The sequence below is a fragment of the Scylla paramamosain genome, unplaced genomic scaffold (genome assembly GCF_035594125.1).
Source record: "Scylla paramamosain isolate STU-SP2022 unplaced genomic scaffold, ASM3559412v1 Contig24, whole genome shotgun sequence".
Taxonomy (NCBI): domain Eukaryota; kingdom Metazoa; phylum Arthropoda; class Malacostraca; order Decapoda; family Portunidae; genus Scylla; species Scylla paramamosain.
Genome location: NW_026973689.1, coordinates 583355 through 655443, shown reverse-complemented (window position 1 = coordinate 655443; position 72089 = coordinate 583355). Strand labels below are relative to the sequence as shown.

General features: G+C 40.2%; 1 protein-coding gene and 1 long non-coding RNA gene across 2 annotated transcripts; both read right to left on the bottom strand.

The window, feature by feature from the left end:
- Positions 1-14303: 14303 nt before the first annotated feature.
- LOC135097545 (uncharacterized) lies at positions 14304-31188 on the bottom strand. Its single transcript, XM_063999474.1, has 9 exons — positions 31029-31188; positions 30519-30776; positions 26314-26552; positions 25640-25769; positions 20146-20252; positions 17095-17228; positions 16702-16896; positions 16087-16196; positions 14304-15176 (listed from the first exon to the last, which is right to left on the bottom strand). Exons 1-9 carry the CDS (start codon positions 31053-31055, stop codon positions 15123-15125), a joined length of 1254 nt encoding a protein of 417 aa, XP_063855544.1. The 5' UTR covers positions 31056-31188; the 3' UTR covers positions 14304-15122.
- Positions 31189-44410: 13222 nt separating this feature from the next.
- LOC135097546 (uncharacterized) lies at positions 44411-56000 on the bottom strand. The gene is made up of 5 exons (XR_010265789.1): positions 55646-56000; positions 55316-55466; positions 54226-54389; positions 53744-53881; positions 44411-50701 (listed from the first exon to the last, which is right to left on the bottom strand). It is a non-coding gene; the product is annotated as an uncharacterized LOC135097546 (long non-coding RNA).
- Between the last annotated feature and the right edge of the window lie 16089 nt (positions 56001-72089).

The window sequence follows — 72089 nt, the reverse complement described above, 5'->3', positions numbered from 1 at the left end:
TTACAATATTGGTATTACCGGATTTGAAAAGAGGCATGATTACTGCATGCTTCCATTGTGTGGGGTATATGCCTGTTACAAGGGAGGTGTTAATGATGCACGTCAGGTAGGCGGCAATGACATAAAGAGCATCCTGCAGGAATCGCAGTGATATACCATCAGATCCAACAGATCGGGTTTTGTTGAGGTGTTTAATTGTCAAAATAACCGTGTTAATGCTCACAGGTTCTGGTCTAAAGTGAAGTGTAGGATTAGTATTAGAGTCATTAAGATTTATTGTTGAATTACTATTAGCTCCAAGTAATTCCTGTGAACGATTATAGGTCGTCTCACCAACACTGGAGAAGAAATTGTTGAATTCTTCTGCTTTTTCCTTTACATTATCAAAGTCATAAGTGTTAGACTCATTTTTTTGACAAGGAATAATTTCCTTAACAACTTGCCATATAGAAGAGGTTTTCCCTTTACAATCTATAATCTCTTTTTTATAGTAATTAGATTTAGTTTCACTAATCTTTGTCTTTACAAGATTCTTCTTTGTTTTATATACTTGTTGCAAGAAACTGTTCTGTCTGTCATCTTTGAGTCTAATTTGTGTTTCATCCCTGTCTTTGATTGCATTTCGTAACTCATCATTCATCCAGGGTGTTGGTGGTCTTTTCACAACTTTTGTCACCATCGGAGCGCACATATCCAGACAAAGGATAAAAACTTCGTTAAAAATAAAAACTTGCTTGTCAACGTCATCTGTTAAAAATATATCATTTAAACGATACACGTTATCAAGGAGGAGGGAGGAGAAGATGTCACTGGTGTAATAAGTCAGCTGTCTGAAGGTTTTGGTGACAGGGAGGCGCTTTGGTTTGCTGACTTTAACAGTAACAGAGATGAGGTCATGGTCTGCTATTACTTGGGGTACGACATTATTAGATGCAATACACTGAGGTGTGTTTGTAATGATAAGATCAAGGAGTGTAGAGGTCGAGGAAGTTATTCTTGTAGGTGTGTCTATAATTTGAGTTAGGCTGCTATTCTTAATAATCTTGCCAACTTTGTTTCCCTTCGAGAGCAGATCGTCATTAAAATCGCCTAAAATGAAAACCTTTTTGTTTTGCAGACACACCTGTTTGAAAACATCTTGAATGTATTCAAAAGACATAGCCAGCGCCTTAGGGTGACGGTACATACACCCAACTATAATTGAAGGAAATTTCTTACGTTGAATTTTAATCCAGACATCCTCCACTCCCTCCTGCTTTGGTACATCAGTATTAATTAAGATAGGGTTTAAAACACTTTTTGCATATATACATGTTCCTGCTCCTCTTCCATTGTCATTTCTAAAAACCTTATAGTTAGGAAAATTTATAAAAATATCTGGAGTATGAGACGTTAACCAAGATTCACTCACGCATAAAACATCAATATTTCTCTCAATGACTAGTAATTTTACTTCGTCCAGACTAGAAAGTAATGACTGAGCATTGATGTGCTCAATGGTCAACTCATCCTTTTTTGGGTAAACAATGTGAGTATAAGCGGCGTCCCTCACTTCATGTCTAGCGGCTGTACCTTCTTCGCCAGAGAGAGAGAGAGAGACGAAGGGGAGGGAAGGCCCACAGCCAAAACGTGTGAATGGATTTACTTGATCCCCTTCCTTTGAGTGAACTGCCGCCCTTCGTATGGAAACTTTTACTTGTTAAGTTAATCCACCAAAGATTAGAAGATGTGGAAGGTTGAGTGGAAAAAGACCTGCCCTGGGCCCATCATTTTTGTGAGTGACTTTTACCAGAGACGAGGGTGTGAAAAAATTAGTTATCCATCTTGTCCTACCTGGTGATGAACTCTTTTAACTACTAGTACTTATCACATCTTTCCTGACTCCCAGACCATCATGAAGCATTTCTTTTCTTTCACAGCCATGTCTATGCACTATACTGGCTAGAAATTGCACAATCTGCTTCTTTAGTTGTTTCCTTTCTTGAATGTGCATATAAATGTTTTCAGCTGTGCATTCCATGCTGTGTAATGTTGTAGTGAATGGTTAAATTCTAGACTAAGTTGTGAGTCAAACATGTATCAAGCAGCAGGAGTATTAATGTGTGCGTTTTCCCTGCAGGTGGTAACACGGAGAGCAAGTGGAAGAAACCTTGGGAGACTTCCATGACTCAGGAACAATCACACCTCACTGGGAGCCTTGTGACTGATAGGTGGTTCAGGTGAGTACTGTATTTTGTTGGCACAATTGAGAATTCTCTGCCCAAAATTCCAAAATCTGAAAGTTTTTAATTGTCATGTCATGTAACAGAGGGAAAATTCCACAAAGTGGTGGAAAAGTTTGCACTGCAAAAAAAAAAAAAAGAAAAAGAAAGAAAGAAATGATGAATTGTAAAGCCCACAGACCAAAGCTCTAATGCTTGACTTGCTGCAATGGGAGGCATCAAAAACTGGCAAGTTGTCATCACACACATGCTCTGAAGATGCGATGCTCAGTTTTTTAATCTGACTGTGTGCTGAGTGTATAACAGAGGTGATAGTGTCTGGCATGGAGGCATATATCTCTCACTTTTATTCTCGACCTAAACTTTCCAAACCTTGGTTCAACACGACCTGTTCTTGTGCTATACATGATAGAAAGGTGGCTTACACAAGGTATTTGAACCTTTCATCCCCAAAATCTCATATGCTTTATATTTCTTCCCGAAGTCATGCCACATCTGTTCTCCAGCTAGCCAAAAACTCCTTCATTAACAGAAAGTGTCAAAATCTTTCAAGATCTAACTACCCTCATGACTTCTGGCAACTAGCCAAAAAACATTTCCAATAACTTTGCTTCTTTTTTCTCTCCTTTATTTCAACCAGATGGCACCACTGCTATCACATCAGTCTGTAAAGCCGAACTCCTTGCTCAGACCTTTGCTAAAAAGTCTACCTTGGACGATTCAAGGCTTGTTCCTCTCTCTCCTCCACCCTCCTACTACTACTACTACTACTACTACTACTACCTATTAAAATTCTTCGCAATGATGTTAAACCCTCGGAAGGCTTATGGACCTGATTTGGTCCCTCCTATTGTTCTCAAAAACTGTGCCTCCGTGCTTGCACCTTGCCTAGTCAAACTCAACTCTGTCTGTTAACATCTACCTTTCCTTCTTGCTGGAAGTTTGCCTACATTCAGCCTGTTCCTAAAAAGTGTGACTGTTCTAATCCCTCAAACTATGTCTTGTTGATTTAATTTCCTGCCTATCTAAAGTTTTTGATTCTATCCTCAACAGAAAGATTCTTAAACATCTATCACTTTACAACCTTCTATCTGATCATTATGTATGGATTCTGTCAAGGCCACTCTACTGGTGATCTGGCTTTCCTTACTGAGTCTTGGTCATCCTCTTTTAGAGATTTTGGTGAAACTTTTGCTGTTGCCTTGGACATATCAAAAGCTTTTGATAGAGTCTGACACAAAGCTTTGATTTCCAAACTACCCTCCTATGGCTTCTATCCCTCTCTCTGTAACTTCATCTCAAGTTTCCTTTCTCACCGTTCTATTGCTGCTGTGGTAGACGGTCACTGTTCTTCTCCTAAATCTATTAACAGTGGTGTTCCTCAGGGTTCTGTCCTGTTACCCACTCTCTTATTATTCATTAATGACCTTCTAAACCAAACTTCTTGTCCTATCCACTCCTATGCTGATGATACCACCTTGCACTTTTGCACGTCTTTTCGTAGATGTCAAACCCTTCAGGAAGCAAACAGTTTATGCAGGGAAACCACAGAATGCCTGACTTCTGATCTTTCTAAAATTTCTGATTGGGGCAGAGCAAACTTGGTATTGTTCAATGCCTCAAAAACTCAATTCATTCATTTATCAACTCAACACAACCTTCCAGACAACTATCCCCTCTTCTTCAATGACTCAGCTGTCCCCCACTTCTACATTGAACACCCTTGGTCTCTCTTTTTCTTATTAATCTAAACTAGAAACTTCACATCTCATCTCTAGCTAAAATAGCTTCTATGAAGTTAGGTATTCTGAGATGTCTCCTCCAGTTTTTCTCACCCCCTCCCAGCTGCTAAATCTGTACAAGGGCCTTATCTGTCCATATATGGAGTATGCTTCACATGTCTTGGTGGCTTCCATTCATACTGCTCTTTTAGACATGGTGGAATCAGAAGCTTTTTGTCGTCAGCTCTCCTCTAACTGACTGTCTTCAGCCTCTCTCTCATCGCCACAATGTTGCATCTCTAGCTGTCTTCTACCGCTATTTTCATGCTAACTGCTCTTCTGATCCTGTTAACTGCATGCCTCCCCTCCTCCTGCGGCCTTGCTGCACAAGACTTTCTTCTTTCTCTCACCCCATATTCTGTCCACCTCTCTAATGCAAGAGTTAACCAGCATTCTCAATCATTCATTCCTTTGGTAAACTCTGGAATTCCCTGCCTGCTTCTGTATTTCCACCTTCCTATGACTTGAATTCCTTCAAGAGGGAGGTTTCAAAATGCTTATCTTTCAATTTTTGACTACTGCTTTGGACCCTTTTATGGGACGGGCATCTCAGTGGGCATTTTTTTTATTGGATTTTTTTTGTTGCCCTTGGCCAGTGTCCCTCCTACATAAAAATAAAAAAAATAAAAAAAACTTTTGGGGAACATTGCCAAAAACTTTTTCAGATGTAAATACACACAGTTTGCCCATCCATCCCTCTCCTGTGTTATGTCAGTCACTCTTGAATAGAAGTTCATCAGGTTGGTTACATATGATTGCTTTTTGTTTAAAGCTGTACTGTTTTTCTGTTATATATATTGTGTCTTTCTACAACTTCTGTCCAGTGCTTCTCTCAGTTTTTCACAGACCTTCCATACTGTGCTGGTAAGTGATACTGGTCTACAGTCTAGTGGCTCTTCTTTCTTTCCACTTTTATAAACTGGCACAATGCACATTTTCTTGCATTCCTCGGGCACTCTTCCCGTTGATGGTGAGCACTTCATTATGTCATGTGCTGGTTCACTCCATCTGGTCCTGTTGCTTTTCTCTTTTCCAGTTCCTCCATCATTCTATAAACTACTTCTTTCATTGCTGTAGTTTCCCACATTTGCTTTTCTGTCTTCTTGTCTTGTGGTTCTTTAAATTCTGATTCTTCTGTCAAAACTTGCTTGTGCTTTTTGTTTAGCAATTCAGTTAGCAATTCAATCAGTCGTGTCTTTTGGTTCTTCATATGTTTCATGTCCATCCTTCAACCTTTCTATTTTTTTCTTTTAGTTTATTTTTTTTCTATTTATGAATCTGTAGAACAGTTTTGGTTCTTCCTTGCACTTCACAATTAAATCCTTTTCTTATCCTTTCTCTTCCTCTCGCCTTATTTTCACATATTTATTTCTTGCTATCTTAAAGTCCTCTTTATTTGTTTGATTTCCATTTCTTTTCATTGTTATACATGCTTGGCCTCTTGTTTTCTTTGCTGTTCCACTTCTTGCATTGAACCACGCTTGTCTTCCTCTTTCTTTAGGTTTGTACACTGGGACACATGTATTCACTGCTGCCTCATCTAGTTCCATAAAAATGCCATGCTCATCTTGCACCTCATTTACTCTCTTCAGCTTTCTCCAGTCCATTGGCTCAAACAGTCTCTTAAGATGCTCTGTATTCACTGTGCCATATTTTCTCCTGTTTTCTTTGTGTGCTTCATCCTCTTCGCTGACGTCACCGTTGGCCTCTCTTTCCATTGGTGCATGGTCACTTTTTTCCGAGGGACACGCATGTCTTGATTCTTTAGTTGGGTGGATTCCTTTCATTAATGTTTGGCCAAGTCTTGTTGGTTTGTCGTCTCCCCTCTATCTTGTATTTTCAGTCACCCATTGCATCACTGTGTTTTCCATAGTCACCTTCAGAAGTTTTTCTCCACGTGCAGTCTCGTTTCCTCCTGCTTCGAACGTTTCCTGGTTCATTTCTTAGCAGTTGAAGTCACCAACCAATAATTCTCATTTACTGTTTTTGATTAATTTACTTAAGTACTGAATGGTATCTTCTGTTACTTTCTCACAGTCTTCCTTGCTCCAAGAGTTTGTTTTGGGTTGTATATGGGTTTTTTTTTTTTTTTTTTTACGTAGGAAGGACACTGGCCAAGGGCAACAGAAATCTAGTAAAAAAAAATGCCCACTGAAATGCCAGTCCCATAAAACAGTCAAAGCAGTGGTCAAAAATTGATCAATAAGTGTCTTGAAACCTCCCTCTTGAAGGAATTCAAGTCATAGGAAGGTGGAAATACAGAAGCAGGCAAGGAGTTCCAGAGTTTACCAGAGAAAGGGAAGAATGATTGAGAATACTGGTTAACTCTTGCGTTAGAGAGGTGGGACTCTTGCGTTAGAGAGGTGGACAGAACAGGGGTGAGAGAAAGAAGAAAGTCTTGTGCAGCGAGGCTGCAGAAGGAGGGGAGGCATGCAGTTAGCAAGATCAGAAGATCAATTAGCATGAAAATAGCGGTAGAAGGCAGCTAGATATGCAATATTGCAGCGGTGAGAGAGAGGCTGAAGACAGTCAGTTAGAGGAGAGGAGTTGATGAGATGAAAAGCTTTTGATTCCACCCTGTCTAGAAGAGCAGTATGAGTGGAACTCCCCCAGACATGTGAAGCATACTCCATACATGGACGGATAAGACCCTTGTACAGAGTTAGCAGCTGGGTGGGTGAGAAAAACTGGTGGAGACGTCTCAGAACACCTAACTTCATAGAAGCTGTTTTAGGTAGAGATGAGATGTGAAGTTTCCAATTCAGATTATAAGTAAAGGACAGACCGAGGATGTTCAATGTAGAAGAGGGGGACAGTTGAGTGTCATTGAAGAAGAGGGGATAGTTGTCTGGAAGGTTGTGTTGAGTTGATAGATGGAGGAATTGAGTTTTTGAGGCATTGAACAATACCAAGTTTGCTCTGCCCCAATCAGAAATTTTAGAAAGATCAGAAGTCAGAAGTGTTATTACCATCAAGTTAACACTTACCATTTCTGCTTTTCCTTCCCCATATTTCATTATTTTTGTCTTCATCTCATTTCTTGTCATTATCATTACACCTCCTTCTCCTTTGGCAGTCCTGTCTCTTCCCCTAATATTGCAGTTATTGTTAGTCTGGTTTTCTTCTTTTAGCTCTGTTGCTGCTAAACATGCTGCCTTTGGGTTTGTCTCTTTTAAATAGTTTTGATGTTCAGTTTTCTGTGTATCTACGTTGGCACGCGTCACAGTTTGTTATTCGTTTGTGCTGTTTTTCTCTACTTTATTTTCATTCATTTTACTTTAGGTACCATTTCTTCACTCTGTCTCCCAAAAGTGTCAAGAAAAATGTAGTTTATTCTTCTGTTGTTGATTCATTTTTCTCTTTTGTTTTTCAATTTTTTTTCCATTCTTCATTTGTGTTGTTGTTAGTGCATATATCCTTGCAATGTTCTTATCTTAGTTTGGATGTTCTTTGTAGTACTTGTTGTGTTTCCTAATTTTATAATATTCCTCTTTGTATGAGGAGACCACACCACTGCCTCATATTCCAGCCTTGGTCTTATCTTGGAAATCAACACCTTTTTTATCATTCCTTCATCCAAATATGAGAATGCCATTCTTACTCTTTTTAACAAATTCATCATCTCTCCAGTAATTTTATTAGTGTGTCTGTCCGAAGTCAAATTTTCAGTGACTGTTACTCCTAAATCCACTTCCTCTTTTGATTTTTTTTAACCATACCATCCATATCATAATAATATTGTATATTGTATTGTCTTACCAAACTCTATTACTTTACATTTACTTAAATGGAATTCCATTTGCCAATATTTACTCCATCTTATTTGAATCTTCTTGCAGTACCATACAGTCATTTACATTTTCTACCCTTCTCATCAGCTTAGCATCATCTGCAAATAAGTTCATATAACTATTTCTTTGTTTGTTATTTACATGTATTACAAACATTATTGGTCCCAACACTGACCCCTATGGGACACCACTAGTTCCTTTCAGCCAAGATGAATTTGTGTGTGTGTGTGTGTGTGTGTGTGTGTGTGTGTGTGTGTGTGTGTGCACACCTTGTCTGGGCTGCCCCATGTGGGATTGGGGGAGTCAGGGACTGCTGTGTACCAGAGACAAGGGTGTGAGGAGACCAGCTATCCATCTTGTGCTGCTTTTTGTTCATCCTCATTGCTATTTCCCAAACCATTCTGAAGCATGTGTATTCTTCCACAGGCATCCCCACACACTATACTGGCTGGGAGTTGCACAGTCTGCTTTTAATCCTTTTCTTTTCATGGATGTGCACGTAAATGATTTGTGCTGTGCCTTCTGTGCTGTGAAGTGCTGTGTTTATCTCTGAACTGAGAAGCATACTCATTCATACTTATGTGCTGCATCTCTGCTGCATTTCAGAGGCTCTAGTTGAAGTTGTAAGAGTTTCTAAGTGACAGATTAACAATGTTTCCACCTTACTAACAGGAGAAGCAGCCTTAGGGACATGGCTGATCATGTGTGTGGCTTTGGAAAATATTCATGGTAGGAAGGAAGAGTATTTCTGAATGTGGGCCCTTTTTGATAAGTTACACAGGTATCTAGAGGTGTGCTTATGGTTCAAGTGAGAGATTAACAATATTTCTAACTCATTAACAGGAGAAACAGTCTTGGGAACCCATCAGATTGTCTCTGTGGCCTTGGAAGATAGTCTTAGTAAGAAAGCTGAGGGTTTGTGAATGTGGACCTGACTTGTGAGTTGAGTGTGATGCCCATAATGTGACAGGAACACTGATGTGTGTGTCCCCCTGCAGGTGATGTCACAGAGAGCAAGTAGAAGAAAACCTGGGAGACTTGCTTAACTCAAGAGCAAGAGCCGCACCTCACCGGGGCTCTGCAATGTGTGGCAGCGACTGCAGGAATCAACACTTCGGTTTGTCAGCACACAGTTTCAGCAACCTTGTTCATCAGACTGTTGGTGAAAGGTGATCACTATGAAAGAGGTCAAGGTGTGTGTGTGTGTGTGTGTGTGTGTGTGTGTGTGTGTGTGTGTGTTTACCTAGTTGTCATATACAGGAGGGGGGGGCTATGGTGGTGGTGTCCCATCTCTGTGTCTGGTGGTGTCTGACTCAGCCATAAATTCCTGCATCACTTCTGCACACACACACACACACACACACACACACACACACACACACACACACCTTTCTCATCAGTCCATCCATGCAGCTACTGGTGTGTGGGGAAAGGTGGCATGTGTGTCTTGTGATGAAGTTGAATAATATATTTTGTTGTCTTGAAAGATTTCATTCAGTTTAAAATTCCCCTGTTGCAACAATTGCTGTACCTACTTTCCAACAGTTTCATGAGTGTATATGTACATCACATCAGCAATGAAGCATCAAGCTTTTAGATTTTGTTTGCAATAGTCATGTATGAATTGTCCTGATGAAATAGCTGTACAACACTCTGGTGGCAGGTGATTGTGAGTAGTGCCATCCAGCCACCACCTGGGCTGTGTCTCTGCCTGTCACGCCTGCACCATGAAGGAGCGCATGGAGGTGCTCTGGGGAGCCACAGTAGTACTTGTGACGTTTGGCCTTCTCAGGTTTTAGTGTGCCATTGTCTCGGCTTGCTTTAGCAGCCTGGAGTGGAGATTGATAGGATTTTCAAGAGTGTTTTCGTGATTCTAGTGATTGTTGTAATGTTGTTAACCCCTTGTTTGTGCAAGGCCTCATTTGTGAGTGTTTCATTCTTGGTGGTTACTTTTAGCAAGCTGTAGTGGAGGTCAGTGGGAGTTTGAAGTGTTGTCATGATTCAAGAGGTAGTTTGTTGAGGCTGCTACACCATCAGTGAGACAAGCACCCTTCAGAACCTTGCTGATTGTCTCTCTGACCTCTGAAGGTACCTCTGATGAGAGGACAAAGCACTTAAGAATGCGAACCTCGGCCCCAACATGTCTCCCTCGTGTGTGTATGTAAAAGAGGAGACCTGCACCACCTTGATGTGTGTCCTGTAGTGCAGTGAAGTATGGAATGGGACTCCTTGTATGTGTGTGTGTGTGTGTGTGTGTGTGTGTGTGTGTGTGTGTGATAGATGGCTCTTAGATATGAGTGTGTCCCAGTGAATTGTGGAGTGCAATTCTTTCTTTTCTGTCTGTGTTAGAGGACTCATGCTGCACACTATAACATCCCAGGGCATTGTGCAATGAAACTACTACTTTTAAGCATTGTCAGTTTCCTCACTACTCTTATTACACTGTTTCTCTTTCAGACTCCACAGACCGACTGGGAGACATGACGTCAGTGCCACCACGCAGGGAGTAAAACCAAGAGGAGGAAGAGGAGCATTCATGAGACATCAGCTGGTCAGCAGTCCATTCAGGTGTGCTTTTCATTACATCATTATTTGTCCATAATTTCCCTTCTGGGGTTGGACAGCCCATGAGTATCTCCCACTTGCAGCTGTAGACAATTTCTTCCTTACTGTTGAGTGTTGTCATGCCTTCCTCCACACACCATCTCAAGATCTTCCCAGTGGTTTCCTTCCAAGTACTCTAATGCTCTTCTCAGTTTGTGGCCCTGATTTGTAAGTGCCAGGAAGACCATGGTGAAGGCAGCCCACAAACCTTCCGTTGGACATGAGTGGTGAACGGCAGTGAAAATATGGCAGTATCTGATTCTTTGCACCAAAACACAGTGTGCTTATTAACAGATTTATTCACTGTTCACTCATTTGCTCATCTCTAAAGGAGTGAAGAGTGTGCACTGAAGTAAGTATTGTAACTGGTGTGTGTGTGTGTGTGTGTGTGTGTGTGTGTGTGTGTGTGTCTGGTGATGGAGTTCAATATCAGGGTTGTCGTCTTGAAAGATTTCATAAAAGTACTGAATCTGATTTGGAATTCATGTTGCAACAAAAACTCTCCCTTCTTTGCAACAGTTTCACAACAGGAAGTGAAGGATGAAGCATGAAGGTTTTAGGCCAAAATGAACAGACAGCAATCAGGAATGACACGTCCAGCAAAACCGGCAACACAGCAGTGAGTGTGCATGCTGGTACGTCAGGTCAGGGGTGAAGTGTTTGGATTGTGGGCTAAAATGGCTTGCTTATACATGAATATCTTTCACACTGGAGGAGCTGGGGTGTGTGTGTGTGTGTGTGTCAGGGGTGTTTGGGTGTTGATAGGCTTGTTTGTAGGTGTTTCCACCTGCTTATCATCCATTTTAGTTGTTCTTCGCTCTTTCATCTTCCCTCTGTCATTCATTTTATCTATTTTTCATTATTAGTGTACAGTCTTTGCCTCTGTCACCTCCTCTAATATTTATCCAGCCCTTCCTTGTCTCTGCATATCTAGTCCTTTGCCTCTATCACCTCTTGTCTAATATTTATCCAGCCCTTCCTTATCTCTGTATATCTAGTCCATTGCTTCTATCACCTCTTCTGTCTAATATTTATCCAGTCCTTCACTTCCTGCCTTTAGTTAGCATACACTCCTCACCTCTTCTGCTGTCTATATTCACCCAGTCCTTCCATCCACACACCACAGGAATCTAAATTAACACACATTTTCCAATATTCTTCCTTTCATTAACCCCTCACTGTATTTCCAGAGTGAATACTTTCCAGACCATCCAGTCATTTGTACTGTTTGGGAATGGGAAGTCTTTAATGAACTCTTGCTTGAACAGAAAATGTTGCAAAATTTCTCGCAGGGACTGACCAGGTTCCTCTCTTAGGCATGGAGAGAGAGAGAGAGAGAGAGAGAGAGAGAGAGAGAGAGAGAGAGAGAGAGAGAGAGAGAGAGAGAGAGAGAGAGAGAGAGAGAGAGGGGTATATTTGTGAGAGGCTGTGGGGGAGTGACTGGGTTTGTCAACATACTGTGGGAGACATACTGTGGGTCTGTGGATTGTGGGAGAGAGAGAGAGAGAGAGAGAGAGAGAGAGAGAGAGAGAGAGAGAGAGAGAGAGAGAGAGAGAGAGAGAGAGAGAGAGAGAGAGAGAGAGAGAGAGAGAGAGAGAGAAAGGGGGGCAGGGGGGAGGATTTATTTTTCTTTTATTTATCTTTTCTATCTTTCTCTCATTTCTTCTTTTTTTCTTCCTCTTCTATTATCCTCATTCTTCTCTCATGTCCTCTTCCTTCTTTGTTGTCTTCTCTCTCTCTCTTTCTCTTTCTTCCCTCCTTATTATCATCTATCTTCTCCTCTTCCTTCTTTCTATCACTTCTGGAAAAAAACAATGCAAATATAAATAATACATTTTGAACATAATAATAATAATGATAATTAATTCTCACAATCAGTAACTCTCTCTCTCTCTCTCTCTCTCTCTCTCTCCTTTATTTCATCCTTCTCATGTCCCCCTCTTCTCTTCCTTCCTTCCTTTCTTATATTCTTCCTCCTCTTTTCTTTGTCTCTTCTGTCAGTCATTCCTCTGAAATATGAATAAATTTAGAATAATAGTAATAAATTTAATAGAAATAATTTCTTGTATTCTCTCTCCTACACATACGCAAAATTCTCTCTTAATAGAAATAATTTCTTGTATTCTCTCTCCTACACACACACAAAATTCTCTCTCTCTCTCTCTCTCTCTCTCTCTCTCTCTCTCTCTCTCTCTCTCTCTACAAAACCCCTTCTTTTACTCTCACATACTTAAAAACTCCCTCCCACTACTCACTCAAACTGATTCTCTTAGACACACACACACACACACACACACACACCCAGGCTTCCAGGTTGATAATCCAAAAGCCAGCAGATGACAGCTTCCTTCCAGCACACACTTGTATCGCCCAACTTGACCTGCCTGAATACAAGCTGATACAGTCCATGCAGCAGAGTAAAGTTTGAATGAACCTTTTTTTGTTGTTATAACTTGTGGTGTGGTCCAGCAGTCTTCCTTTTCCCACTTTTTAAGAGGGGAGAGAAAGAATGGTGGATGACACCACTTGTAAGGAAGACACAAGTTACTATAGTTTAGATGTACTAAAAGTTTTTGCACACTAAATGTTTATTACTGAAAAGCTTTATATATATATATATATATATATATATATATATATATATATATATATATATATATATATATATATAGAGAGAGAGAGAGAGAGAGAGAGAGAGAGAGAGAGAGAGAGAGAGAGAGAGAGAGAGAGAGAGAGAGAGAGAGAGAGAGAGAGAGAGAGAGAGAGAGAGAGAGAGAGAGAGAGAGAGAGAGTGTGGTCCCTCTTGTTTCAGTTTGGCAATAGGTTTGAACTGGTACCATCACCCAAACTGGCACATCAGATCCACTTTTGGTGCGCCACTCACTGACGTAACAGAATGGTGTTGATCCAGTTTGTCGTCCATGTGCATTGTTTGATTTTTGTGAACCTCCCAACAGCCATCTTACTGTTTTTTTTGCTGCAATTAACCACATCTTTGGTGTTTGTCCCCAGGAGTGCAGCCTCTACAAGTGGTGGAGGGCATGGACACTTGGATATGGATGACACTGGTTTGGGTGACAAATATTAATAGTGCACCTACACAATTACCACACTCGCTCCTCTCACCAGGCTTAACTATAAATAATTAAAGGTAAATAACATCTGTCATCTATTATCTATTGTATTCTATATTGCTGTTAATGTTTCATGTATAATGTCTTTGCTTTCAAATGCAAGTCAAAAGGGTGAACCCCATTTATAGTACTATTCACGTTTGGCAAATTTCACTTTTGACATTGGTTTGGCTACACTAATTAAACTGCTAACAGTGAGGGACTACTGTAAATGTAGTAATAATAATAATAATAATAATAATAATAATAATAATAATAATAATAATAATAATAATAATAAAAAGTAATGATAAAGTGCAAGACATGTTCATTAACGCAATTATTTTCTCCAACATGGAGGAGTGAGTGAGGAGGCACATCTGTCTGTGATTAGGGAATGCAAATGACGATGTTCCAAGGACGTCACCCTGTCCTGGGCCATGACATGAGAGAAGAGGGAAAAAGGACTCTCTCTCTCTCTCTCTCTCTCTCTCTCTCTCTCTCTCTCTCTCTCTCTCTCTCTCTCTCTCTCTCTCTCTCTCATTTTCCATAACATACCAAATTGCTCTGGTGTTAATTTCATGAGTTGCTGAATAATAGGAATGGGAATGTTAGTTCAATGCATTTAGCTCTGAGTGTGAAAGAATGACAAGAAAGAATGCAGAGGATACTAGAACACATGCACAGAAAACTGAAAGATTTTTAACTTTTGAATAGGTGTAGAAAAAAAAAACTGCAAAATCAGTGTCTCCTTAAAACAACACATGACAGCAATGATAACTCACACAACAATAATGCTTGATGAAGACTATATTTCCAACACAGATTTATGACAACATTTGGCAAAGCTGTGCACTGTTTACTTGTGTTAAAACTATGCTATGATTTGAGAGGAAAGTTGGTTAGTCATTATAGGGTTAAGATAATATAAGGGTGTTTATTTTAGCTAATTTCCAATGACTCCTAATATAAGATTAAAACTTTAATGATTATTAAAGTATTTCATTGTTTACATTAATTTACACCAAAATTTCACAACTACAACCTCAGTGATGTTTAGTTAATCCAATTTTGTTCATAACTACTACATTTTTTCCAATGGTTTACCCATAGTACAACACAAACAACATCATCATCATTCATGCTATTTCATTTCCAAAAAAATTTCACAACTATGTACATGATCTAGTTTACAATAAAAGGATTTTGAACAATAGTTTTCCCATCAATCGACCCTAATTTTTTTTTCCAGCTACAAAGAACAATTCAACTACAAAACCATTCATGCTATTTCATCCATTTGAAACTTCACATGCAAGTGATTTACAGTACTTTACCAAAAAAAGAATTTAGATCAACAATGTTCCCATCAATCAACCCTAAAACTTTCCCACCTACAATCTGACAAGTGGAGTCACCAGTTTTAAATGTCAATAGTTATCCAAGATTGAATTTATGCCTTCCAATCCTCTGTGGGTCTGGAGGCGGTCATGAGTCCCACTGTTCTCCTGAGAGCAGTGCAGGAGGTTGCCTTCAACATAAACCTTGACAAAGTACTTGGATGACTTGTTGCAGCTTTGCTCTTTTCTGATGGTGACTGCAGCCTTCAACTCAAGGCACAAGCTTCTCCAAGGCACTCATCTTGCTGTACTTTAGCCCAGTGATCTGTGGAGAATAAGTAGTGGTGATGGTGGTGGTCCACCTCTCCAATACAAGAGTTCACCATTATTAATTTTTCATCCTTTTCACCAGTAAACTCTGGAACTCCCTGCCTGCTTCTGTATTTTCTTTTCCCTATGACAAATTTTTTTCATGAGGAAGGTCCCAAGACACTTCTCCAATCTTGGATAATCCTTACTACTACACACCATCAGACATAAAAATACCGTGAAGATGCAACTCCCTTTTTAGAAGAGCCAGAGGTCACAGGAGCAAAGGTGACGGGACACTACATGCCCTTGACACTCATGTCAAGCCCCATTATCACCTGCATCACTCGGGAACACACCATCACCACCATTACCATTGTGTTGTGGCATCATATCAGTGGCATAATAATTGTAAGAACACAAGGGAAACTGCAAGAAGCCATCTGGTTTACACATGGCAATCCCTGCATGAAATGTGCTTACCTATTTTCACTATCATCCTCATGCATAAATTTGTCTAATCTTTTAAAGCTCCCTAATGACTCAGCACTAACCTAACTACCGAGTCTATTTCATTCATCTATCACTCCATCTGAAAACCAGTTCCTTCCTATTTCTTTTTTAAATCTAACTTTATCAAGCTTGACATGAAGAAACAGGATAGTGATAATGGTTGCTATTTCTGATTATTATTCTTACTTTCATTAACACTCAGAATACGAAGTCTGTCTTTATTCTTATTTTGAGTCCCCAGTGGAAAGGGATAGTCTCAGTGGCACTACAAGCCAAATAGCTTAAAAACACCCTTAAAATGAAAATGATGGCTACTCTTCACAACCACAGTGCTGCATCCCTCTTTTCTAAACATCTTCACTCTAACCCCTGCTTCCCTGCTCCCTCCAAGACCCAGTGACAGCCTCCCTCACCTCTGGGTTCACTTGAGGAGCTGCCATCAGCCACCCAATGACATTCATTTGCATGTTCTTGGTGACAGAGTTCTCCTGGATCTCCAAATTTTCAGGATACACCACCAAGCCTGTAAGGAGAATTGGTGAAGAGAGAGAGAGAGAGAGAGAGAGAGAGAGAGAGAGAGAGAGAGAGAGAGAGAGAGAGAGAGAGAGAGAGAGAGAGAGAGAGAGAGAGAGAGAGAGAGAGAGAGAGAGAGAGAGAGAGAGAGAGAGAGAGAGAGACTGTATGTTAGATGCAGACAAAATGATAAAGTAAGGTATTAAAATCTTGCGTGCAAAAAAAGATATGCACACTAATAAATACTTATATTACAAAATGTTAAAACATCCATAAACTCCTTGCACATCATACTGAGCTCACACTCCTCTCATTCCCTCAGATGCTACCAACAACTTTATTTAAACACAAATAGATAGATAAATAGATAGATAGTCACATACACACACTTATTCCCTCCAAGACACAACAATGACTTGATTTCAACAGAGATAGACAAAGACACACACACACACACACACACACACACACACACACACACACACACACACACACACACACACACACACACTTACACATCAGGCTTGGGTCTGAGTACATGTACTCAACCAGATTCCAAATGTAGTGCAGTGGTAGATGTATAGGTAGAGGTAAGGTCAGGGTGACACAAGCCTGTCCCTGGGGAAGCCAGGTGGTCTGGATTGGTACCAGTGAAGTCATATGAGTTACAGCCACTGCAGTTCCCACTCCTGCTGCTAATCTGTCAGCACCTTTGTGTAAATATGTGGAGTGAGAAACAGCTGTCAAATGCCGTCTGGACTGACAGGCTGCTGCACTGAGAGGCACACAGCAATCCATCCACATCAGGTATCAAGCAAGATTCACCCCAAACTCTCCACATTCACACAGATAGACAGACACAATACACACAGAAATAAATCAATAGATACACATACATACTTGCTTACCAGGAGAGACAAAGTGGAGATGCCAACCAGCAGGTACAACAGACACCTGAGCAGCAAGTTGGTATCTAACACTGACCTCACTGATGACGACATCTACAGGAATTGTTGACAAGTTGTTCTTGGGTAAATAGATCCTGGAGGAAATACACAGAAAAGATCCATTATTGCAGGGACAAACAAAGGCTGGATATTGAGGGGATACAACAGAGTTAAGGAAAGGGAGATTTTTCACTGAAGGAACAAAGAAAAGCTGAATATCTGGAAGGGCAACAGGAAAATTGAGAAGAGGAAAATGTTGGAATGATACAAAAATTACATGTTTTCTGTCTGTGCATAAAACACGCACACACACTTTCTCTCTCTCTCTCTCTCTCTCTCTCTCTCTCTCTCTCTCTCTCTCTCTCTCTCTCTCTCTCTCTCTCTTGCCTCGCCTTGGGCATGCACTCACATCCCTCCCCAGTATCTCAATCAATATCTTTTGATCCTGAGAAGAAACAAGAGAACTACGTGGAATGAGAGACAAAATATACACAAGAAAACAACAAAACACACAGTCACTGGACTAACCATCTCAGTGACCTTTAGAAATACTTACTGGAATTTTCAAGGGTACTTCATGATTCTGGTGATAGTTTAACAAGTATTCTGCATCACCAGAAGAAAGAAACACCTATGAGAACCTGACTCATTATCATGAAAACAGTCCTTATGAAAGCTGATGGGATTTTCAAGGACATTTTTTTCATGATTCAGGAAATAGTTAATAATATTCTGCATCATCAATCAACCAATCATAAAAACCAGACTCCTCTTTTAAAACAGTTCCATTAACACCTCAGGCATTTCACAATATGGGGATAAAAGTTAAGGTTCCCCGCACTTCCTACCACAAACCAGACTCCTCTTTGAAAACAGTTCTCATAACACCTCAGGCATTTCACAATATGGGGATAAAAGTTAAGGTTCCCAGTGTGTCTTACCACAAACCAGACTCTTTCTCTTTGAAAACAGTTCCCATAAGACCCAAGGCATGAGAGTTAAGGTTTCTTGTGTGTCTCACCACGAAAACTGCTCCATCCAGGAGAGAGCCACCAGCACCCACAAACTTGAGGGAGAGGAAGAAGGGGTGAGCGGCATGGAGGATCTCTGGGTATTTGAGATGGATTTCCTTGGCCATCCTGCAGAGAGAGAGAGAGAGAGAGAGAGAGAGAGAGAGAGAGAGAGAGAGAGAGAGAGAGAGAGAGAGAGAGAGAGAGAGAGAGAGAGAGAGAGAGAGAGAGAGAGAGAGAGAGAGAGAGAGAGAGAGAGAGAGAGAGAGAGAGAGAGAGAGAGAGAGAGAGAGAGAGAGAGAGAGAGAGAAGGATGAAGGAAAAGACCAGGAGGTAGAGAATGAGAGAAATGCAAGTAAATGAGGAAGAGGACAAGGAAAAGGAAGACAAGATGAGAAAGAGAAGTATTCAACCACTCCTTTTACTATCAGTGACCTTACATTGAAAACTAAACTCTAAACTTGCAGTAAACAATTGTACCAAACTGAGTGAGACAGCATGAGAGTTAGCAAGACATCACATTAATATAAGGACTGGGAGATGCACAGGGACACCAGAAATGAGACTAAGTTCAGTACTATTCCCAGCACCTGAAACACCATCCTCAATCTCAGTTTCATTCCAAAGAAGCACTTTTTTCTGAGAGCAGCACAAGATATGGTGCCAAAGGGGAGATGCAAGGACTGGAGGATCCTTAGGGACAGAAGACACAAGGCTAACTTCAGAACCATTCCGATTATCTAGAAGAGGGTCCCCAGTCTCACTCTTGTTCAAGAGATGCACAATGTTTCTCCAAGAGCAGCGCAAGATCTGGTCCTCGACGTAAACTTTCCTTGCATTGTAGTGAGTGTCTAAGTATCCTGTCACTACTGGGATAGCTATGTTACTGCTGAGGGATGTGCACAGTTTCCCTAGAGCTGTGGCAACATGCTCCTGTGGTCCAGTTATCTTGAAGCAGAGGAAGTGAGAAGAATTAGTGAACTAGAAAAGGACGATGAAAATGGCTGTGAGACATGGAGGGAGAGAGGAGAATAAGAAAGAGTAGTGAAAATGGCTATAAGAAATAGAGAGTGAAAAGAATTAGTGAAATGAATAGAAAACTTAAAAGTGACTGTAGGAAGTAGAGGAAGAGAGAAGAATTAGTGGAAAGAATATAAAAGCAATGAAAATGACTACAGGAAGACAAGAAAGCGATGAACGAGCTTGCTTTTGACATTCTTTTACAACAGAAGAAAGAATGAAAAATACAGCCATTCAATTCACCTCTTCACAATACACACCTGGTACTCTGTTATGCCCTTCTTGGAGTCATTGCTGAGAGTGAAATCAACGGGGCCACAGTACACTCCGTCAGCCAGCAGCCAGCATGTCCACTGACTGCAGCAACATACTCAGCACTCCATCCTCCAACTGTGTCACATCACCATAACATCATTAGAGGTGTGTGTGTGTGTGTGTGTGTGTGTGTGTGTGTGTGTGTGTGTGTGTGTGTGTGTGTGTGTGCATGTGTGTGTGTGTGTGTGTGTGTGTGTGTGTGTGTGTGTGTGTGTGTGTGTGTGTGTGTGTGTGTGTGTGTGTGTGTGTGTGTGTGGGGCAAGGAGGGGGGTGAGGGTAACTATGCATGACAGAAAGGTTTAAATTGTGTGTGTGGAGGAAAGTGTGCATTAAAGAGAGAAAAAAAGAGGAATACAGGATGAGTGAAGAAATGGATAATGAATGATAAGGTAGAAGAAAAAGAATACAGCAAAGATGAAGAAAAGATATCATTGAAGGATACATGATATGATAAGAGGGAAAAAGAATACACTGCAGGAGAAAAAGGATATCACTGAAGGATATAACAGAAAAGTATAATGAAGGATAGAACAGAAACAAAAAGAACACAGGAGGCATGAAGAAAACAACATTACTGAAGGATGCAAGAGGAAAAAACACAGTGCAGGCGAAGAAAAGAAGATACTGAAGGATATAACAGATGGGTGATAAGGACAGTCATTCTCACCACATCCTCCACACCCTCCAACTGCTTCCATCAGAACAGATCGGTGTGCAAGGACTTGACCATGGGGTACTCCTTGATGACCAGATGTGAGGGATACACCACCAGTCCTGTATGGGAGACAGATAATAAACTGCACTCCCAAATGTTTTGCTCTCTCTTACCTCCAATACTTCCAGTTGTTATGGTGTTTTCAGGGGTGTTTTCATGGTTCCAGTGATGGTTCAGCAAGGATTCTGCATCTTTAATAGTCTGTAATGTGAGGTATTGGGGTTTTAAACAGTACATCAACATGCAATACATTTTATCCTAACTTCCATAAGTATGTACATCAGTATACAAGATTTTCCTTTATGTAAGAGGAACTCTGGCTAAGGCCAACAAAAAGGAGAGAGAGAGAGAGAGAGAGAGAGAGAGAGAGAGAGAGAGAGAGAGAGAGAGAGAGAGAGAGAGAGAGAGAGAGAGAGAGAGAGAGAGAGAGAGAGAGAGAGAGAGAGAGAGAGAGAGGAAAAAAAAATAAATAAATAAATTAAATTAAATTAAATGAAATAAAATAAATAAATAAATAAAAATAAAAGGGCCCACTGAGGTACCAGTCTCTAGAAGACAGAGCCAAAAGAATTACCCTAAATTTAAGAAGTGTCTTGTATAAGGAAGTACAGACACAGGCAGGGAGCTCCAGAGTTTACCAGACTGACACCAATACTCGAGAGGACTCCACGTACCAGCTAGCGGAGACGACAGCAACCTTGGCTATGAGTTGCTGTCTCACGTCTGGCGCCTCAAATATGACGTTCTCAAAGGTGAGCATTGACACGGCCTCATCTGGTACATACAGCCTGACACAGGGGCTGTTGTCAGTATTTGTGTTGGGAAGATATTTATTTTTTCAAGTAGGAGGGACACTGGCCAAGGGCAACAACCCTCCCCTCCCCCCCAAAAAATAAAAAGACCCACTGAGATGCCAGTCCCATAAAAGGGTCCAAAGCAGCAGTCAAAAATTGAAGGATAAGTGTCTTGAAACCTCCCTCTTGAAGGAATTCAAGTCATAGGAAGATGGAAAGACAGAAGCAGGCAGGGAGTTCCAGAGTTTACCAGAGAAAGGAATGAATGATTGAGAATACTGGTTAACTCTTGCATTAGAGAGGTGAACATAATAGGGGGTGAAAGAAAGAAGAAAGTCTTGTGCAGCGAGGCCGTCAGAGGAGGGGAGGCATGCAGTTAGCAAGATCAGAAGAGCAGTTAGCATGAAAACAGCAGTAGATGATAGCAAGAGATGCAACACTGCAGTGATGAGAAACCGGCTGAAGACAGTCAGTTAGTGGAGAGGAGCTGATGAGACAAAAAGCTTTTGATTCCATAATGTCTAGATGAGCAGTACAAGTGGAACCCCCCCAGACATGTGAAGCATACATGGACAGATAAGGCCCCTGTACAGAGTTAGCAGTTGGCAGGGGGGATGAGAAAAACTGGTGAAGATGTCTCAGAACATCTAATTTCATAAGAGCTGTTTTAGCTAGGGATGTGTTGTGAAGTTTCCAGTTTAGATTATAAGAAAAGGACAGACCAAGGATGTTCAGTGTAGAAAGGGGGACAGTTAAGTGTCACTGAAGATGGGATAGTTATCTGGAAGGTTGTGTCAAGTTGATAGGTGGAGGAATTGAGTTTTTGAGGCATTGAATAATACTAAGTTTGCTCTGCCCCAATCAGAAATTTTAGAGAGATCAAAAGTCAGGTCTTCTGTGGCTTCCCTGCATGAACTCTTTACTTCCTGAAGGGTTGGACTTCTACAAAAGACGTAGAAAAGTGCAGGGTGGTATTATCAGTGTAGGAGTGGATAAGACAAGAAGTTTGGTTTAGGTCACTGGAGAATAATAAGAAGAGAGTGGGTGATAGGACAGAACCCTGAGGAACACCACAGTTAATAGGTTTAAAGGAAGAATAGTGATCATCTACCACAGCAGCAATAGAACGGTCAAAATGGAAACTTAAGATGAAGTTACAGAGAAAAGGATAGAAGGCGCAGAAGAGTAGTTTGGAAATCAAAGCTTTGTGCCAAACTCTATCAAAAACTTTTAATATGTCCAAAGCAACAGCAGAAGTCTCACCAAAATCTTTATAAGAGGATGACTAAGACTCAGTAAGGAAAGCCAAAAGATCACCAGTAGAGTGGCCTTGATGGAACCCATACTGGCGATCAGATAGAAGGTTGTGAAGTGAAAGATGTTTAAGAATCTTCCTGTTGATGATTGATTAAAAAACTTTAGATAGGCAGGAAATTAAAACAATAGGATGGCAGTTTGAGGGATTTGAAGTCACCCTTTTTAGGAACAGGCTGAATGTAGGCAAACTTCCAGCAAGAAGGAATGGTAGATGCTGACAGAGTTGAAAGAGTTTGACTAGGCAAGGTGCAAGCACAGAGGCACAATTTTGGAGAACAATATGAGGAACCCCATCAGGTCCATAAGCCTTCCGAGGGTTTAGGCCAGGGAGGGCATGAAAACATGACTGTGAAGAATTTTAATAGGTAGCATGAAGTAGTCAGAGGGTGGAGGCAAGGGAGGAACAAGCCCTGAATTGTCCAAGGTAGAGTTTTTAGCAAAGGTTTGAGCGAAGAGTTCAGGTTTAGAGATAGATGTGATAGCAGTGGTACCATCTGGTTGATATAAAGGAGGAAAAGAAGGAGAAGCAAAGTTATTGGAGATGTTTTTGGCTTGGTGCCAGAAGTTACAAGGGGAGTTAGATCTTGAAAGATTTTGAAACTTTCCGTTAATGAAGGAGTTTTTGGCTAGTTGGAGAACAGACTTGGCATGGTTCCAGGCAAAAATATAAAGCCCATGATATTCTGGTGATGGAAGGCTTAAGTACCTTTTGTAGGCCACCTCTCTATCATGTATAGCATGAGAACAAGCTGTGTTAAACCAAGATTTGGAAGATAAAGAGTGAGGAATGTACACCTCCATGTCAGACTCTACTACCTCTGTTATGTACTCTGCACACAGACAGGTCTCTGACATGGAAGCAGTAGTTATTCCAAGGAAAATCAGCAAAATACCTCCTTGGGTCCCTACAGCTAGCAGAGGCAAAATCCTAGAGGCACTTCTGCTTATGGGGATGCTGAGGAAGGATTGGAGTGATAGGACAAGATAAAGATATGAGATAGTGACTGGATAAGCCCAACAGAGAAGAGAGGGTGGCAGCATAAGCAGAAGGATTAGAGGTTATGAAAAGGTTAATAATGTTGGGCATATCTCCAAGATGGTCAGGAATACAAGTAGGGTGTTGCACCAATTGCTCTAGGTTGTGGAGGATAGCAAAGTTGAAGGCTAGTTCACCAGGATGGTCAGTGAAGGGACAGGAAAGCCAAAGCTGATGGTGAACATTGAAGTCTCCAAGAATGGAGACCTCTGCAAAAGGGAAGAGGGTCAGAATGTGCTCCACTTTGAAAGTTAAGAAGTCAAAGAATTTTTTAAAGTCAGAGGAGTTAGGTGAGAGGTATACAGCACAGATACATTTAGTTTGAGAGTGACTGTAATCGTAGCCAGATGGTGGAAAACTCGGAAGATTCAAGAGCGTGGGCAAGAGAGCAGGTTAAGTTGTTGTGCACATAAATGCAACATCCAGCTTTGGATTGAAAATGAGGATGGAGAAAGTAGGAGAGAACAAAAATGGGGCTAATGTCAGTTGCCTTAGACACCTGTGTTTCAGTGAGGAAAAGAAAATGAGGTTTAGTAGAGGAGAGATGGTGTTTTTACAGACTGAAAATTAGATCCAAGACTGCAAATGTTGCAGGAGTTAATGAAGAAAAAGTTGAGCGGTGTCAAGACACTTAGGGTTGATACCAGAAGAGCAGTCTGACCTGGGGACATTTGTTGTCCCCTCCCCCGATGATGACTCTATGAGGCTGGTGTAGGAGTCTCCATGATAATTGAGTGAAGGGTGTGTGTGTAATTAGATGCTTGTAGTTTTGTGTGAAGGAAGAGAGTTGTCTTTAGAGAGCAGGCTGTGACTGTCCCCTTTTCTTGTGAGACACAAAGGGAAACATTCAGTGAGGTCACAGCTGCGTTTAATGATAAGTTCACAGCACCCCATCATCCAGTGCTTTAGACCTCACTGGGAGTAATTATCATTTTGGCAGGTGCCTGCTGCCTCCTCCTTGTAACATTCTCTTCTGTTTCTTACTTGGCATACCTCTGGATAACCTCAAAGTGTCCCTCAGCAGTCTTTGCCAGCAGTTTGCCCACAAATGTCTGGCCTGAGGAGGAGAGAGAAGAGGCTCAGGAAAGAAAATACAGTACAGATGTAATTCCTCTCAACTTCTGTGCTTTCTTATGGAAGGATAACAGAGAAGGTATAATTTTACTCCCTTCATCTATCTACTTATCTATACACCAGGCCACCAATCCCAGACAAAGCACCACTCACTCACACACACATCACTCACTCTTAGGCCCACTGGTCTCTGGTGGGAAGGAACAGTGTTGTGGACCTCCCTACAACACCCTAGTGACTGTACTTACAAGACTCTGCTATGGTTATGGTCTTCACAGAAGATAGTAACACAATTCCTCTCAAATTTTATGAGTCATGTGGATGGTCTGGCACCAGCGTGGCAGTACATACATGCCCTGGCCTCACCTTAGGCCAACTGAGTACTGACTCATTATCCAGTAATTACTGTCCCACTCCCTCCCCTCCCACCACTTAGGGATAACATGCCACACATCTGAAAAAAAGTCTCCAAAAATCATGCACACACAAAAAAACAGATACAGTATATGAAAAACAGCAAAACATAAGGAGTACCACAAGGTGTAATCTAAAGCCTGAGTGTAAACAAGCTATGTCTCAAACACACAGCTCAAACTTTGGCAGATTGTTGCCAAAGTGCTGGATGATTTCTCAGTGTGCACAGACCAATGTTGCTTTTTGCACACATTTTCATTCAAAAAAGTTAATTACAGTCCCTTAATTAACTTAGTAATTTCTGTCCATCTCCTCACCTTGAAAGCCTCACCATCAAACATTAAGCCAGAATTTTTGTAAACAAGCTGAATGAATGTATCATGATAATATAAATAATATTGCTTTATTACTTCATGCATGTATGCAAAAAATAAACTTGACTCGATTATTCCTGTCTACCAAACCTTTAAAGTCTTGCCATCCAAGCACTGGGCCAGAGTCCTTGTCAACAAACTGAATGCCTCTTGATAACAGAATTAATATTGTTTTATTACGCTATCCCAAAAAATTTAACTTGATTTTGTCATCTCCTCACCTTCAATGCCTTGCCATCAAACTACAATCCAGAATCTTTGTCAACAAACTGAACAATAACAGAAATTATATTGTTTTATTACTCTATAAAAAAAAAGAAAAAAAAAAAATTCCTGTCTGTCTCCTCACTTCCTCACATCATGTTAACAAAGATTATATTATTTTATTACTCTTTATATACAACATTTAAGTCAATCATGCCTGTCTGTCTCCTCACCTTGAAAGCCAGGCCATTAAAAACCAAGCCAGAGTCCTTGTCAACAAAGTGAACAGTGATGGTGGTGGGTTGTCCGGCCTGCACTATGCTGGGCTGCTGCAGGACCATTGCTGCACTCATCTTTGTCAAGCTGAGGGGAGGCCAAAAGAAGACCAACAATTAGATCACTTATGTGACTTCAATAGTAATTGTATCTTGGTAAATACTGAGATCCTTTTCTCTCCTTTTTGGTATGTCAGACTTGCATTTCCCTCAGTATCCTGTCAAGGTCTAATCCCTAGAGACACCATTAATGTACCCTGATTAAGTTAAATTTAAAACAGATAGGAAGGAATTGGTTTTTAAATAGAGTGGTGGATGAATGGAATGGACTCAGTAATGAAGCTGATTATTTAGTGACCTTTAAAAGAAGATTACACAAATTTATCAATGAGGCTGATAGGTGGAAATAGGTAAGCATGCTTTGTACAGGGACTGCCATGTGTAGGTCTGATGGCTTCTTACAGCATCACTTATTTTCTTATTCTTCTGTTCTTACACCAGACACTTGTGCTCCAGCTTTGGATGGTTCTTTTTGACCTCTCTTTAGGGACTGGCACTCTCATTGGGCTTTTTTAAACTTTTTGTTGCCTTTGACCAGTCCCCCTCTTACATAAATAAAGACCTGCACCTACCTGAAGGTCCCCTCCAGGGTGGTGGTGAGGGCTGGAGCATAGCTGGGGTAGGTGATGGTGAAAGTGAGGTTGTAGCCTTCCCCGGGCTTGCTGACAGACAGGTTGGTGAAGATGGCAGTGCCATTCCTGTTGGGAACTGTTGTGGTGCCCATGAGGATGGCACCTGGCGGACCTCCCAAGAGACTTGCTGTGACCTGCCAGGGATCACTCTTGTGGCCCAGGTCACTGGTGGGTGTACCCTGCAAGAGAAGAGAAGAGAAGAGAGAGAGAGAGAGAGAGAGAGAGAGAGAGAGAGAGAGAGAGAGAGAGAGAGAGAGAGAGAGAGAGAGAGAGAGAGAGAGAGAGAGAGAGAGAGAGAGAGAGAGAGAGAATAATTATTGGTGTATCCTTGAGTCCTTTCATGGGAACCAAAAAGGCCTGAAAGTTTACTAAACACACACACACACACACACACACACACACACACACACACACACACTAAAAATCCAGCTATCTACGTCACTGAGAGTTGCCCTAGTGGAAATACAGAGTATGAGAGTTCACACTGGTTCTACTCGTTGCTGTTCCGTCTCCAAAGCAGTTAAATTGTTATAATGAGCGGTGAAGAGGGGTCTACTTCGGTCCCCACTATGTTGTTTATGCCAATGGGGACCGTCTTGAAGGCTAGACAGAGAGACCTCGGGATTTGGGGAAGAGGACTGAAGGGTCGGGAAAGCAATGATGAGAAGGAGAATTATCACACTGGAAACTGAAATGAAGGAAATGAAGGATAGATTTGACAAGATGGAGAAGATGGTTGAAACTTTGATCACCGAGAAGGGGGTGTGGAGAGGTGCATATGACGATCTACATAAAAAACAAACGTTATATGAAAAGAAAGCAATGGAATATGAAGGCAAAGTGGAAGAGTTAAACGTAAAACAGGAAAATTGGAAGAAAGAACAAGAGAAAGAAAAGACTGATTTTAGGGAAATTGTGGAGGAACAAACAAAGGCAAACAACAAAAAGCTCACAGAAAAAGTTGTTCAAGTTATAAAACAAAGAAAACTTGGTGAGAGAAACTGAGGATAAGAAAAAAACTGTCGTGGTATTCGGTCTGAAGGAAGAGTATACACCTCAGTGGACTGAAAGAGAAAAGAAGGAAAAGACATGTGTGGAAAAATTAGTGGGGACATTACAAGAAGAAAAAGAGCTAACTGGAGAGATCGAAGAAATTAAAAGAGGAGAAACCGGACATCATGGGAATTGTTGAAATTAAATTGGCAAGTGAAGGGATATATCAAATATTGGTGAAGGAAAATACAACCTCTGGATGAGAAATAGAAAAAATAAACAGGGAGGAGGTGTGATGCTTCTAATTAGGAAGGATTTATTAGTGGAATCTGTCACATATGGGGTGGAGGAGACAGAAGTATTGAAAATAAACTTAAGACAGAATATTGTAAGATACTGTAACATTGTGGTGACTTATGTTCCCCCCTATTCCAACTCTTGGAGAGAGGATGAATATAACAAAATGCTTGAGGACACAAGGACACGTTTGGCAGAGTTATTTGAGGAAAATGACGATATACTCCTGATGGGGGACTTTAACTGTAAAGAGATATCTTGGGAGAATTGGACCATGGAAGGCAGTGAGCCATCATGGGGGAACAAGCTACTAGACCTGGCTACTGAAAATTTCTAGACACAATGGGTTACAGATGACACAAGATTTAGATGAAATGAAGCACCTTCAAGGCTCGATCTAATTTCCACCATGAAACAAGAAATAGTAGAAGACCTTAAATACATAAACCCAATAGGAAAAAGTGATCATGTGCTGATTCAGTTCACAGCTATGGATAATAACCTCAGTATAAGAAAAGAGGACCACAGAAGAGAATGGCTACATAAACTACAGCAAGACTAACTTTGGACAACTTAGGAAGTATTTCAGTGAAGTGAATTGGAACATGGTTATTCAAAAGGAGGACATAGAGGAAAAGTGGACAGCTTTCCTGGACATTTATAATGAGGGAGTAGAGAAATGGGTACAACAGATGTGCAACAGCTAGATTGGAGAGAGAAAAAGCATGGAACAAGTGGAAGAAAAACAGGAGACTGGACCTGTGGAACAATTATATAAGGAAGAGGAACGAATTTCTTAAAACTCGCAGAGATGAGCAGAAAAATTTTGAAAAGAATGTTGTGGAGAAATGTAAAGACCAACCAAAATTATTTTATAAATTCATTAATGGAAAATTAAAGAGTAAAGATGAAATAAGGACAGTAGAAGCTGGAGAAGAGACAGTGGATAACCCAGAAGAGGTAGCTGAAGTGTTTAACAGATACTTCCACACTGTGTCTACTAAGGAAAATGATTTCAGAGGTGAGAGGACAGCATTAGAAAAAGGGACCGACCTAAAGGAGATTAAAACATCAGTAGATGAAGTAAAGAATATGTTGGAAGACCTGGATGTAAGGAAAGCAATGGGTCCTGATGGTGTCTCCAGTTGGATTTTAAAAGAGTGTAGCTCACAATTAGTCTCAGCGTTGCACAATATAATTAGCACCACCCTGGTAAAAGGTAGAGTACCCATAGATTGGAAATGGGCAGATATTACCCCAATCCACAAGACTGGAAGTAAAGAAGATCCATTAAATTATAGACCAGTATCGCTCACAAATGTGATGGCGAAGATTTGTGAAAAGATTATCAAGAACAGATGGGTGAAATACCTAGAAGACAACAAGGTGATAACAGAGAAACAGTTTGGTTTCAGAAAAGGAAGATCTTGTGTTACAAATTTGATAAGTTTCTACTCAAGAGTATTAGATATAGTGCCAGAGAGAGATGGATGGGCCGACTGCATATACTTAGATCTGAGAAAAGCATTCCATAAAGTTCCACACAGAAGACTAATATGGAAATTGGAAAAAACTGGAGGACTCAGTGGATCACTGTTAAAGTGGATGACTGACTTTTTGACAAACAGAGAAATGAGGACAGTAATTAAAGGCAGCAGGTCGAACTGGAGAACAGTAACAAGTGGCTATTTTGTTCACAGTTTATGTAAACGATGTGACAGAAGGTGTAGAAAGTTACATGAACATTTTCACTCATGATGCTAAGATTATGAGGAAAGTAACAAATGAAGAGGATTGCAATGCTTTAAATCAGGACTTAATTAAGATTAATGAAGGGTTAATGAGGTGGAACATGGAGTTTAATGCTAAAAAATGTAGTGTGATGAGGTTTGGAAAAAGTGTGAAAAGACCAGTTGGCAACTATTACTTAGGGAATGAAGAAATCTCTATAAGATCAGAAGAAAAAGACCTAGGAGTAATTATTACTGATAATTTATCATTTTGGAAGCACATAAACAAAAATTATAGGAGAAACATATAAACTGCTGAAAAACATCAAGATAACATTCTCCTATATTGATGAAGATATGATAAAAAACTGATAACAACGATGATACGTCCGAGATTGGAGTACACAGCATCAGTGTGGTCGAAGTTTGAAAAAGGATACAAGAAAGTTAGAAAGAATCCAGAGCTGCAACTAAAATCCTTGCAAGCTTAAGAGAGTATAGTTATGAGGAAAGGTTGAAGAGGTTGGGCCTGACTACACTAGAAAAAAAGAGGGAAAGAGGTGATTTGATAGCTATATATATAGAATACTGGAAAGGATGGAAAAGTCGGACAGAGAAGACCTCTTGATACCAGATACTAGAGACACAAGAGGACATGGAAGGAGACTGAATAGGAGTGTTTGCAGAAGAGACATCAAGAAACATAGCTTCCCACACAGAAGTATTACAGTGTGGAATGAACTTAAGGATGAGACTGTATGTGCAAAGACAATTCATAAATTTAAAGAAAATCTAGATAAAAGTCAATATGGAGACGGGACGGCACGAGCCTAGTGTGGCTCTTGTCCTGTATTTCACAACTAGGTAAATACAACTAGGTAAACACACACACACACACACACACACACACACACACACACACACACACACACACACACACACACACACAAGGACTGAATGAATACAGAGATGGGATAAGGAATGTAGCCCAGCCCCTGTTTATCACAAGTAGAAAAACAAAGGTGAGAGAGGCAAGAAATGTACATAAACTGATGGATGAATAAAGGAGGAGACAGAACCAGAGGTGTGTAGCTTAGTCCCTGTATACTACAACTACACACACACCTCTGTATCCAGCACAGTAAAGGACAGCTGCATTTCAAACACTGTGTCCTGCACCACACTGCTGGACACACCACTCAGCACCAATGCACTGGATGGCTTGGCATACTCAGTCACTGCCAGGCTCTCCTTGATCTTCTCTGCCACCTCCTTCTCCTGCTGCTTGTAGAACAGCTTAGCATCCAGAATGACAACACTGCCTTCCTCCTCTGTGGCCTTTGGAGGGGCTTCCTTGGGTGGTGGCTCGATGGGGTCACTCACCTGAGGAAGAGAGGTGGGTATTGGAGGAACACACTACCTCTGTTAATGGTTCAGCTGATGACAAAGTGCAGGAGGACATGATTCAAGGCAGTAAAGGGGCAGAGAACAGTGTTATTTTACCAAAAGGAGTTACAGGAGTGAGAGATGACTCAAGGCAGTAAAGAGACAGAGTAGTGTTTGCCTTAAGAGGAAGCACTGGAGGAAGAGACAACATAAGATCACAAAGGAACAGAGAGCAGAGGTTCACTTTACCAAGAGAGAGAGGCACAGTTGCTGCATGATCCATCCTGGAATCTATTGACGGCCTTCTCCAGACTCTGCACCAGCTTCTTGTAGGGAATCACCTCCCCACCAATTGCTCCCTCCTCCTCCTCGCCATTCAGGCTTGTAGTGTGAGCGCTGGCCACTTCAGCCTAAGTAAATTTAAGTTGTATTCTTAAACATTTTGTTCTCTTTAGTAATTATTTTCAGATATAATGAATAGTAAGAATCTCATAGGCAACTTTCCCATTCATTTGGCACAGTCCTTGTTAAACTATTACTATCTATCTATCTATATACCAGGCTGGCAATCTCACACAGGATGGCCCACACAAAGCATCACACACTCCTGCACACATCACTCACACTCTTAGCTCCGTTGGCTCCTAGTGTAATGGGACAGTCTTGTGGACCACCCTGCTACATCCCAAGAGCTTAGGCACACCACAGCTGTCCACATACTTCCACAGTAAAGCCTCACAGCATAAACTGGTTTGATCCTGCCCTTTCATGGTGAGATCATTCCCTATCACAAGTGTCATAAAAATTACCTTGAAAACTCAGATAAATTCCATTAGATCTCCAATTAGTTGAAACTCCCAAACATTTGAGAATAAGTCTTGCATGTTGAGCTCCTACTAGTAAGGGAGACCAGGCAGCCCAGACAGCCACACCAAACACAGCCACACCCAACAGCCACAAACAACATGGTCACACATAACACAGACCAACACTGCCACGCACAACACACAGATCCAACAAAGCCAGACTCAACACAGCCACACTGAACACAGCTGCACCCACCACAGTCAGACTCAACACAGACCAGACCCAACATGCATCCTCACTGTGCCCACCTCCAGCCTTCCCTGCTGTCTCTTGGAGAGCTCCTGCATAACACTGATGACCCTGATGTTGTCTGGGGTTACCTCAAACAGGCTGGCCAGATTCAACACCACATTCTGCTCATAAAACTCATCTTCCTTCACCATGAGGCCACTGGTGAGGGTGATCATGGGTGTGGTCTTGATGTCAAGGATGTGGCCTTCGCACAGCACCACATGGACCAACTTAGCACTGCGCTGGAAGAAGCTGGTCCCCATTGCCTGCAGGGGAGGGTCTGGGTGAGCTGGAGAGGTGGCGACAGAGACAGGCATGGCATAATAGTGTTTCCCTTGCCTAAAACTATCAGGGAGAGCTATGACAAAACTGACATGGAGAGACATGACAAGACTGAGAGGGAGGCATGACAAAACTGACAGGGAGGCACAACAAAACTGACATGGGGACATGACAAAATTGAGAAAGGCATAACAAAACTGACAGTGAGAGGCATGACAAAACTAAACAGATAGGGAGGCATGACAAAACTGACAGGGAGAGGCAAGGCTGAGTGGTTGTTCTGTTACCAGCAGGAAGAGACAAGGCAGAGCAGTTGGTCCTTTGCCCCAAACTGACAGGGCAAAGTACAGAGCTCCAGTGCCTCAAACAACACAAAACAACACACAGCCATTCCTTATATTCCCTACACAACACAACACAGTCATTCCTTACATTCCAAACACAATGCAACACAACACACAACCATCCCTTACATTCCAAACACAACACGACACAACACAACACAGCACACAGCCATCCCTTACATTGTCCAACATGGGAAGGAAAGCCTGAGGATGGGTGGGGTTCTCAGGCAACAGCTTGTAGCCGGCTGCAGAGGTGTTGAGGTTGGCTGGGGGAACAAAGACACCATCCACATAGGTGTCATAACGCTGAGGCTTTGGGAAGATGAGCAGGACAACGGCCTCAGAGGATGGACTGTGTGGCAGGTGCAGATGTAGCACCTGAAGATGTGATGTGAGTGGAGGGTCAGTGTGGTGAGGTTAGGTTAGAGATGCAGCTCCTGAAATAATAATTGATTGGGTTAAGTTAGATTAGGTTGGCTTAGTGTTGGGTGAGATTGTGCTAGGTTGTGAGGTTAGGCTGGGTTAAATGATGTTAGGTTATGCGTCAAAAAGATTGGTGTAAATTGCCTGCTGTTTATCTCCAATTACTATTATTATTATACCACTGAAAATTACTACAACTACTATTACCATAGCTACAATCACTGTCTACTATTACTACTACCACCATTACAACCACTACAACACCATTACAAGCACCACAGCAGTACCTGAAGGGGCATGCTGGTCATGGCCATCTCATATGTCATCCCTGTTGCCACAACAGAGAAGAAGGTTGAGATTTGCTCCTGATACATGTAGCCAGCACACCAGCCTCTGTCCATCTGTCCATTGAGGAGGTCCACATACCCACTAGGGCCTGGAGGAAGAGGAGGAGGAGGAGGAGGAGGAGGAGGCATTAGTAACACTCACAAAAAATCCCATGTGGAATTGACAATCTGGTAAATAGATTTATAAGGACAAGATAAAAAAAAAGTGGCTTGTGTTGGCAATGAGGGTGATGGGGGAGAGGCGCCGCACCTCAGTGTCTGTGTCCATGCTCTCAATGATCATGAGGCAGTGATGTAGTGAGAGGCACTTCCATGCCTGCCATGATGGAACCACAACACAGGAAGCATCATGGACAATGCCTGTGGGATGAGACAAAAGGAGAGTACGGGGAGTGGTAAGGGATCTCAAGCAACAACAGGTCTTTAATTTTTAACTGCCTGATTTGGGTGCAGTGTGTGTGTGTGTGTGTGTGTGTGTGTGTGTGTGTGTGTGTGTGTGTGTGTGTGTGTGTGTGTGTGTGTGTGTGTGTGTGTGTGTGTGTGTGTGTGTGTGTGTGTGTGCGCAAGTGTGTGTTGCAGAGCTGTGTGTATATCTGACACACACACACACACACACACACAAAGTTTGCAATGTAGGTACAAGCAGAAGAGGTAATTAGTGGGTCTTGGAGGTTGTCTGGAGATGAAGAATATAAAAATGTATGGATAAACAGGGATATGGATGAGATTGAAAGGTTGAAGCAAAAGGAGCTGATAAATGAGGCTAAACAAAAAGACAAACAACAAAAAGAGAAGTTTTTCTGAAGAGTAAGAGACATGAGAATAAAGAAATGGTACATCAAACACTATGTTATACTAATGTAAATGGATTAATGTCAACAAAGATGGAATTAAATGAGTTATTAAACAGAACCGCACCGGATGTTGCTGTATTATGTGAGACAAAATGGAAAAATGAATCAGGAACTCCTGACACTGGTAAATATGATTTATGGATGAAAAACAGAAGTGACAAGGGAGGAGGGGGGAATGATCATTCTGACTAAAAAGTGTGTTGAAGTGGAGAGGGTAATAAAAAGTGAAGACAAGTCTGAAATTCTACAAGTGATGATTAGAAGTGGAAAAGAAAGGATAATGAATTATGTAGGAGTGTATGTGCCACCTGTGACCAATGCTTGGCAAAAAGAAGAGCACGAAGAGACATTGGTAGATGTGTTAAAAGGTCTTGAAAAGATAGTGATGGAAAGTAGTGATATAGTTATTGTTGGTGATTTTAATTGTAAGGAGATAAAGTGGGAAACATTGACAACTACTAGAAGTGAGAACTCATGGAGTAATAGACTGTTAACCTGAACAGTGGAAAACTTGATGACTCAGTGGGTAGACTGTGATATAAGACTTAGTGGAAGAGATAAACCATCAAGACTTGATTTAGTGTTTACCAAGGACATGGAAATTATTGAAACAATACACTCTGATAGCCCTCTAGGTAAAAGTGATCACATGTTGATGGAATTTAATTTGAAAAATGAAAATGTAATCACTGATGAAAATTATAAAGTAAGAAGATTTAAATATAGTAAAGATGATTTTGAAAAATTAAGAAAGTAGTTTGTTGCCAAGGGCTGGAAAGACTTTGAAGATGTAGATGTTTCAGAAAATGAGATGAATTTATAAGGAAATATAATTCTGCTGTGGAGAAATTTATACCTAAAGGAGGAGTGAGATGTAGAAAGGGTAAAGAATGGTTCAATACATAATGCAAAGGAACTACAAATTGTAAATCAAATGTTTGGAATAGATGGAAGAAGAGGAAAACTGAGAGCAGATGGGAGGAATATATTGATGCTAGAAACAAGTACATTAAGATAATAAGAATAAAGAGAAGAAACTATAAAAGAGATATAATAGATAATTGTATAAATGAACCCAAACAGGACATGGTGGAGGTTATGAACAATAGTTTCAGATTGTTATTTACTGTGGAAGGGGAGTTTGATGCTGGAAGGGATAAGTTGGTGAGATATATACTGAGTGCAGTCCAGGTCAGTTATGAGGAAATACTTAAGATGATGGAAGAACTTGAAGTAATTAAAGCATCTGATCCAGATGGAGTACCAAACAAGATATTGAAGACCAGTGTCCTTGAATAGTGTTTTTTTTTTTTTTTATGTAGGAGGGACACTGGCCAAGGGCAATGAAAATCCAATACAAAAAAAAAAAGCCCACTGAGATGCCAGTCCCAGAAAAGTAAAAAAAAATTGAAGGATAAATGTCTTGAAACCTCCCTCTTGAAGGAATTCAATTCATAGGAAGGTGGAAATACAAAAGCAGACAAGGAGTTCCAGAGTTTACCAAAGAAAGGGATAAAAAATTGAGTATAATGGTTAACTCTTGCATTAGAGAGGTGGACAGAATAGGGGTGAGAGAAAGAGTCTTGTGCAGCAAGGCTGTGGGAGGAGGGGAGGCATGCAGTTAGCAAGATCAGAAGAGCAGTTAGCATGAAAATAGCAGTAGAAGACAGCTAGAGATGCAACATTGCGGCGATGAGAAAGGCTGAAGACAGTAAGTTAAAGGAGAGGAGTTGATGAGACGAAAACTATTTTATTCCACCCTGTCTAGAAGAGCGGCATGAGTGGAACCTCCCCAGACATGTGAAGAATACTCCATACATGAACGGATAAGGCCCTTGTACAGAGTTAGCAGCCGGGGGATGAGAAAAACTGGCAGAGACATCTCAGAACACCTAACTTCATAGAAGCTGTTTTAGCTAGAGATGAGATGTGAAGTTTCCAGTTCAGATTATAAGTAAAGGACAGACCGAGGATGTTCAGTGTAGAAGAGAGGGACAGTTGAGTGTCACTGAAGAAGAGGGGATAGCTGTCTGGAAGGTAGTGTTGAGTTGATAGATGGAGGAATTGAGTTTTTGAGGCATTGAACAATACCAAGTTTGCTTGGTACCAAATACCAAATTTGGTTTACAAGGTCATTCATGAATAATACGAAGAGAGTGGGTGACAGGACAGAACCCTGAGGAACACCACTGTTAATAGATTTAGGAGAACAGTGACCGTCTACCACAGCAGCAATAGAACGGTCAGAAAGGAAACTTGAGAGAAAAATAGAAGCCATAGGGGGGTAATTTGGAAATCAAGACTTCGTGCCAGACTCTATCAGGAGCTTTTGATATGTCCAAGGCAACAACAAAAGTTTCACCAAAATCTCTAAAAGAGGATGACCAAGACTCAGTAAGGAAAGCCAGAAGATCACCAGTAGAGCAGCTTTGACGGAACCCATACTGGGAATCAGATAGAAGTTTGTGAAGTGACAGATGTTTAAGTATCTTCCTGTTGAGGATAGATTAAAAAACTTTAGATAGGCAGAAAATTAAAGCAATAGGACAGTAGTTTGAGGGATTAGAACAGTCGCCCTTTCTAGGAACAGGTTGAATGTAGGCAAACTTTCAGCAAGAAGGAAAGGTAGATGTTGACAGACAGTGCTGAAAGAGTTTGACTAGGAAAGGTGCAAGCACGGAGGCACAGTTTCGGAGAACAATAGGAGGGACCCCATCAGGTCCATAAGCCTTCCGAGGGTTTAGGCCAGCAAGGGCATGGAAAACATCATTGTGAAGAATTTTAATAGGTAGCATGAAGTAGTTAGAGGGTGGAGGAGAGGGAGGAACAAGCCCAGAATCGTTCAAGGTAGAGTTTCTAGCAAAGGTTTTAGCAAAGAGTTCAGCTTTAGAAATAGATGTGATGGTAGTGGTGCTATCTGGTTGAAATAAAGGAGGGAAAGAAGAAGAAGAAGCAAAGTTATTGAAGATATTTTTGGCTAGATGCCAGGAGATATTTTTGGCTAGATGTCAGAGAGTCATGAGGGTAGTTAGATCTTGAAAGATTTTGACACTTTCTATTAATGAAGGAGTTTTTGACTAGTTGGAGAACAGACTTGGCATGGTTCCGGACAGAAATATAAAGTGCATGAGATTCTGGTGATGGAAGGCAAAAGTACCTTTTGTGGGCCACCTCTCTATCATGTATAGCACGAGAACAAGCTGTGTTCAACCAAGGTTTGGAAGGTTTAGTCCAAGAAAAAGAGAGAGGAATGAATATATGCCTCCATGCCAGACACTATCACCTCTGTTATGCGCTCAGCACACAAAGACGGGTCTCTGACACAGAAGCAGTAGCTATTCCAAGGAAAATCAGCAAAATACCTCCTCAGGTCCCCCCAACTAGCAGAGGCAAAACGTCAGAGGCACCTTTGCTTAGGGGGATCCTGAGGAGGGATTGGAGTGATAGGACAAGATACAGATATGAGACTGTGATCGGAGGAGCTCAATGGATTAGAGAGGGTGACAGCATAAACAGAAGGATTAGAGGTCAGGAAGAAGTCAAGAATGTTGGGCATATCTCCAAGATGGTCAGAAATACAAGTAGGGTGTTGCACCAATTGCTCTAGGTCGTGGAGGATAGCAAAGTTGAAGGCTAGTTCACCAGGATGGTCAGTGAAGGGAGAGGAAAGCCAAAGCTGGTGGTGAACACTGAAGTCTCCAAGAATGGAGATCTCTGCAAAAAGGGAAGAGTGTCAGAATGTGCTCCACTTTGGAAGTTAAGTAGTCAAAGAATTTCTTAAAGTCAGAGGAGTTAGGTGAGAGATATACAGCACAGATAAATTTAGTTTGAGAGTGACTCTGTAGTCGTAGCCAGATAGTGGAAAACTCAGAAGATTCAAGAGCATGGACATGAGAGCAGGTTAAATTGTTGTGCACATAAATCCAACATCCAGCTTTGGATTGAAAATGAGGATAGAGAAAGTAGGAGGGAACAGAAAAGGGGCTACTGTCAGTTGCCTCAGACACCTGAGTTTCAGTGAGGAAAAGAAGATGAGGTTTAGAAGAGGAGAGGTGGTGTTCTACAGATTGAAAATTAGATCTTAGATCACAAATGTTGCAGAAGTAAATGAAGAAAAAATTGAGGGGGTGTCAAGATACTTAGGGTCATCATCAGCAGAGCAGTCCAACCAGGGGACATTTGTGGTCCCCTCCCCAGATGAGGACTCCAAAGCTGGTGTAGGAGTTGCCATGAATTTTGAAATTTTGAGTGAAGGTTGTGTGTGTTATTAGGTGCTTGTAGTTTTGTGTGGAGGAAGAGAGTTGTCTTTATAGGGCAGGCTGTGACTGCCCCCTTGTGTTGTGAGACACAAAAGGAAAAGTTCAGTGAGGTCACAGCTAGGTTTAATGATAAGTTCACAGTACCCCCTGATCCAGTGCTTTAGACCTCACTGGGAGTAATTATTGTTTTAGCAGGTGTCTACTGCCTCTTCCTGAAGGAAAATTATGTGAAAGAACAATAAAGGAAAGATGGATGGAACACTTGGAAAAAGATGAAGTTTTAGTAAATTGTCAATTTGGATTTAAAAGGGGAAGATCATGCTCCATAAACTTACTGTCCTTTCATTCAAGGATAGTTAATATTGTGCAGGAGAGAGACGGATGGGTGGATGGTGTCTACTTAGACTTGAAGAAAGCAAAGTACATCCCAAAGATTGCTAAGGAAGATTAAAAAATTATGGAAAATTTGGAGGAAGACAGCTGGAGTGAATGGAGGATTATCTGGATGATAGAGAGATGAGAACTGTAATACAAGACCAGAATTCATCTTGGCTAAAAGTAACTAGTGGTGTCCCACAGGGGTCAGTTTTAGGACCGATAAAGTTTGTAATATATGTGAACGACATAAATGAAGAAACAGATAGTTATATGAACTTATTTGCAGATGATGCTAAACTGATGAGAAGGATAGATAATGTAAATGACTGTATGGTACTGCAAGATGATTTAAATAAGATAAATAGATGAAGTAAATCTTGGCAAATGGAATTCCATTTGAGTAAATGCAAAGTAATGGAGTTTGGTAAGAGTAAGAAAAGAATACAATATTATTATGATATGGATGGTGTGAAGATAAAGAAGTCAAAAGAGGAAGTAGATTTGGGAGTAACAGTTACTGAAAATTTGACACATTGATAAAATTACTGGAGACAGTGAAATTGTTAAAAAGAATAAGAATGGCACTCATATTTGGAAGAAGAAATGATAAAAAGTTGTTGATTTCCATGATAAGACTAAGATTGGAATATGCAGCAGTGGTGTGGTCTCATCATACAAAGAGGAATATAATAAAATTAGAAAAAGCAAAAAGAGCAGTCACTAAGATGGTTTCAGAGTTGAGTAAATTGACCTATGAAGAGAGATTAAGAATGTTGGAAATTCCTACCCTTGAAAATAGGAGAGAGAGAGGAGATTTAATAAACATCTATAGAATGATAAATGGTATGGAAAATGTGAAGAAAGAAGGTTTTTATAAATTTAGACACACAGAGTACAAGTGGTCACAGCAAGAAGTTGAAGAAAGTTAACTGTAGAAGAGACATTAAGAAGTATAGTTTTCCTCACTGAAATGAGAACAAATGGAATGAACTCAGTGAAGACGTTGTCAATGCCGAAACTGTCAGTGCTTTTAAAACCAAACTGATAGATACAGGGACGGGGTACTATGAGATTACTCCCCTCCCGTACACCACAACTAGGTAAACACAACTAGGTAAATACACACACACACACACACACACACACACACACACACACACACACACACACACACACACACACACACACACACACACATGGAAGAAAAAGAGAGAGAGAGAGAGAGAGAGAGAGAGAGAGAGAGAGAGAGAGAGAGAGAGAGAGAGAGAGAGAGAGAGAGAGAGAGAGAGAGAGAGAGAGAGAGAGAGAGAGAGAGAGAGAGAGAGAGAGTGTGGGCTCGCTCACTCTGAGTTGCCAAACATCATTTCAAGACATATGGGTGCAAAATACAGGCTGCCAAAATTAAAAAGAGCCTTCATATCATATGATGTAAGTCACAGTTACATGCTGTTCATCATATGATAAATGTTGCAGTTTATGGGTTAAGGACATTAACCTAACATAACCAGACCTAAACCTTAATAGAAAAAATAAAGAGTCCAAGGTGTGGTTTGCAGACCTCCTCTTCCTCATCCTCAAAGGGTACTGGTGCCATCGATTGTTCAGCACTCAACTAATTTTGGCAAAACACTGTGCAATCTTAAGAATTGTATGCCTTGCTTATGGAACTGCATGATAAAATCCAAGTATTTAAATTTGTGTGCACTGCACTCAGTTGCCATTGTGACATTGAGTACCCTTGTGGGTAACTAGCTGACTGCTGTGGCTGCAACATATACACATGGTGACTGGCTGAAAATAAATGATGCATTGCCTGGAAGTAAGTGACATTTAACGACATTCTAATGTCATTAAAAGTACAGTTCTCATTTGCTGAACAAAAGAGATGCAAGAGAGCATGAATCATTACATACTGGAAACAAACATACAAACACATGCATCACACTATATCTCTCCTCAAGTAAACCCTGTCAGCATGGACTTACAATTTGTGACGCAGTGTACGATGGATCACGTCACTAATGTAACCGTGAGTGACCCTAAAACAACCCTCACACCCATATTGTACAGTATGTATTCATCACCAATATCCACATAATTTAGCTGCTTCATGAGGAGCTGCTATATCTAAGATTATTCAATGTCACTATCTCCTTTTGAAAAAACATAATATTTTGAGCAGTAAAAAAATTTATCTCAGTCTGAAAAATTATCATGATCAACATATTTACCAAGAAGTGGCCCCAAAAAACAGGTATACACTGTCACTCTATTGCAGTGTCTTGCATTGGCTAATGATCATAGGGGCCTTCCTGGGGAGGGAGTGGGAAGATGGCTAATGTGGGAAAGGAAGGGGTAAAAGAGAGGGCTGAGGCTCACCTGCACTGATGTTGCTTGGTCAACTTCACATAAGGGTCATTTAGCTGTCTTGTCAACCAGTCCTGTGAGCTTTTACTTTTTCCTCTCAGATTTTTAGGCACAGTCTAGTAAGCAGCACATGATGTACAAGAGTAACAGCTGCCTTGTACAGTGGCAGTGTGTCTTGAAGCCATCACTCCCACTACCCTGTTGTGTTCTTGTTCTTGTTGGGGATTTGAGGGGCTGTGCAGGCTGTGGTGCCACAACCTCTAGAGGCCTGGAGGTACTGGCAGCAGGCAAGTTATCCAGTTATATTCTGGTGAGCTGATGAAGGAAGACCCTGGTATGATTAAGTGTCTTGAAGGCCAAGCTGGGGTCTTGGAAACCACCCAAGAGGTCTGCTAGTGATGGCCTGTGGATGTGGAGTAATAACACTGAGTGGAGAAGAGCAGTGTGGTGGGAGAGGTGGTGAGAAGGACTGGGTGGGAACTGGCTCCAGAATGCATGTTGCAAATGTTTAAAATATGTATGCAATCATTAACATTATTTTGGAAGTCTTGCAAATGATATCTACGAATGAACAAAATATTGTTTTTGATGACATAAAACGCACCTTTTTTCTCCCCCAAAAACGTCTCAGAAAATGAGCCTGCATCTTATAAGACCAAGGTTCAGCTTTGGGACAGTGGCCAGTGGTAAGTCTGTGGCAACAGTGGCCCTTAGATTAAATCCCAAACATCTTCACATACATAAACAAAGTGATGATCAATTCTATACCACAAAAACAACTCTTTTTTACAAGATAACAATGCATAACAGGTCATACTTACTAGTAATTCACATAAAATAACACCAGTCAGGAAGAAATTAGGTGATGACTCTTACATTTCATGTACCAAAACAAACTTGCAGTTGGTTGCAAACCAAACCTGGTGACAACTGCAGGATTCACTGCGTTTCTTAGTATGATGCCATTATTCCTTGAGGTAAGACACACCTCCATACAACTGGAATTGTACCTATCTTTTAAGATTCTTACCTTGCATACATGTTCAACAAAACTTGAAGCTAATGAGAAACTATTGCATTCTTAAAAAATAGCTTACTACCTAACAAAATAAAAGATTTTATAAGTGAAGAGAGTGTCATGAAGTAGGGCGACTCATGGTGATGGTTTGTACTGAATATTTCAAATAAAAATACATTGTAGAGAATAAGGTGAATCTGTTTTCACACATCCTTATGCTTTGAAAATGTACAAAAATATACAACTAGGATCATGTGTAGGATGATGATAAAAAAATGTGATGTACAAACTTTATTACAATCTGGCCTCTGACAATGTCACTGTCTATGCCACATTTGTTTACATCTCACAGCAGGATTAGTCTAAGTACTAGTGTTGGTAGGTCCTAGCAAATATTAAGGTTTTTTAAATGTAAAATATTGAGATCTAATAAGGATCTGAATACATATAAGAGGGCTTCAAATGTCAGGTGAAACCCTCCACTTTATATTCAGAGCTTAAACCTGTTTACTTACCTTTTTTTTTTTTTTTTTTTATGCCTGCCCAAACTGAGGTGCGTCTTATTGAGTGCATGTGTCTTATAAGCCATTAATTATGGTATAATGAAATACGAATAAGTGTCTGCATCCAGCATTTGAAGAAACTGCATAAACAATATGAAAATATTTCATTCATGCTGGCTAATATTAGGCACTGATTTAGTGTTGTCATAAGCTCAAAAGTTTTTTGTACTCCGATTGGTGTATATATATATATATATATATATATATATATATATATATATATATATATATATATATATATATATATATATATATATATATATATATATATATATATATATATATATATATATATATATATATATATATATATATATATATATATATATATATATATTTACACAAGCCCAGTGACACATCATAAAGAGTTAAGACTGCTAAACAGAGAGGGAAACCTGTGACCATAGTCCTCATGAGTAAATAAAAAAAACTTATGTCCGTAGATATGCAAAATAACTTGTTTGCTGATTGTACTACATGTAGCCCTTCATCTCTCAAATTATAATGCAATATTTTTCAGGCACCAAAGATTTTTCAAGGGGAGTGCATTAATGATGCATATATCGAGTTTGTCTAAATCTGAAATGTTTGAGGTACATTTATCACATTTAAACCTAGTCAATTTCACATAAAGCAATGGCAATCAAGTGGAATAGAGAAGCTCCAGTGGGGAATTATATGAAACAGACATTTTCTGATGTTGCTGTATCATATGCTTAATTGCCATACTTTTAAACCTTCTGCCAATGCTGGTGATCACCTGGCCAAACTGCACCAGACAATCAAGATAGTGGGGAAGTCCTTACTTTCAAAAATCCAAAGTTCACCAAGGTTGTCAATCAGTGGGGTGGGCAAGCATGAGTGGTCACCAATGCTTACATCTCATATTCCTGCCCAACTCAGCACATCACTGACAGAAAAAAATGTATGAGAAACACGAATTTGTTTACATCTGCTGCAGTCACCATGGCAACCAGCAAAGAAGTGACGGTTTGTTGGGCTACTCCTTTATCATTTTTTGATAAGGAAATCCTCATTAACATGGTAAAAGAGCATATTAATGTAATAAATAACAAGAACACAAAGTTTTATACAGTAAACAAGAAGGCAATGGAGTGGTTAAGAAGTTTTGTGATGAGTGGGCATCACAAGACTCACCAGCACGTGAGGAAAATGTGAAAAAACATCAGAAATGGATGTGAAACATTGTTTGACATTGTTTATGATGTTATATAATGCATGGCAATATGAACTGGGTGACATTGATGTGTGTGTGTGTGTGTGTGTGTGTGTGTGTGTGTGTGTGTGTGTGTGTGTGTGTGTGTGTGTGTGTGTGTGTGTGTGTGTGTGTGTGTGTGTGTGTGTGTGTGTGTGTGTGTGTGTGTGTGTGTGTGTGTGTGTGTGTGTGTGTGTGTGTGTGTGTGTGTGTGTGTGTGTATTTACCTAGTTGTATTGTACAGGGCATGAGCCAAAGTTCATTTTGTCCTGTCTCCATAACCATGCTTATTCAGTTTCTCTTTAAACATGTGTACACCGTTTGCCAAAACCACTTCTTTCTTCGAATCATTCCAGATTTCAAGAGTTCGATACGGGAAACTATTTCTTGATGTAGCTCAAACATCCACTCTTTATTTTATTCTCAAACAGATGAGAAACACTGTTTATGAAGTTGTATAATGTATGACGTGAATAGGGTGATGTTGGTATCTGTGTGTGTGTGTGTGTGTGTGTGTGTGTGTGTGTGTGTGTGTGTGTGTGTGTGTGTGTGTGTGTGTGTGTGTGTGTGTGTGTGTGTGTGCGTGTGCATTGTACAGGGCACGAGCCAAAGTTTATTTTGTCCTGTCTCCATAACCATATTTATCCAGTTTCTCTTTAAACATGTGTACACTGTTTGCCACAACCACCTCTTCCTTCAAATCATTCCAGATTTCAACAGTTTGATACAGGAAGCTGCATTTCTTGGTGCCGCTCAAACATCCACTCTTCTTTATTTTCTTCCCATGTCCCCTCGCCCATCTCTCTCCCTCCTCCATCTGTGATAGCAAGTCAATTCGGTCTATTCTTTCTATATTGTTTACTAATTTGTACATTGTTATCAGGTCTCCTCTTACTCTTCTCTCTTGTAGCGTTGGTAATCCCATCTCTTCAAGTCTTTCTTCATAGCTTAAGTCTTTCAGTTCTGGTACCATCTTTGTTGCTATCCTCTGTATTCTTTCCAGTTTCTGTATATCTTTTTTTCCTATTTGGAGCCCAAACTAACGCTGCGTGCTCCAATTTAGGTTATATCATTCTTGTTATAATTTTCTTCATTATTTCTCTATCTAAATAGTTAAATGCCACCCTAATGTCTGTTAAAAGGCTGTATGTAGAGCCAAATATTATGTTTATGTGCCTTCTTTTTCTTCTTGAAATTTTTTGTTATTATTTCTCTTCCCATTTTGTAATTCAATGAAGATATCTTTTTACTTTTTCCTATTTCCAACACATGGCATTTTCTGGCACTGAATTCTAGTTTCCATCTTTGGCTCTATGTATGTATCTTGTCAATATCCTTTTGTAACTCCTTGCAGTCATTTTCATCCTTTACTATTTTCATTATTTTTGCATCATCAGCAAAAAGGTTTATATAACTATTTAGATCCTCTGTCATATCATTTACATATATTTGAAACATAATAGGTGCCAACACAGATCCTTGTGGTACCCCACTTGTCACTTTGCACCAACTTGAATTAGTGTCTCTGATTACTGTTCTCAATTCCCTCCCTTGTCAATAATCTTCTGTCTATCTCAACATTGCTCCCTTTAGCCCTCCTTCATTCTCTGACTTCCACATAAGACTTTTGTGTGGAACTTTATCAAATGCTTTTTTAGAGATCCAGGTGTACTGCACAAACCCATCCATCCCTCTCTTGCACTCCATCTATTACTCTTGTACAGAAGCTCAGTAGATTTGTGACACAGGATATCCCTTTCCTGAATCCAAATTGCTTTTCTGTAATTATCTTTTCATCTTCTAAATACTGCACCCATCTGTCTTTAATCACTATTTCACAAAGCTTGCTTACAATACTTGTTAGTGACACTAGTCTGTAATTCAATGGTTCCATTTAACTTCCCTGTTTGTATATTGGGACTTTGTTAGCTCTTTTCCATTCCCTTGGTACTTTTCCTTCTCGCAACAAGCTGTTAATTATATCCCATATGGGTTTTTCCATTTGTTCTCTGCATTCTTTTAATATCCATCCATTTACTTGATCTGGTCCCACAACTTTTCTAACATCCAGCTCTTCAGCAGTTTCTTGATTTGTTGTCTCTTTACTTGTATTTCCTGTATTCCCTCATTCTGTGATACCACTTTCAGTGCCACAAAATCAGTTTCCTTTGTAAATGTGGACTGAAAACTCTCATTCATTAGTTCACTCATCTCCTCAGTAGTTTCATAAATTCTTCCTTCTCTTCTTAACTTGTTTATGTCATCCTATGTTTCATTTTCCTGTTTATGTATCGGTAGAAGAGTTCTGGGCTCTTCCTTGCATTTTCTTATTATCTCACTTTCAAAATTTCTTTCTTCTTCTTTTCTTATTATACCATATTCATTCCTTGCCTTTCTGTATTCTTCCCTAGTATTTGTGTTCAGTTGTCTCATCATTTCCTCCAAGCCCTGTCCTTTTTCCTTTTTGCTTCTACTCACCTGCCATTATACCATTCATGCTTCCAAATTTACACTTTATAACTTGGCACAAACTGTTGCACCCCCTCTCTATACTTACTCAAAAATATCTCATTTTTCTTGCACTACTTTACCTTTAAATAGTTCTTCCCAGTTAATTTCTCCATAAAATTTATTGAGTTCTGCAAAGTTTGCCTTAGAATAGTTCTGTCTCCCATTTCAAAATTGTTCATTCCTGTGCAACACTTTTTCCTCCTGTGGCATTATTTCTATTGTCACATGATCACTTCTTCCCAGTGGACTCAGACAATGTATACTTGGTCTACTTTCTGGGATTTTTTGTAAACACTAAGTCCAACTGTGATGGTTCTTCTTCTTTGTATCTTGTAAGTTCGTTCACCCACTGTCTCATTGTATTCACCATCATGGTAAGCATGGTATGGTGGTGATATCACCATGCACTTTTTCACGTCTTTTCGTAGACGTCCAACCCTTCAGGAAGAAAACAGTTCATGCAGGGAAGCCACACAACGCCTGACTTCTGATCTCTCAAAAATTTCTGATCGGAGTAAAGCAAACTTGGTATTGTTCAATGCCTCAAAAACTCAATTCCTCCATCTATCAACTCAACACAACCTTCCAGACAACTATCCCCTCTTCTTCAATGACACTCAACTGTCCCCCTCTTCTACACTGAACATCTTTACTTATATTCTGAACTGGAAACTTCACATCTCATCTCTAGCTAAAACATCTTCTATGAAGTTAGGTGTTCTGAGACATCTCCGTTATTTTTTCTCACCCTTCCAGCTACTAACTCTGTACAGGAGCCTTATCTGTCTATGTATGGAGTATGATTCACATGTCTGGGGGATTCCACTCATACCAGTCTTCTAGACAGGATGGAATCAAAAGCTTTTCATCTCATCAACTCTCTTCTGTCTTCAGCCTCTTTCTCATTGCTGCAATGTTGCATCTCTAGCTGTCTTCTACCACTATTTTCATGCTAACTGCTCTTCTGATCTTGCTAACTGCACGTCTCCCCTCCTCCCATGGCCTCACTGCACAAGACTTGTTTCTCTCACCCCTGTTCTGTCCACCTCTCTAATGCAAGAGTTAACCAGTATTCTCAGTCAGTCACTCATCCCTTTCTCTGGTAAACTCTGGAACTCCCTGCCTGCTACTGTATTTCCACCTTCCTATGATTTGAACTCTTTCAAGAGGGAGGTTTCAAAACACATATCCTTCAATTCTTGACTACTACTTCTGACCCAATCCAGGTCTGGTATCACAAGTGAGCTTTTTTTTTATTGGATTTTTGTTTCCCTTTGCCAGTGTCCCTCCTACATAAAAAAAATAAATAAGTAAATATATATGAAAAATAAGTTCACTCCATGACCCAACATTTTCTTTCACTTCCATCTTCTGCCAGTTCATTCCTTTAGTGTTGAAGCTGCCTACTAAAAGCACTTTGTTACTTTTCCTTATCATTTCCTGTGCTATTTCTTGTTTTTAGTTGTATAGTTTTATATCCATCAGTCTCCCATGCATTAGTTTTTGGTGGTACGTACATCACAGTAACTTTCCTTTTTTTCATTTCATTTGATCTTAATCACAACACTCAAAGTTTCTGCCATTCCATCGACATATTCCACTTCCTCAACAACAATATCCTCTTTTACCAATATCATTGTTCCTCTTCCTCCCTTTCCTTTTCTGTCTCTCCTCCATGCACTACAACCTTCCTTTGCAAATTCCAACTTTATTTCCTCTTAGTGTAATTTCCATTAAATAAACCACATCTGGTTTATTGTTCTTTAGGTAGCCTTTAAGTTCCATTTGGCTGAACACCAAACCATCTACATTAGTATACATAATCTTTAAACTTCTGCTTGGTGTGGTATCTTTGTGGCACCATTTCCTCACTTTCATGTCCACAACTTTCCAAGCAAATCTCCTTGCTTGTTCTTGTGTTCTCTCCTCATTTTTTGACTGGGCCTCTACTCTACTACTTTCCTCTACTTTACTCTTTCAGTTTACTTCTCTCTCCTTTATTCATATTTATTCATTCCTTCTACTTTTGCCAATTTTCTTGTTCTTTGCAAGACATATTTCACTGCTGTTTGTGCCATGAATCTTATTTTCATTGGTCTTGTTCCATTTTCATTGTATTTTTCAATCCTGTAAACCTCTTCAATTTGTTCAACTATCTCCTCTCATTCCTCTGCCACTTCTGCTATAATTTCCTTAGTCTTTTTTGCCTCTTCTTTCTCTCTAGCTATTTTCATTAGTAAGTTCTTCTCCTTGACCCCAAATACCACCACAAACATCTTTCTCTGCACGATGTCTCTCACAAGATTACTTTTTTTCCTTTATTATTTTAATCAATTGCTTTTCCATGTCCTTATTGTGTTCCTGTTGCTGTTGCCTTATGATCTTATCTATATTCACCTTTTGTTGTTGTTCTCTCTCTTCTTTCCAACTTTTGACTTCTGCTGTCACTGACTCTTTCACTTTCCCAACCTTAATCTCTCTCTCTCTCTCTTGTAAAGCTTTCTTTAACTCCTCGTTCTCTTCCTTGAGTTTCTTGATTTCTTTATAGTACTTCTTGTTAAAGTTCACTATTATTGTCACCTCTTCTCTCAGTTCTTTGTTTTCTTTTTCTCTTTCCATCTTCCTCTTCTTCATCTCTATTATATCACTGGATATCTTTTTACATTGCCACCACCCACCTCTCTCTCTCTTCCTTCCATGTCTTTATTATTGCTAAGTTATGAATTTATCATATTTTCACATTTTCTTCAATTTTCCATATTTGTTTATTTGTATAAGCTACACTGAGGTCTTCTTCCTTGAAACCCTCAAAAATATTTGCTGTGTCCGCCACCATCTTCCTTCTTGGTATCACTGACAAGACAATGTTTACCCATACACTACTCTCCCATTCACCTTTTTGCTCACTTCCCAATTTACACTTCACTTCCCCTGCACTCACACATCACACAATTCCCTCTTATAGAGACAGGACTCAAGCTCGGGCACCCTGTACAACCAAAACTTAGGTAACTCCTTAGAGCTGCTGTGGATGTGTCCAATTAGCTGGGCAGCACAGTGTGTGTGTGTGTGTGTGTGTGTGTGTGTGTGTGTGTGTGTGTGTGTGTGTGTGTGTGTGTGTGTGTGTGTGTGTGTGTGTGTGTGTACTAACAATACAGGGTGTACCATGAATTAAGGTACATACCTTAGGATATGATAGTTCAACTAATCCTAAGTCAAAAATACTCTATACACACACATGTTGTTTGCTTTATTTTGTGAGAAATTAACCTGTAAGTTGTGTGTTGTGGGAGCGGCTTCCCTGGGATCAGTTTCCTGATGAAGGAAACTGTGGAGATCCACAGGAATAGCCAGCAAGATCCCTTCACCTAACACCAACGGATTTCTTTCCTTTGGGGACTCATGAAATCCTTGGTATACAAGAACAAATCACGTTACAGAGAGGAGTTGATTCACAGCATTAAGGAAGCTGCAGAGCAGATAAGGAATGACAGGAGCAAAAAGATGCACTTTGGCTATCACTTGATTGACAAGGCTTGCCATTTAAATGTCAAGATGATAACTGTCAAAGGGGATGACATTTGCAGTGAACTGCCATGTGTGTTTTAAAAAGTAGCACTGAATAACCGCTGTATTGCTGTGTTACCTGCACATTTTCTTCACTGGCACATACAAAAATTTAATCTGTTATTTGCTATTTCCTGTAAGGATTTGACTGCATACAATGTACACAAAAATTTATCACTTAATGCTACGCAGCATCACGCGAGTACGTAGCGAGCCAAGGAGGGGAGGAAGGAGGCGGAGGCACACCCAGGCAAGCAGCTCCCGCAACTCACAACTTAGCTACACATTAATTTCTCACAAAATAAAACAAAACAGCATATGTGTATAGAGTATTTTCAACTTAGAATTACTTGAACTATCATACCTAAAGTGTGTACCTAAACTTGCAGGACACCCTGTAAAAACTAAGCAAAACACAACAATCTACTGCTAAAACACAGGGCATTACAAGCTTAATTCCTATACAGTTATTTCCAGTAGTCAGGATAAAGTCAGGTTACACTGGTTTAGGTAACATAAGGTAAGACTAGATTCACATGCATACACGTGCAGGCACACTATATGTACACACCAGCATATGTGAGGAACTGGTACAGCCTCTCCTGGGAGTCCACGTACCTTCCTATCTTGGTCACTTCAGACGCGCCTCTTCTGGTAATGCAGACAGTGACATTCATTCGCCTCCAACAAAGGCCCTGTTATGAGAGTTAAGGATGTGAGGTAAGGCTACAGCTTGAAATGTGCATTCCCCAATATCCCAGTGCCTTTTCTTTATTAACAGGCTCTAATAGTGTTTGGAGCTCCCGTGATTGGAGTGGTAATTTAAAAGGCTTTAGTGGATGTTATTAGGGTTTTCAAGGGCATTTTCATGATTCAAGTAATGGTTTAATAAGGTTAGTAATAGTTTAACAGACTTTAATGGATGTTACCAGGGTTTTCAAGGGTGTTTTTATGATCAAGTAATGGTTTAATAATACTAGTGACAGTTTAACAAGTTTCAGTGGATGTTGTCAGGGTTTGCAAGGATGTTTCTGTGATTCAAGTAATGGTTTAAAAGGGTTAATGATACTTTAACAGGTTTTAGCACATGTTGTTATGGTTTGCAAGGGTGTTTTCATGATTCCAGTAACAGATTAAGGAAGGACAGTGATTAAAACTAAACTAAAAACTCCACAACACAACACATACTTGGTAAAAACATTCCCACTCTTAGCTTCACTGGAGACAAGATCAGTGTGGTCAAGCTTGCAGTGTTTGCTGTTGTGGAAACTGCCATGAAGATCCAAAAGAGAGCCTGGCAATGACCAAAGAAGAGCTACTGTCTCAATAGTAGGTGACCTTGCCCAGCCATACTAAGGAGAGAGTGACACAGGAGGATGAGGAGATGAGGAGATGAGATGAGGCATGAGAGAAACATGTAGAACTGGGAGAGAAAGGGAGGAGGAGATGTGTATGAGTGCAATACATGCTGTGGGTGTAAGGGGATGACCTCTAATGAATGGAAGAAGGGAATAGAGTGCTAGAGAGAGAGAGAGAGAGAGAGAGAGAGAGAGAGAGAGAGAGAGAGAGAGAGAGAGAGAGAGAGAGAGAGAGAGAGAGAGAGAGAGAGAGAGAGAGAGAGAGAGAGAGAGAGAGAGAGAGAGAGAGAGAGAGAATGAGAGCATGCAAGAACAGAAATAAATGGAGAGAAGAATACTGAAAGAGATGAGAGAATGAGTTAGTGCACGCAAAAATGAGAAAACATGCATAGACAAAAAATAAATGAAGGTCAGAATGATGAGAGAGAGAAGGATGAGAGGAGGAAGAGAAGAGATAAGTGGGGAGACAAATGCTGAGAGAGACATCGGCGAGGTGATAAGACGCATCGTGGGTAAATGCGTCAGGACAGTGGTCAAGGACGACGTAAGGAGGGCAGCGGGGAACCTGCAAGTATGTGCAGGTCAGCAGGCAGGAGGGGAAGCCGCCATCCACGCTATGAGGGAAATGTTCAGTGAAGACAATTGTGAAGCGGTGTTATTAGTGGACGCCAAAAATGCTTTCAACACTATTAACAGAAAAACAATGCTTCACAACATTCGAGTAAAATGTCCCTCTCTGGCACAATATGTAGAAAACACATATAGTGACCCCTCGGATTTGTACATATGTAGTAATAGTGGTAATAGTGTTAAGGTGTTAAAGTCCATGGAAGGGACAACACAAGGTGACCCAGTGGCCATGGCGATGTACGCCCTCGGACTTTCAGTGCTGCAACAAGTTATCTCATATGGGAAAACGAGTGTGAAGCAAGTGGCGTACGCGGATGACCTGTCAGGGGCCGGCAAAATAACAGACTTGAAAAAATGGTGGGGCTTAGTGAACGACAATGGTCCCATCATAGGGTACACACCCAATGCCGCTAAGTCCGTCCTTATTGTAAAGCCTGAACACTATGACAGTGCAGTGGATAGCTTCAGTGGCAGTGGAGTTATAATAACAAAGGATGGACAACGGCATCTGGGTGCTGTCATCAGAACAGAGGAGTTCAAGAAGGAGTACATAGGAGAAAAGGTGAAGGAGTGGATACATGAGGTGGAAGTCCTGTCTGACATGGCCAGGACTGAGCCTCATGCAGCCTACTCTGCCTACACCCACGGCTTGCAGCATCGATGGAGATTCGCCATGCGCACCATCCCAGGCATCAGCCCTCTCCTTGCACCACTGGAGGTCTCGATAAGGAACACCTTCCTCCCAGCGTTACTGAGATACCACACCATCGGAGATGGGGAAAGGGCGCTGCTCGAACTTCCACCAAGACTGGGCGGGATGGGAATCACCTCCCCTGAGAAGTTGGCGACTGTGGAGAACCTCAACTCCCTCAAGCTCACCAGGTCCCTCACAGAGAAGATCATTGCTCAGGACGCACATGGTGAAATAGCCCAAAGTGCAGTCACTGAGCAAGGACGAATTATATCTAGAGATAGGCAACAACATCAACGAAACTGTCTCGAAGACCTGATAAACATCCTGCCTGCAACCACAGTGAGAAAAATCCTCACTGCACAGGAAACGGGAGCCTCTAACTGGCTAACGTCACTGCCCATCAGAGCGAAGGGCTTCAGCCTCAACAAACAAGAATTTGTCGACGCCATTGCTCTGAGGTACGGCTGGCCAATGGAAGGACTCCCCAGTACTTGTGTGTGTGGCTCCCCCAATGACGTCAACCACACCATGACGTGCAAAAAGGGGGGATTCGTATGTATCAGGCACGATGAGGTGAGAGATCTGACCGCCAGCATGCTCAGGGAGGTGTGCCACGATGTCTCCACTGAACCGACCCTGAATGGTCCCCTCCCCAGATGGGGACTCGGAGGCTGGTGTAGGAGTCGCCATGATGATTTTGAAATTTTTGAGTGAAGGGTGTGTGTGTTTTTAGGTGCTTGTAGTTTTGTGTGGAGGAAGAGAGTTGTCTTTAGAGAGCAGGCTGTGACTGCCCCCTTGTGTTGTGAGACACAAAGGGAAACGTTCAGTGAGGTCACAGCTGGTTTTAATGATAAATTCACAGCACACCCTGAACAGTGCTTTAGACCTCACTGGGAGTAATTATCGTTTCGGCAGGTGTCTACTGCCTCCTTCTATAACTAATGTCAAGGTTTGTCACACTGTTTTCTTATGTAATACCAGTAACCAATTGCAGTCACATGAAAATCAATAAAATACATGGTTGGGTAAACATGTAATGCAATAATACTATATACCTGAAAAATCTGAAGCAGTAGCTGAGGATCACTCCATTCGCATCACAAACAAGTTGGATTTTCAGAGGGAGTGATAGCTTTTCCAGTTAAAGTAGAGGGCCTTGTCCACTCTTCGGGCCTTGATGGCAATGTGGGTGCCTGTGCACACAAAAGAAAGTATTAGATGATCATGATACACAATAGCTACATATATCTATCATATATATATATATATATATATATATATATATATATATATATATATATATATATATATATATATATATATATATATATATATATATATATATATATATATATATATATATATATCATCCCTGCACTGGATATGCACACAGTATACATAAGATATGAAAACTTTTTAATGCTTAACAAGAACTTGAGGTTGCGAGATACCTTTCACTCAAAGTAAACACTGATGAAGTGATAGATTATAACAATAGCAATAAATTTTAAACAAAATATATTATTGTTAATCTTACTATCAATGGCCCCAATAACTCTTAAGAAATTTTCGGTCCTGAAGAACTGCTGTGCAGTCCTCCTTTGATCAAGGTGTGTTGAAGGCATCTTGATTTCTTGCACTGACTTATCACTCAACACGATGCACACACACTCGAAGACCCTGCTGACGCTTGCGTAAGTCCTGAAAGCAGATTATAAGCCATTAGTTTTCATTTTATTTGTTTTAAATAAGATACGTCTTTCTGCTGTAAGCAAAAAAAAAAAAAAAAAAAAAAAAAAAAAAAAAAAAAAAAAAAAAATCGGTAACAAATTCAATGATCCCTCTATATGTAGTGCACCATTCAAGTACACCCAGGTGTACTTGATGGCACGTTTGGTAAGGTTAGCATCATCCCTCATCCCTCCTTATTAATTATACACTCACATATTTTGACACTAGGAACTAATCTTGACATATTCCTAACACTGGATTACAACTTTATAAACCGTGGCATGCAGTAGATTGGCTTTTATGCCTTTTACCCTTGAAAGTCAGCCACACTTAAATATTATTCACCATATTGAACATCAGTTTATTCACCTACAAAAGTTATTAATGGGATATTGTGCAATTTGTAAAAAAAAAAAAAAAAAAAAAAAAATAGTAGTAATTGTTTAGAGTCCCCTCTTGTCCTTATTACACGTCTATCCTCTTCCATTCTTTCGCATATACCTCTTGATAAACCTGGAAATATAGTATAAGGTTGGGGGAGATGTGCCCCCGTCCTTTAGGGGTGTTCCAGAAGTTATGCTAACTTATATTAGTGTCCTTAAGGGTGGGTCTAGCCCCCGTGGTTACGTTAGATTAGGTAATGTTTCATATAAAAGTGTACGGTGACTAACCTAACCACTGTTAACCTCTGGGTGGCCTTCGCCCATCCCCTGAACCCACTGAAGAACAGGGTCACTTCTTCCTCGCCTTAAAGTTACGTTTTGTGTACCTAAAGGTATATGCGAAGAATGTAAGAGAATAGACCAGTAATGAGGTCAGGGAAAGGGCTCCCTGACAATTTCCAAAACAGCCAGCCCCTGTGCTGAATGAAGCATGCAACACCAGTATCATCTTACCTGCAGTGTCTCCAATGACGTTTTGGAAGGACCCACTGGCAAACAATCTCAGGGCCAACAAAACTTGGGTGTGAGTTGGTAATGCCTGGCTATGCCTTGTTCTTCTCTCCAGCTGAGACTGCATCTTCTCAAACAAGAGGATTAGGTCTGCCTAGGGAAGTGGTATTTGAGCATCAGCTCATTATCACTCAATGCCAAGAAATCAAGGCGATTCCGAAAGCGCCTTTCTTGCCTCAAGGCACGAACGTGGAAGTACGAGTATGCAAAGAAAATATCCAATATATGCAGAAGTTAGTTAACTAACTACCTTGCTACAATGGCAATACCAACCTCTTATGCGTTCTTGGATACCATTTGGCTGCCGGAGGTTGATAATAACCGTTTCGTGGATCTGGCCCCTGATGACTGGGAAAATCACTGCTGGGAGCAAACTTGGAAAGATGACCTTGGGCGAGTCCGGACATGAGAAGGGCTGGGTGGGGAGTGGTGGTGGCGATGAGGCTTGACCTCGAGTACTCGGATGGGAGAGTTGGGGGTGGCTCGGAGAAGGAACCAAGGGATACCCACAATTCAGGAAGAAGCATGAACGGCAACCAGCAAAGAGGAGCGGCGTGATGAGTAGGAATAGGCGGCGACAGGTGTGATGGCAGACAGGTGTGACCACGGGGATGAGTCAGGAGCGGAGAAGAGGTAAGAAGCGGCAGGGAAGATAGCACGTGGAGAGTGTGGTGACCCACGATTTGAGCGTGGTAGGAAATGACAACGCCTAGCAACTTAATAATAATAATAATAAATACTTTATTGTCACGTATAATACATGAAAATTGCTTCATGAGCTCTCAGTAAAAGTGATAAAACCGCACATACGTCATACACTCCTCGTACTACTCACACACATTGGTCATTTACAGGCCACAGGAACAAACCCAGTCTGTGCTACTGGTAGATTGTCTGTTGTTCATTTAACATTTTAATACTGCTAGGTACAAAAGATCTTGAATATCTTGATGTTCTACAGTATAATGACCTCAACCTTCTTCCAGAGGGTAACATTTGATAATATTGGTTTAAAGGATGAATGGGATCATGTCGTACTACCTCACATCTCCGGACAACTGCTTTCTTATAAATTTCTACAAGAGGGATGATGTTCTCAACCCCAAGTTTCCCACAATTTTTCATTATTTTACAAAGTTTGTTTTTTAATTCAATGTTACAATTTCCGTACCAGCAAGTTATATTAAACGAAAGAACAGATTGTATTATTGCTGAATAGAATATATCCATAATCTTTCTGTCAATTCTTAGTTTACTTAATTGCCTTACAAAATACATTCTAGAATTGATTTTTTTGTAAAGTGTCTCAACATTATTATTAAAAGAAAATTTATCATCAATTATTGTTCCTAAGTATTTATATTCCTTGACTCGCTCCGATTTTCTTCATTGTATTTTTAATGGAATTGGAAGGCTGCTGGTATTCCTGAGTTGCCTGGCGAGTTATGAAGCTACAGACATCATGATGACGCGAATAGTTTGCTTTCTACTCTTCTGGTGGGTGCTACAGAGCTGTTCTGTGAGTGTGGCCGCTGTGTCTACCCGGACTGATGAGCCGCCGGATATAAACAAACAGCAGGAACGACTGATTTATGGCAAGGATATTCTGCTAACGTTAGCAAAGTCTAGCAACGTTGAGACATTTGCTGTGACCGTGCCAGATGCTGTGAAAAGGAAGGTGTTGCATCCAGAGGGAAAAACTAGAAATAACAAAAGGAGAGGAAGGCGGGGTGGTGTGAGGGTGAGGTGCAGACGACGCGGCGCCCGGCTCTCTCTCCCTATGTGTGTGGTCGGAAATGTTCGTTCAATACGGAACAAGTTTGATGAACTTAGTGCTTTGTGCAAGTGGAATTATGCATTCAGAGAGGCATCTATCATTTGTCTGACAGAAACTTGGTTAAGTGGTGAAAACGATCCCGACTCAGCATATCATATTGATGGGTATCAATTAATAAAGAGCGATCGAACCCCAGACTCAGGAAAAAGTGCTGGTGGCGGAGTGTGTGCTTACGTAAACAACAGGTGGTGCAGGGATATAACTGTGATTGAGAAAGTCTGTAATGACTGCATTGAATACATGACACTTTCCGTGAGACCTTACTATTTACCAAGATAATTTAACAAGATTTTCATAATAGTAGTTTATATTCCTCCAAAATATGTGGATATAAAAAATGCAGAAAGTCTGTTATATGATGCTGTGTGTAAGACTGAAAATATGTCACCTGAAGCAGTTAAATTAATAGCAGGAGATTTCAATGGTTCTAAATTTCAGAGTTATGTTCCTCATTATCAACAGTATATTGACTTTGCTACAAGAGAGGAGAAAATATTAGATCATTATTATTATAATATAAAGAATAGTTATAAGGCAAGTAAAATGAAGCCCCTCGGTTTGTCAGACCATGAAATGTGCCTCTTAACACCTATTTATAGACAAAAATTGAAAACTTGTAAACCTGTCATTAAGAAAATATATGAGTGGGATGACAAAGTGAGCGATACTCTGAGAGGCTGTATGGAATTGACAGAATGGAACATACTGTATGATGAAAATGCTAGTATTGACGAGAATGTGGATGTCTTAAATTGCTATTTATCTTTTTGTGTGGAAAACATTTTGCCTGTCAAGAGTGTTAAGTGCTACCCTAACAATAAGCCCTGGTTTACGAAAAGTGTGAAAAATTTGCTACATGAGAAAAGACAATGTAGGTTACGAAATGATAGAGTCAACTTAAGAATCATTCAGAAGAAAATTGATGATATGATTAGTATGGAAAAAGAAAAATACAAAAGGAAAATAGAACATTGGTTTGAGAAAGATACAAAGGCTGCTTGGCAAGGTTTGCGTAACATTACTGGAATGACTAAGAAATCCGTGTGTCCAGATATTACAAATGTAAAGGATTATTGCAATGAATTAAATAAGTTTTATTGTAGATTTGATGTCCAGGATTATTCTTCAGAACAGAACAGCCTTACTGAGTTTTTACATAACAAGGAACATGGAATATTTACTGTAACGTGTGAGGATGTACTAGAAAGTTTGAAAAGAGTTAAGAGCAATAAAGCGGCAGGGCCTGATAGAGTAAGTGCTAAGGTAGTAAGCATTTGTAAATACGAGTTGGTTCCAGTTTTATGCAGAATTTTTCAGAGTTCCTTGGATCAATCTTATATACCTAAACTGTGGAAGACATCTGAAATTATTCCAGTGCCACAACATCAAACCCCTAAAGGTTATAATGATTACAGACCTGTAGCCTTGACATGTATATTTATGAAATGTTTAGAAAGTGTTATTAAAAAGTTCCTGTTTCTTGAAGTGAAAGACCAAATGGATGTTTATCAGTTTGCCTATAAGAAAGATAGGTGCGTGGAAGATGCTACGTTATCAATTATAAATGATATACTTCGATTTCTGGAAAATGTAAGCAACAAATCCAGTAAACACTTTGCTAAGGTGTTGTTCGTTGATTTTTCAAGTGCTTTCAACACAATACAACCTCATGTGTTAATGGAAAAACTTATAAGTCTTAACGTGAGTCCACCACTTGTTCTATGGATACGCGAGTTTTTGGTAGGTAGGGTGCAATATGTAAAGCTTAAGGACCAGATCTCTGACTCAATTGTAACAAACACAGGTGCGCCCCAGGGTTGCGTATTGTCACCACTACTGTTTTCTCTTTATACAAATGATTGTAGAAGTCAAAATGAGTGTACTAAGATATTCAAATATGCAGATGACACTGCCATTGTCTCTCTCTGTGTAAATAATGATGTTATTTATAGAGAAGAAATTAACAATTTTAGTACATGGTGCAGGGATAATTTTTTAGAATTAAATGTTAACAAAACTAAGGAGATGATTATTGATTTTAGTAAGACTCCCGTACAACATGAACCTTTGGAAATCAATGATGAAACTGTTGAAGTAGTAGAAGAATACAAATACTTAGGAACGATCATAGACAATAAACTCAACTTTTCCTCTCACATAGATAAAATATATAAGAAGGCAAACTCAAGGATGTTTTCTGTTAGGAAACTATGCAAGTTAAAAGTTGGTAGTAAGATAATGGATTTGTTCTACAGTAGTATACTACAATCAGTTTTTTCATTTGCTATATGTTGCTGGTATGGAAATAGTACTGTGGAATCTAAAGGTAAACTAAGCAAGATAATAAAGAAATGTAGCCGATTAAAAGTAAAAAATACAAAACCATTGTTGGAACTGTATAAACGAGCGGTTATTCAGAGAAGCAATATCATAATAAAAGACCCCAGTCACCCATTGCACACATGTTACGAATTGTTACCATCTGGCAGAAGATGGAGATCTGTGCAGGGCCGAACATCTCGGTATAGGGAGTCGTATGTTCCATCTAGTATCAGGATATTGAATGGGAATCAACAGTTGTAAAAGAAGGCAGCACTCAGGGACATCAGCAATACTTTTAATGTTTTTAATATTTTAATGTGTTCTATTTTTGATAGTTTATGATTGAGAATTTAATAGATGTAACTGATAGTTTTAAGAATTTTTATACTTCTATATTTCTCTTTTATACTTTGGCAAGCACAAGACAAATTCTCTGTAAGAGCAATAAAGTATTATTATTATTATTATTATTATTATTATTATTATTATCTCACCATTTACAAACAGAGGAGGGTGATCATATAATGAAGTGCTGTAGTCGACCATCTCTTTTGTTTTCTTTACATTTAACTCTAAAAAGTTGCTGCTGCACCAGTCCACAAACTTTTCCACCTCCTCTCGGTATGCAGTGTCATCATTACCACACCGACCCACAAGGATAGTATCATCAGCATACTTAAACAAACGGCAGTTCACATCCCGACACACACAGTCACTTGTGTATATAGTAAAAAGCATGGGTGACAACACACAACCCTAAGGAGCACCTGTGTTTGTAATGACGACACTCGATTTTGCACCCTGAAAGCTGACATATTGTGGTCGATGAGTCAAGAAATTATTAATCCATAAAATCAAGTTAGAATTTACGTTCATATTTTTCAATTTAGTCATCATTAGGTGAGGCTGAATTGTATTAAAAGCGCTCGAAAAGTCTACAAAGAGGATCCTAGCATAGCGTTTAAAACTGGAGGTATTTCCTTTATCTAAAAAATTTAAAACATAGTCAGTGAAAGACAGGGTTGCATCCTCAACACACCGGTTTTTGGTATAAGCAAATTGATAATTATCTACGAAATGGGTAGCCTGCTCTAACAATATATATTTAACTATTTTTTCAAGACATTTCATGATGACAGATGTTAAAGCTACCGGGCGATAATCATTCTTACACATAGGAGGTGATTTCTTTGGTATCGGTATAACTTCAGATGTTTTCCATATTGCTGGTATGTAAGCTTCATCAAGTGATTGCTGAAAAATCCTACACAAAATTGGAGCTAAAGGTTCCTTACACATTCTCAGGAAATTGCCATTGATCTTATCTGGACCTGACACTTTACCTATCTTAATTGATTGTAGACTTTTAAGTACATTTGCCTCTGAAATTACAATTTTTAAGTCGTTTGTATTCTGTAGCTGATTGATAATAACAGAAGATTCCTGTGAAAAGACATATTTATCAAATCTGGAATAAAAAACATTGAGTTCATTACAAAAATCTTTAGAATTGTTAACAGTGTGATTACCTGCACTTTTTCGCATACCTGTTAACTGCTTAATACCATTCCATGCTGACTTTGTGTCTTTTTTGAATATATTTTCCACCTTTTGTTTATATCTATCTTTACATACTTTAATTACTGTATCAATTTCCCTTTGAACACTTTTTGCTCCAGTTTTATCATTTATGCCATAACAATATTTTTTCTTATTTATTAGTTCTTTTAGTTCCTTTGTAACCCATGGTTTGTTATTTGGAAAACATCTAACTTTCTTTGTAGGTACAACATTGCTTATGCAAAAGTGCAAATAGGAATTTAATACATCCACATTTTTGTCTAGAGAGTCTCTGCTGTCATATAAAATATCAAAATCTGTTGTTTCCATACATCCTAAAAGGGTATCATTTACATCTTTGTTCCACGAGTATATTAATTTTTCAACTGGCTTACTACGCTTCAATAATTGTATACTGGCGTAAGCAGACACATATTATGGTCAGAGACGCCCAATGGCTCTAGTTTCTTGGCCACATAGCTATTTCCAACATTACAAAAGAATGAATCTAATAATTTATCGTCTCTTGTTGGGAAACTTATAAATTGTTGGAAATGGGGGATACTTTTAAAATTACAGTGATCAAAATCACCTGTTATAATCTTAACGGCATCTGGATCACTATTTTCTATTTTTCTAACCACTTCAGATAGAATATTCTCAGCCTCCTTTGCATCAGAACTCGGAGGGATGTATACTACAATAAGATATATTTTGTTAAATTCTCGAGGTAGATAAAAAGGCCTCAGAGATAGTACTATATACTCAATATTACCATTACAGCATTTCTCGTACATGGAAACAGCACTACACCATTTGCTATTGAAATGCTGTAATGGTAATATTGAGTATATAGTACTATCTCTGAGGCCTTGCCTGCGATGGGGTATGATACTCTTGTCTCAGCATGTACTGGATTTTGAGAAAGTCGAGAGTTCGTGTCTTCGATCGCACAACACCGTTGCTACCACTGTTTCCGTAAATTTTGGCCACTTGTTGTCACCAGTGTTCCAGATGATGTTGACCACACTGTTTCGATGATGTACTTCTTACCGCTCCGTTGAAATGATGAATGTCTCTGTTGATGATGCTTGGTGTGGTGGTGGCTGCTCTGGAGGACCGCGTAGTAGCTTGATATTGTTGGTAGCGTGGAGGTCGTGGGTAGTGGTTTGATATTGTTGATTTGTGCGGGCAAAAGACATTCTATAAAAGTTCTTCTAGATTTAATAATGGATAGAATGTACACACATGATATCGAGACACAATTGATTACAGACGTGACGATACCGATGTGCTCCTCTCTGAACTGATATGAACTGGACTGAATGTGAACTGATCAAGTCTGACTCTCTCTGAAGACTCTTGTAAAACTGACTCTCCGAAGACTGACGATCTAGCTACGCGTACATGAAGAATGTACATGGGATGAAGAAATGACCAATGAGATGCTTGGAAATGGGATGAAGGAACCAATGACAGCGGTCGTTATTTTGACTAATGACCAGGGAGGACGACAGGAACAGGCGATGCAGGTGCTTTCCCTAAGGACTGGCAGAAGTGTAGGGAAGGAAGGTGTGGTATTATTCCCTTGAGAGGGAGAGAGGAAGAAGAAAGGTTAAAAATCATTCTGGCTGGCCATGTGGGCAAACGTAGAATGAAATATATAAATGATGAATATATATAAAAAATAATTGTTTCAATAGTGTGTGTGTGTGTGTGTGTGTGTGTGTGTGTGAGCACGGAAATCATCTAGAGTTCTTTCTTTTCTTCACTTTATTATTTGTAACGTTTCACTTTCACATAAGGCATATTCAGGCTAAGAAAATAATTATATTTAGTACAATACAAAAAAATGAAAACAATAAATAAATAAATTAATTAATTAATTAAATAAATGATAAAAAAAATAATAAAGGACACAATAAAAAAAAAAGAAAAAACAAAGAACCGACATATGTATAATGGTAGGTCACATTGTTTACTAAAAAAAAAAAAAAAAATTTAATAAAAAGCAGTAAAGACAATGTATGGAGCAACCTTTCCTTCTTGCTGGAAGTTTGCCTACATTCAACCTGTTCCTAAAAAGTGTGACCGTTCTAATCCCTCAAACTACCGTCCTATTGCTTTAATTTCCTGCCTATCTAAAGTTTTTTAAACTATCCTCTACAGGAAGATTCTTAAACATCTATCACTTCATAACCTTCTATCTGATCGCTAGTATGGGTTCCATCAAGGCCGCTCTACTAGTGATCTTCTGGCTTTCCTTACTGAGTCTTGGTCATCCTCTTTTAGAGATTTTGGTGAAACTTTTGCTGTTGCCTTGGACAAATCAAAAGCTTTCGATAGAGTCTGGCACAAAGCTTTCATTTCCAAACTACCCTCCTACGGTTTCTATCCTTCTCTCTGTAACTTCATCTCAAGTTTCCTTTCTGACCGTTCTATTGCTGCTGTGGTAGACGGTCACTGTTCTTCTCCTAAATCTATTAACAGTGGTGTTCCTCAGGATTCTGTCCTGTCACCCACTCTCTTCTTATTATTCATTAATGATCTTCTAAACCAAACTTCTTGTCCTATCCAGTCCTACGCTGATGATACCACCCTGCACTTTTCCACGTCTTTTCATAGACGTCCAACCCTTCAGGAGGTAAACATTTCACGCAGGGAGGCCACAGAACGCTTGACTTCTGATCTTTCTAATATTTTTGATTGGGGCAGAGCAAACTTGGTATTGTTCAATGCCTCAAAAACTCAATTCCTCCATCTATCAACTCGACACAACCTTCCAGACAACTATCCCCTCTTCTTCAGTGACACTCAACTGTCCCCCTCTTCTACACTGAACATCCTCAGTCTGTCCTTTACTTATAATCTGAACTGGAAACTTTACATCTCATCTCTAGCTAAAACAGCTTCTATGAAGTTAGGTGTTCTGAAATGTCTCCGCCAGTTTTTCTCACCCCCCCCAACCGGCTAACTCTGTACAAGGGCCTTATCCGTCCATGTATGGAGTATGCTTCACATGTCTGGGGGCTTCCACTCATACCGCTCTTCTAGACAGGGTAGAATCAACAGCTTTTCGTCTCATCAACTCATTTCCTTCAACTGACTGTCTTCAGCCTCTCTCTCACCGCCGCAATGTTGCATCTCTAGGTATCTTCTACCGCTATTTTCATGCTAACTGTTCTTCTGATCTTGCTAACTGCATGCCTCCCCTCCTCCCGCGGCCTCGCTGCACAAGATTTTTTTCTTTCTCTCACCCCTATTCTGTCCACCTCTCCAGTGCAAGAGTTAACCAGTATTCTCAATCATTCATCCCTTTCTCTGGTAAACTCTGGAACTCCCTGCCTGCTTCTGTATTTCCACCTTCCTATGACTTAGATTCCTTCAAGAGGGAGGTTTCAAGACATCCTTCATTTTTTTGCTACCGGTTTGGGGCCTTTTCTGGGACTGGCATCTCAGTGGGTTTTTTTTTTTTTTTTTTTCGCCCTTGGCCAGGGTCTCCTACATAAAAAAAAAATAATAAATAAATAAATAAATGAATGAATGTATGCATATACGTATCTATGTGTGTGTGTGTGTGTGTGTGTGTGTGTGTGTGTGTATATGCATTTATATACATATGTATGTATCAGAAACATGCCGTCTAGGTAGGCAATAGAATGGCACACTATTTGTTAATACAATAAGCTACAAAGAGCAACATATATTATTGATTGTCAAATTTCAACATCTATTTTCCATAATAAAATGCTATACATTCAACAACAATAAAAAAAAATAACAATAACATTACATACTAAACAATAATGCACATATTCTGCAGCACATTCAGTGTGAAGGTGAAGAGAGACTCATAAAAAAAATGTTACTTGGCATCATAACACAGCTGTTTTCAAGGTCGCTTAGACTCGCTCCCCCGTCCTCCCTCGCTTTAAATGATGCCACGTATCATTTTAGAGGAATAATTTAATCACCTCAATAATGGTGCTGTGTAATGCTTTTGGTAAATACTGTTTTTGTCTTGTTACAAGATATTGCAATAATCCACAGCCTGCAAAAAAAAAAATAAATAAATAAATAAATAAATAAATAAAAATAAATAATAATAATAATAATAAATAAATAAATAAATAAATAAATAAATAAATAAAAATAAACCATTCGTAATTTGAGCAAGTGGCACCTCCGAGGCTGCGACAATGCAACCGTCTGTCCGTCACCTCATAGCTATACTCATAATACACCTGTGAGTCCCATACAATTTCATCTCCTCTGACGGGTAAGCAAAGCCTTAAAATACATATATGTATAGAACATTTTCTACTTAGAATTACACGTTCTTTCACCTCTTTCAGTATTTACAGAAACTCGCGTTACACCATATATATATATATATATATATATATATATATATATATGAGATGTAAAGTTTCCAGTCAGATTATAAGAAAAGGACAGACCGAGAATGTTCAGTGTAGAAGAGGTGGAGAGTTGAGTGTCACTGAAGAAAAGGGGATAGTTATCTGGAAGGTTGTGTAGAGCTTATAGATGGAGGAATAGAGTTTTTGAGGTGTTGAACAATACCAAGTTTGTTCTGCCCGTATCAGAAATTTTAGAGAGATCATAAGTCTGGCGTTTTGTGGCTTCTCTGCGTGAACTGCTTACTTCCTGAAGGGTTGGACGTCTACGAAAAGACGTAGAAAATTGCAGGGTGGTATCAGTAGCATAGGAGTGGATAGGACAAGAAGTCTGGTTTAGAAGATCATTGATGAATAAAATATAAAATAAATAGGAAGAGAGGGGGTGATAGGAGAACCCTGAGGAACACCACTGTTAATAGATTTAGGAGAACAGTGACCGTCTACCACAGGCACGTGCCGTCAGTAATTACTCAGGATAGATAGTTGGTTATAGGGGTGTGATACACAGCCTCCCGCCTCATACTACTCATACAAGCTGTATTGACATTTTATTAATTTTGCTTGCTAAACTTCCCTGAAAGGACTAGTACCAATCGGACTAGGTCATGATGTACTCATATTTCTATTCTTGCAAATGATAATATTTTTAATATGGTGCTCTAAAGGGAATTGTAGCAAATAAAAAAAAAATCCTTACCCTACATAACTGGGTGTCCACATTCGCCAGATTGGTCTCTCTCTCTCTCTCTCTCTCTCTCTCTCTCTCTCTCTCTCTCTCTCTCTCTCTCTCTCTCTCTCTCTCTCATCTTTTCTGTCTTTATCTCTTCCTGCTTTTCTTCCCTATTTGCGCATTTACTTTTATATTTACAATATAAATGTAAATGGACAAATTGAAGAAAAAAATTTAATAAAAAAATTAAAAAATAAGCGAAACACAATGGCGTAATCACATTCCACGAAAGATGCCAAGCGATTGAGTTGGTCAGATTTACTTTTGTCATTATAACACATAAAAACAAGGTATTGAAAAACTGTATGCAGCACGTGGAATACCTCTATTTGTAGCTTACATACTGAGATTGAAAGAGACGCCATAAAATCACTTGACAATTACGATTACTAAAGAACACTGCTGCTCAAAATAAATGTCATTACTATACATCACGAAATTATACGAATACTATGCAAAATTATTTTACGAAACTATTAATATACGATTACTGTATAAACGAATAGACAAATAAATAAACAAATAAATAAATAAATACATAAATAAATAGTAAACAGAAAAAGAGATATAAGAAGAAAGAATTGGAAGATTTGGCCAGGGGAGATTCGGCCGTAGTCAGGACTGGCCAGGGGAGATTCGGTCGTCGTCAGGATTGGCCAGGAGAGGTTCAGTCGTTGTCAAGATTGGCCAGGGGAGATTTGGCCGTCGTCAGGGTTGTCCATTAGAGATTCAGTCGTCATCAGGATTGGCCAGGGGAGATTTGGCCATCACCAGGGTTGTCCATTAGAGATTCAGTCATCATCAGAATTGGCCAAGGGAGATTTCACCGTCGCCAAGATTGTTCATTAGAGATTCAGTCGTCGTCAGGATTGGCCAGGGAAGGTTCAGTCGTCTCAGGATTGGCCAGGGGAGATTTGGCCGTCGCCAGGATTGTCCATTAGAGATTCAGTCGTCGTCAGGATTGGCCAGGGGAGATTTGACCATTGCCAGGGTTGTCCATTAAAAATTCGGTCATCGTCAGGATTGGCCAGGGGAGATTTGGCCGTTGCCAGGGTTGTCCATTAGATATTCAGTCGTCATCAGGATTGGCCAGGGGAGATTTGGCCGTTTTCAGGGTTGTCCATTAGATATTCAGTCGTCTTCAGGATTGGCCAGGGGAAGATTTGGCCGTCGCCAGGATTATCCATTAGAGATTCAGTCGTCATCAGGATTGGCCAGGGGAGATTTGGCCGTTGCCAGGGTTGTCCATTAAAAATTCGGTTGTTGTCAGGATTGGCCAGGGGAGATTTGGCAGTGGCCAGGGTTGTCTATTAGAGATTCAGTCGCCGTCAGGATTGGCCAGAGGAGATTTGGCCATCGCCAGGGTTGTCCATTAGAGATTCAGTAGATTTGGCCGTTGCCAGGGTTGTCCATTAGATATTCAGTTGTCATCAGGATTGGCCAGGGGAGATTTGGCCGTTGCCAGGGTTGTCCATTACAGATTCGTTCGTCGTCAGGATTGGCCAAGGAAGATTTGGCCGTTGCCAGGATTGTCCATTACAGATTCGGTCGTCGTCAGGATTGGCCAGGGGAGATTTGGCCGTCGCCAGGGTTGTCCATTAGAGATTCAGTTGTCATCAGGATTGGCCAGGGGAGATTTGGCCGTTGCCAGGGTTGTCCATTAGAGATTCAGTTGTCATCAGGATTGGCCAGGGGAGATTTGGCCGTTGCCAGGGTTGTCCATTAGAGATTCAGTTGTCATCAGGATTGGCCAGGGGAGATTTGGCCGTTGCCAGGGTTGTCCATTACAGATTCGGTCGTCGTCAGGATTGGCCAGGGGAGATTTGGCCGTCGCCAGGGTTGTCCATTAGAGATTCGGTCGTTGTCAGGATTGGCCAGGGGAGATTTGGCTGTTGCCAGGGTTGTCCATTAGATATTCAGTCGTCGTCAGGATTGGCCAGGGGAGATTTGGCCATCGCCAGGGTTGTCCATTAGAGATTCAGTTGTCATCAGGATTGGCCAGGGGAGATTTGGCCGTTGCCAGGGTTGTCCATTAGAAATTTGGTCGTCGTCAGGATTGGCCAGGGGAGATTTGGCCGTTGCCAGGGTTGTCCATTAGAGATTCGGTCGTCGTTAGGATTGGCCAGGAGAGGTACAGTCGTCATCAGGGTTGGCCAGGAAAGATTTGGCCGTCGCCAGGATTGTCCATTAGAGATTCAGTCGTCGTCAAGATTGGCCAGGAGAGATTTGACCTTGGGTGATTCGGTCGCCATCAGGATTGGCCAAGGAATCGTCAGGATTGGCCAGGGGAGATATGGCCAGGATAGGTCATGTCAGGTCAGTTGTCTCAGCCAATGGGTTCTGTTTGTTTCATCATCAGGAACAGTCCGAAGGAGTCATCTTCTTCGAACTGCCCCGCAATAAAGTGGACAGCGGAGGGTTCCTCACCGTATAGTTCGCCAATGACGAACTGAACGACGAGCGATTCTCCATCGTAATATTCTCCAGTGTAATATTCGCCTAGATGATATTCGCCAGTGGGAGACTGGCCATTAATCTCAGGCATAGGAATTTTGGCCAATGGTGCTTTGGCCATGGGAACCCTCTGGACAGGGTGCTCCAGCACGGGCGAGGCGCCCTGCCCCTGTGCTGCTTTTCGTTTGGCGGCCCACCGCCGAGCCTGCTCCCGGCCCCACCGGGCGGCTTCGGCCCGGCACCGAGCCACTCGTTCTTGTACCTTAGTGTGTTGCACGTTGCTGTAATCGAATTTCTCGCCGTATAGAACCATTTTCAATCTCAATTATTCTATTTAATCATGATTTGACCAGGTGTAGGATGCGTTACTCCAATCACTAAAGAAAGGAATGAAGGTTACTCGTGTGTGCTGAGTAACCCTTAAAGTGCGTGTAAGGGTCTGTTACTCACTTCCCGCTGCTTCTCCGCACCAAATTAGGGAAGCTTTTAGTACACACGATACAATGCATTACTGGTGCAGGAATAAGCCATTGTGCGCACCTCACAAGATGACGTGCGTTACATACTTTTGCATGCTGGAGGAGTGAGAGAGAGAGAGAGAAAGAGAGAGAGCGAGAGAGACACACACATATGAGAAAAAAAGAGAGCCTCAAATGTGCCCGAGGCTTTGAAATAAATCGAACTTGTTGGGTGGTAAAAAATTAAACATGGATCAGTAAACAAATCCGTAGGCTAGGTTTAGGTTGGGTCAGGTTTAGTCATACATGTCGAGGTACCTTTGTGTGGGAATAACAATGAAAGTATTTCCTAGAATATCTAGTGGCTAGTTTCGGAGCGACAGGCGGCTGTCATCACAGGGGAGCGCATATACTGCCATAGGAAAAATGTGACCCGGCACGCTAAGGCCCTGCAGCACGCAGCATGCGCCCTCACATTCACTGCTCAGTAATAAAATTAAATAGAAAATAAATTAATTATAATAGATAAAAAAAAAAAAATAAATAAATAAATAAATGTAATAGAATAGATAAAAAAAATACACTTAATAAATAAATGAAAACTGAATAAGAGGAAAACGTAATAAAAATAAGAATAAAAAAATGATTACATAAAATGAAAATGCAAATGAATAATCGGAAATTAATAAATAAATATAGATAAATATAGTAAATAAAACATAATTTTAATTAAAATAGAATATAAGCAAATGAAATTAGTTAAACAAATCAATAAATAAATAAATAAATTTATGAATATATATATATATATATATATATATATATATATATATATATATATATATATATATATATATATATATATATATATATATATATATATATATATATATATATATATATATATATATATATATATATATATATATAATGAATGAATAACAATAAATAAATGATAGATTAAAAAAATAATAATCAATATTTTAAAAAAGAATGAAAAGAAAGTGCGGAGTGACACGTGAGAACATGTTGCGCTGCACTGAGGAATTGCAGTGAACGGAAACTTCACATCTCATCTCTAGTTAAAACAGGTTCTATGAACTTAGGTGTTCTGCCAGTCTCTGCCAGTTTTTTCTCCCCACCCCCTTACCAGCAGCTCACTCTGTACAGGGGCCTTATCCGCCTATGTATAGAGTATGCTTCACATGTATAGGGGGTTACACATATACGATTCTTTTAGACAAAGTGGAATCAGATGTTTTTTGTCATAGCAACTGCTCTCTCTCTCTCTCTCTCTCTCTCTCTCTCTCTCTCTCTCTCTCTCTCTCTCTCTCTCTCTCTCTCTCTCGCAATGTTGTATCTCTTGCTATCTTCTACCGCTATTTTTATGCTAACTGCTCTTCTGATCGTGCTAACTGCATGCCTCCCCTCCTCCCACGGCTTCGCCGTCCACCTCTCTAATGCATGCAAGAGTTAACCAGTATTCTCTATCATTCATCCCTTTCTCCGGTAAACTCTGGAACTCCCTTTCTACTTCTGTATTTCCTCCTTCCTATTTTCAAGCGGGAGATTTTAAGACACTTATCCTTTAATTTTTGAAGACCACTTTTTGACTGCTCGGAGACCGGCACCTCAGTGGCGTTTTTTAATTATAATCTTGTTGTCCTTGGCTGGTGCCCCTCCTTCATAAAAAAAAAAAAAGAAATATTGTAACGAAAAGGGAGGAAACGGACAGAAAGGTGCAGTAGGTGAGAGGGAAGGGAAGGAGAAAGGGAGGGAGGCACGCTGGGTCAACACCTCGCGGCTCTAGTTTCGGGAACGCGAATTTACTCAACCTTCACGAATACTGAGGTGTGTGTGTGTGTGTGTGTGTGTGTGTTTCTGTGCCACTTTTGCACTTCCAGTCTCAAGCATGTTTACAAGCAACTTTCCTTCAAATTGCTTTCTGTTTGATCAATTCATACGTTAAATATTACAGCGTCAATTCTAATTATCTCATGTCCACTCATCGACTTGCTTGCTTTTTATTCCGTGATTTCTGCTTCCATTTTCGCCTTTCTGAATAATTGTATCATTCCACTTAATTTTTTTATTTTTTTTCCTAAACTTATATTGTTCATTTGTCGCATTTTGTTTCCTTCTTCCGGGATGACGTGACTGACCTTTCCGGGATCATCTCAGGCCTGCAGGTCGTCATGGCAACGGACACTTACTGACCATCATGAACTCTGATCAATTTGTTATCCACGCAAAGAGAACGGAAAAAAAAAAAAAAATGAAAAGGGAAAATACTGATATTCCAGCTTACACTTGCAAATGTCCCTACGTGTTGAAAACAAGCAGATTATAGATTATACTACTATTTGTTTATGCATTTATTTTCTTAAAAAGAGAATTATATGAAAAACTGAATGCTTCACATTCCTTACGTAATTAACTAAACTAAATAAAAAAAAAAACACTACATTTATGTTCACGACAATACTGTTGTTATTAGTTATGGAAATGAAAATATCACATCACGTCCAAGTGACTGAACAAACAGAGCCAAACAGGCGGTGATATAACATGGAGCTGAGAACACAACAACAATTAATGACCGTTCACTTGAGGAAGGCAGTATTAGGAGAGGATAACAGCGCTGAGTAAATTCTACCAGGATGGCTGAAGTCAGTAATTGTCTCGGTGCTATCACAACACATAATTTCACCATTATCCCAAACCTGGGTGATGATGGTGCTGCCTCCCACGCTGTTGGTCAAGGAAATCCTCTCCTTGAATAGTAAGAAAGCCGACAAAACAACAAGGAACACCAGACAAAAATAAAACAAGACTCATTTCACAGTGTCATTCTAATCCCTGTCAAAATGCAGTGCAGATAACGCCAGCGGAGGATACAGCCTCGCCCACACGTTCTCGTATATCCCTTGAAAGA

Bases quoted from the DNA above. Each gene is read 5' to 3' on its own strand.
- LOC135097545 (XM_063999474.1), bottom strand. From the start codon at position 31,055: ATGCAGCAACTGTGCCTCTCTCTCTTG. The intron at 30,777-31,028 runs GTAAAGTGAACC...TCTCTTCCTCAG, and splicing joins AACTGTGCCTCTCTCTCTTG to GTGAGTGACCCCATCGAGCC. The intron at 25,770-26,313 runs GTAGGTGCAGGT...GCCTCCCCTCAG, and splicing joins ACCCTGGAGGGGACCTTCAG to CTTGACAAAGATGAGTGCAG.